At 36.0% G+C, this 72,089-nt stretch overlaps 2 protein-coding genes and 1 pseudogene across 2 annotated transcripts; 2 read left to right on the top strand and 1 right to left on the bottom strand.

Moving 5' to 3' along the window:
• Positions 1–9,473: 9,473 nt before the first annotated feature.
• Positions 9,474–14,414, top strand: LOC143575506 (BIIDXI-like protein At5g11420). Its single transcript, XM_077059864.1, has 3 exons — positions 9,474–9,611; positions 10,927–11,424; positions 13,634–14,414. Exons 1-3 carry the CDS (start codon positions 9,521–9,523, stop codon positions 14,170–14,172), a joined length of 1,128 nt encoding a protein of 375 aa, XP_076915979.1. The 5' UTR covers positions 9,474–9,520; the 3' UTR covers positions 14,173–14,414.
• Positions 14,415–56,692: 42,278 nt separating this feature from the next.
• LOC143574894 (CENP-B homolog protein 2-like) lies at positions 56,693–58,450 on the top strand (annotated as a pseudogene).
• An 11,523-nt stretch (positions 58,451–69,973) lies between these two features.
• On the bottom strand, positions 69,974–70,930 carry LOC143574885 (uncharacterized). The gene has a single exon (XM_077059396.1). The coding sequence runs from the start codon at positions 70,928–70,930 to the stop codon at positions 69,974–69,976; it is 957 nt and encodes a 318-aa protein (XP_076915511.1).
• Between the last annotated feature and the right edge of the window lie 1,159 nt (positions 70,931–72,089).

Here is a 72,089-nt window from a genome sequence, read left to right as displayed (position 1 = left end):
AGAATTTTGTATTACTACCCAGATCAAAGAGATAAGATAAGAAGAAAGTATTTAATTAATGAAATCACTTATAGGACAATTGCCATATATATTTTGTTTTGTTATATTTAATGAAGTCTATTTTTATATTTTTGTGTCGTGTGTTTTTATTGGTTATACCCCCCCCCCCCCCCCACAGAGTTAAATGTCTGGATCTGTCACTGCCTTCGGGCGACGAGTTTCCCCCCGAATAGAAGATGGTGCAAGTGGGCTACCCAGCACTGTCTGTGATCACAGACGCACGTGGTCGTCTTTTGTCATTGGGTCACCCAAGTAGTCTGACTTTATTCATTGGTTGTTAATAAAAAATGTTTTTTTTTACAACTTAAAAAAAGGTTACTAAGATTAGGTTTCATTTATTAAGTTAGTAATTGACATTTCAAATTATCATATTAAATATATGGTTAAATGCAAACCTTTAAATTAAATTATGAGGGGTCAATGGCTGCAAATCATGTTGGATAGATAGTTTACATCCACATGCAACTTGTTCACTCCAAGCAAACACAAATCAAAATTTCAATTATTTCATTTTAAAATAAAGATATAGTTATAGCATGAGATTGAGTTTGAAAAATGTTTATTAATTTATTGGTGTTTTTAAAAAGCCAATAAATTAAAATGTATTTGGTAATCACACAAATCTTTCTTATTTTAGCTTTTTGAAGGGTTAAAAAGCAGTTTTTCAAAAGCCTCAAATTCTAGCTTCTCAAAATAACTTTTTGAAAAAGCCAATAAGTCAATAAGCAATTTTCAAACTCAATCCCAAACATGCTCTTAATTATAAATAAGGACATACGGATTAGATAATGGATAAATTTTAGTATCGATTAAACCAAGTTACTTGCAAAACTCTACTGACTATTTTTTTATCTAATGACATTAAATTGTGTTAGAATATATTTATCAAAATTATATTATTGTTGAGAATAATCTTCTTTTAATTAAATAAATTGATATAGGAGGGCTTATAGTTCAGTGGATCCCGTCAAGACGTCAACGATCTTCTAACCAGCATGATCAGGTAAATCACAGTTTGTATTGGAAAAGTGAGTGATATTCAAACGATTATAATAACAAACTAGTGAAAACAAGATTTGAACTTGAGAGTTATATATATTAGAGAGAAATACTTGTTAACTTTATAGATTAGTTGGAATTCTTACTTGTACAATTAATTTCTAATTGTACACAGGATTTAGACTTGTGGACAGCAAATTATGTAGCCAATAAACGAGTGAAAATGAAGGTTATAAGTGCATATAACATGGACCCTTGATGCTTTGCGTTAGCTAAGGAGATGAAATTGATCAAACCATGTGACACCCAACCTACACGAGTGCAACCCTCCCTAGTTAATACCTAACCTACTTTTTTGTAACCCATTTCGCATCTTCACTCCTAAAAGGTCTTGATCTATCTAACTTGATTGGTTCGTAGCTAGTGTCAGTGATAGGAAACGTTCCTAAGAACTTGATTACTGAAATTTAAATGGATAGTGACCCGATTCGAGATGGGTGATCTCCAGTTTACAAGGTTAACAAACCTTAATTTAATAACATAAACATCGATGTCTAATGAAATAAAGATAACCCTATTAATACTAAAACTAATTGACGGTTCTAGAACAAAACTGCCCCACTAATTCTGCTTAAAACTGTTCCCGCTTGTTTGGTAATATGGGTTTAGGCGGGAAAGATTCTGAGGGACCAGGTACGTATCAATACTTCCTGCTCGGTAAAACGACTTGTCCTCAAGTCAAAAATCCAAGAATTGTTTACTGTTATACCAAGCAATAAGCCATTATGTTGTAGCTTCACCGATTTCTCAGGCCTGGCAACGATCTCGAACTGAATGCATTTGCCAATCGTTAGTAATGGATAGGAAAACTAAAGGTGTTGCTGGAACTTGAACTTGGGCAGGTTTCAGCATGATCACATGAGAACCTGGGTGAATCTGAGACTTATTAAGAAAGATGTGATAAAGATCAAAAACCTAAACGGTTGTTTTTCCAAACGTGGACAAGTCTGAATTTGAGGAACCACCCCATCTTCATCCCCATTTTTCAGTTCACAATGCTTTTGAACACCATCTCCGATATTTAACTGAACATCATCTTCCATATCCAATTGAACACCATCTTCAATAATATCATCTTTGATCTTCAATTGACCACCCAAGACATGTTTAGACTGATCTGCAATCTTCGATTGAAAATCCAAAAGATGCTTAGATCGATTTTCGTTCTTCAATTGAACATCAAGGGTTTCTTCACTGACCGTATCTAACAATGGTAAGTGAAGAGTGTCATGGTCGGACCCCTGCGGTTCCTCTGCCACTGTTGTCTTCAAATCATCGGCTGATTCTTCATTGTTACAACCATCTCCGCTCACCCGAACTTTGATTTCTTCAACATCGTCCCTCAAAGATGAAAGAATAGCGTCTAATTGTGCTGCAATAGTTGCTAATTGATCTGCAAGATTCTGGGTTGCATGCGTCATTCGATTTCCCGGCAATGGAACCAAATGATAAGAATCGAAATTAAGAACATGATTACTCAAATTTAAATGGATAGTGACCCAATTCGAGATGGGTGATCTCCAGTTTACAAGGTTAACAAACCCTAATTTAATAACATAAACATCGATATCTAATAAAATAAAGATAACCCTATTAATACTAAAACTAATTGACGGTTCTAGAACCCTTGATAGAAACTGAAAATCTAAATTATTGAAATCAAGATAATTAGCCACATTCGAGATAGGCTTGATCTCCGATTAGCCAATTCGAGATGGCAAGTCTCCAGATACAAACCTAAAGAACCTTAATTTTATAATAATAACATCCACCCCCTAACACCTATCTCTACTGTACTATAAACACAACAAAAATAAAACCGCCCCACTAATTTCTTCTTAATTTCTGGTAACTGACTAAATAGAAACTGACTAAGGCATAATCTCTAGTATGTATCAATACATCCGCCTCGGAAAGACGACTTGTCCTCAAGTCGAGTGGATTCCTCCGACGGTCGGTGACCCTAAAAGATAAGTAACTCCAAGACCCGTAGAATCTTTTTTAAGAACCATATTGAGCTTTGAAGCATGTAAGACCAGCTTGGAGCATGAAAGAGTGAGTAGACACGAGAATAAGGGGGGAGTTCCAGCGGTTCATAAGGTTGTATGAAACAACGAGAATACTCACATATGATGATATCCCTGTAAACGCGGTTGCATCTGATGATGTCTTCATTACCAATTTGCGTCCCGAATGGAGTTACCAATTGAGGAGTCAACTTCAATTCATGAAGCTTCATTGGAGGGACTTGTGATCTATCTAAACTAGTGGCTGTTTCTTTAACCTCTATCTAAGCAAGTTCCTCGTTTGCATCAGCAACTTCACGTAACTTGAGCGTTCCATCTTTGCAGTTATGCTCCGGACCATACTTATCAATGCACTTCAAGCATTCTCCACATAAACACCGATCTTGTTTCTCAGTATCGGAGATGCTTAGTGTGTTTTTATGAGAAAGTGTCGATGGCTGGTGAGCAGAGAGTGAACTAGGTTTAAAAGCAGATGCGGATATTAAATTTTTATTAGGTTGGTGACCAATCTTCGATTCAAATTTAAAGGCCAAACTCATTGCATTATAAACAGTACGAGGCTTATGGATCATAACCTTAGCCTTTAATTCTTCTTTGAGCCCATTCAGAAACACACCTAATAAGCAGTTATCTGGCCAATTAGAAACCCAAGCTGATCGACGTGAAAATTCCTGGCGATATTTGCGAACTGTTCCTGTCTGCTTGATGCTACACAAATACTCATCTGGATCTGGAAAATCTGCCTTGAGAATCCTGTTGCGCAGGTCGACAGAATTAAAAAGACGAAAATCAATTTTGTTATTTGGGCAGTAACCGTGGTGGTTTCTGCAAGACGAGTCCCCTTCATAAAAATTACCGACTCCTTTCTTCTGCCGATCGGATGACAACGATAGGCCTTTGAACGCGACAACGTCCTCATTCAGTGACTCGATAGCTTCCAAATGAGAAGCAATGGCTGCTAATTGTGTAGCAATTGAGTCTACATTCGCGCCTTGATTTCTCCGGGTAGACAACGTCTTTCCTGACAATGGAACCATTGATAGAAACTGGTAATCTAAATTACTGAAATCAAGATAATTAGCCACATTCGAGATAGGCTTGATCTCCGATTAGCCAATTCGAGATGGCAAGTCTCCAGATACAAGGCTAAAGAAACCTTAATTTTATAATAATAACATCCACCCCTTAACACATATCTCTACTGTACTATACACACAACAAAAATAAAACCGCCCCACTAATTTCTCCTTAATTTCTGGTAACTGACTAAATAGAAACTGACTAAGGCATAATCTCTGGTATGTATTAGTCAGACATGACATAAACACACACATACGATCAATATACGCACAAGTTAAACTGATACACGGATTTGTAAATAAACATTCGTTCATGTTGCATCACAATAAGATATTTGATAAGAGATTGCTAATTCAAATGGCTTTCAATAATTTGTTCCCGTTATATCCACTTGCATCAGTTGAGGTGAATAAAACTCTATGACTTACTGTGACTCTTGTGGTCACAAGTTTGAATCACACTTTTAATATAAAAATCTTGCTTCCATTAACAGAGATGTCATTGAGCTCTCATGCATAGGGAAGTGGGGGTTGACGAGTTGTCAGTTTCCTCCTGGAATAGGTGACGCAATCCTTGAGCGTCAAGGTAAAGATGGACATTGAAATCCCATCAAAGATATGGACACACTGGGTTATGAAGAGGCATGTCATTGAGCCCGAATTGCCATCGTCGTTTGAAAAAAAAATCTAGAATTAGACTTATGTTTTCTATTTCATTTAAGATCATAAATCTAGATGACCTAGCTAACTTATTTCAGACACAAAACGAAATTGAACTTCGAGACTTATTTCTTACATTAGTTATCTGTGTAACAAATATACTTCTTATCCCGGATGGATTCTGACAACCATTAAACTAAAATGTCTGTGGTTGTAGATTTATAAATGATAAACAAAAAATATCTTATTGCAAAGAATAATAATGAAAAAAAAAACTTAGATCGTTAAATATTTTACACAATGGTTCGTATTTATAAAGTTTTGTATGCCAAACATACAAGTGTGCATGTTGACGCTAGTAAAAGACCATTAAACTAATATCTCTGTATGTTCATTGATTTTTAATAATTTACTTACACATGTGTACATTATTTGTAAATTATAAGTAAACAAAGATTGTTCATATTGTTTTTTTAGTCCAGGAGAGATGAACAAACATTTCATTTCAACTATTTAGAATATTAGAATTTAGAAGAGATTTAAGGACTGTATTTCAATTATTTTCTTATATATCTATCTATAATATATATAAATGAAAACCCTAAAATCTTATGTGTCGCGATGTGGTCGCTCCCCTCTTTTATGGAAGCCATTAGATTGCTTGACTTTTAAATGGAGGCCTCTCATTGATTTAACCCAAATTCATGGGTATGAGTCTTACCAAAACCAGATAGTTCTTAAACGGGTTATAACATCTCATTACATTAAAAATTAATCTCATCAAATATTTGATATGAAAATCCTATAAAATAGGGATATACTAAAAATTAATATCCTATTTTATTTAAAAAAGATATTATTTATAATTAAGAAACAATTTTATAATAAAGAAAATAAACGGGTAATATGTATCACCAAACCCAGATGACTTTTAAACCGGATTATAACATATCATTTATTTGTGAAACCATTTTATCATCAAACCTCAAGTATATTAATTATTAACTTTCTTAAAATAAATTAAATTAAAATCCATATATATATATATATATATTAGAAACGAATAATGCAAAACAACCCCCGTAATACGGAGAATAAAAATCTAGTATTTAAATATAGTTTGTAAAAATAAATAACTGATTTTATTTATCTTCTTAGTAAGAAATTCTGTTTATGTGTAAAACCATCCCGTCATCATGGTCCATAGAATTTAATAAATTTAATGAGAATATAGCTTATTAAATAATTTATAAATATAGACAAGGGGAATGGGGTAGGAAGCTGCAAGATATGACTTAAAAATTTTGAGTTCCGAAAGTTAAAAGCGTATATATGTTTGCATGGGATGATCATTGACTTCGTTAATGGATTGGACCTTCTTTCAAGTGCTCAACAATTTAATTAATAAATACGAGCCACTCAATTTAATTAATAAATAATCCCGTAGCTTTCGATCCTCCTATATCCTGAGTCAAGCTTTGCTAATTACACCGAGTGATTTCCTTGTGTACGTAGGTGTCAAATCGGTACAAACATCGGGGTGAAACATCACAGCTGTTCAAATTAGTTATGATAAGGGTGCAATCGTGAATTGTTGCACTTACATTCGGTACCAGAAACATTATTTTTGCAGCGTACCTAAAAAAACAAACATTCCAAAATTGTTGCTGGCCTTCTGTTTCACTACCAGAATTCAAAGTTAGTACTCGGTACTGACTTTTAATTTCATTACTGAACGATGGTAACTTTCTAATGTCATTTTCAAGTTACCTTTTTCCATCATGTCGATCTGATCTGTTTCCAATGAAATACCTTTAAGGTAAATTGACTTCGGCCACAAATGTTGCTGGTCGGACCCCACAAGGGGCTAGCATCTTAACCCTGCCAGAGCACTGCCTAGTGCCTCCAACAAGCGTTGCCTCTTGAAAACCCCTCATGGTATTCAAGCCATAGAGGATTCTATGTACCGAGGTCACAATAATCTTGACAAGTGTGTAATAATTCTGATTACCCAAAATAGTATTAATATACTAAAATCACCAACATCACAAAATCAAAGTATAAGCATTTGGTGAACTTGACCTTAAAACACTTTTATGCGAATTTTGTTCTCATGGAAACAACCAACTATTCGTTGGGGGTGAAAACATTGAAGCGGCCTAATTTTTCATAAGGTTAGATGCCATTGGCAATGTAAATAAAAATTAGAAGAGTCATTTGTCACACTATCCGTATCGGTTATTATTGGTTAATGAGTAATGGTTCGAATGATCAAAATCCGTTGTGTTTTATAAAAGACATATGATTATTTTATTTTCTTATAACTTTAACCATAGTTCCTTTTCAACTAGAAAATACAAATAAATGTAGATGAGATCAATACCGTACCGGAACATGTATCAAAAATACCGATGTTAAATTTATGAAAAATTGAGTACCAAATTTACCGGTACGATACCAACACTCATTACCAAATACTCATCTTTATAAGGTATATGTGTCGGTAACAGAAATACCGATATCGAATTTATGAAAAAGTGAACGCCGAATAAGAAACCGTGTCGAATCTGTTGGTATGGTACAATACCAAACGCTCATCCCTGCTAATAACATCTCTATCTTAATTCACGTGGTTTAAGTGTTAAAAAAATATGAGTTAAGTGCCATTTTAGTATCTGTGGTTTGTTCAATTACGCAACTTTAGTACTATCTTTGAATTTATTGCAAATGGCTACCTCACTTTTCTAAAACTTGCAATTTTAGTACTTTTTTCTAACTCCATCTATTTTTTCCGTTAAGTCAAGGGTAAATTAGTAATTTTGATTATTTTATTTATTTTCTCTTTTAGCTAAGTGTCATTTTCATACCTGTGTTTTGTTTAATTACGCAACTTTAATATCTTTTTTTGAATTTATTGCAACTTGATACTTTGATTAGTTTTGGATATATAGACAAACCAAAAGAGACATTACATATTACATATTATAATTAGAAGATAACAAAATACATGATAGAAGATGAAAAAAAACCATGAAATTTATAACATATTTTTTAGTCTTTTTTTGTTTTTTATTGCCAATTTAGTAGCTCAAGATCCGAGTTCATATTAGCCATTTTTCTTGCATTTTCTTTATATGCATTGATTTTTTTTTTGAAAGTTCGGGTATGATAACAGTAGCTCTTTAACACATCGGAGGATCAAAGAAAATAACAATCACACAACTTCACACCTCTTAGTATAACATCAATTGAACTTGTAGATGAACGACGGTTGACGAATCACACGGACAAAACAATATATCGTAATTGATTTAACTTAAAGATGAACAATGGTTAGGGTTTGAAGGATCAATGAGCGCGGGAGAGGGGTTGATCTGTTCATTTAGAGTTAGAGATGATCTTTTAATTGTAATATGTAATGCCTCTCTTGGTTTGCCTGTCTATCCAAAACTAATCAAAGTATCTACTTGTAATAAATTCAAAAAAATGTACCAAAATTTTGTAACTAAGCAAACCACAGGTATGAAAATGGCACTTAGCTAAAAGAGAAAATAAATAATATAATCAAAATCACTAATTTGCCCCTGACTTAACGGACAAAATAAACGAGGTTAGAAAAAAAGTACTAAAATTGCAAGTTTTAGAAAAACGAGATAGCCATTTGCAATAAATTCAAAGATGGTCCTAAAGTTGCGTAATTGGATAAACCACAGGTACTATAATGACACTTAACTCAATTAATTACGATATCAGTACTGTAAAATAGAATAGAATTAGAGGTAGAACTAATGTTAAAAATAAATTTTAGAATAAATGTATACATAAAACACTTCACTCATTTGCAGAGCCAAAGGCTGAAAAATGTCGGTTTATAATTCATGTGATTGCCAATGTGTATAGCTACTTTTTTAACGAATAAATATTGAATTATAAAGGGATTAAATTCTTCCCTTTCTATTTTACATCTAACTATTTTATCATTCCACCAAAATAGAAATGATAAAATACTAAAGCGGCTCTCAGTACAGCATGCTGTGATATTGTGCACACGTGTGTGCACCCTTAAACGTTTCACTTGAATATGATATCTTAAAAGGTACGTATATGTTACTACTTACTAGAGTTTTCAAAAAAATTTCAAATATAAATTCATGAATTATTTTCCTTTTTCCAAATTAAAATATTTAATTTTATAAGTTTATTTTACACCTACTTTTGGAGAAGTCAATGACACGTTAGTGACTAGATAACTAGTAGTTTACATCATACTAGCAACGACTAAAAGATTTTAATTCAAATATCAAATGAAAACAGAATTTAAACCTGTACCTGATATAAATATGATAGCCAATAAATAGGAATCAAGTGTTTACTGATGTATAATTGAAACATATAACTTTATAAAATTTATTATTTATCTATCATAAATCAACCGACTCTATTGGCCATCCTAACCGATGTTTTGGTGTCATGTCTACCCATTTCTATGATAAATTGAGAAATTACTTCAAAAGGGTAGTTTTGTTAATATCTTAAATGATGAGGGCATTTGTAGACTTTGCATGCATATAACTGGGCCTTTGCACACCCAGTTTTGCAATCCAAACCAACTTTATCCTCTTCTTCTCTCTCTAAATGTACAGAAAATCAATTATGGAATTAGCCACCGTGATGTCGGTGTTGCTATTAGCCACCACCATCCACACTGCCGCCGCAGTCACCGACGGTAAGTTGCTCCCCTCCCGCCTCTAATAAATAATTATATAAGTTAAACGTGTAACAAGTTATGCTGTATGTGTCTTTTGGATTACAAAACCAAGTCTTTTAAAAGAATTAAACGATGTGACAGATATCACATATCAGGTTTATAGGCATTTCAATGTCAGTATAAAGTAAGAAAAGAAATAAGATTGTTTAGACGCTAATATAACCATGTTATATTTTATAGTTAGGTCACATATAATTATAATGAACGCTTCTTTTAAAACTAATAATATGTTAAGAAATTGTAAATTTGTATAATACATCTTTTCATAGTGTTTTGATACATAACGTGATTGTGTAACCCTCATACTTTGTTATTTTCGACTAATTTAATTATGTTATATGTACATTTATATTATATATTTTACTCGTCTGACAACTTCTGCAATCATGATCTCTAGTAGTTATTGGTTATATGATTTTAACATTTCTTTAGTTAAAAAACTTGATTAAAGGTAAGTGAAAATGATATGACCAGTATCTTTTTTAAAAAATTCTCAAGTTTAGTTGTCTCATATCTAAATATTATATAATAAAAAGAAAGGATATATATTTTTATATTATGAGCCAAAAACAGCTATAGAAGTGGTCAAATGGGATATTAAGTTGTACAATCTACGCATGAGATGGTTGTACCCTGCATATGCACGTGGGTGGGCACATGCTTACGCCACGCTGTACCGAATTAGAATGAAAGTTGATAGAAGTCGACGTGATATAATTTAATTGTTTCCCTTATTTAATATCTTTATCTACCATTTTTATTTATACTTTTAATCAAAATAAATGTATTTCTTTCTTATTATTATTTTTTTACATGTTTTCTTTATTTAAAGTCTCTCCGATTTAAAGTTTTAACACAGTTGCCTTATCTATACTATACATCGAGTCGATCTGTTTTAACCTACCAACATTTCCTATACGATGAAATCATATATTTTTACATTATTATTTAAGTTGAAGTTTTATTTTTATAGAATTATAATTTATAGGGTTAACTATTCAACGTGGATGAACTGTTCAATACAACTTATTGTACCATTCTAGCATAGCCCAGAAACCGGTTTTTAAAACATTGGCTGAAACCAAGTCACTAAATGAAATTTTAAGTTAAACGTGTCTATCAAGCTTGAATTCAATGATATACATATGCAAATTAACTATCAATACACGCTAAACTGCTAATTGAACATTGTTTATTACAGCTTATTGTTTTAGTGATACACGCATTGATTGTTCAATGGTTTTGTTGCATTCTTGTTTATAATAAAATGCAGGTTTGTTATGGAATGGGAACTTTGAGCTCGGGCCAAAACCCGCAGACATGAAAGGCACGGAAGTGTTAAAGCACGATGCCATCCCCGGATGGACGATCTTTGGTTTTGTTGAGTACATCAAATCAGGCCAAAAGCAAGGGGACATGTTGCTAGTTGTCCCTGAGGGAGCCTATGCAGTTAGGCTAGGAAACGAAGCAACAATCGAGCAGACAATAAACGTGACTAAAGGAATGTATTATTCCATCACGTTTAGTGCTGCTCGAACATGTGCTCAAGAAGAGACATTGAATGTGTCGGTAGCACCTGATTTTGGTGTGCTACCGATGCAGACATTGTATAGTAGTAGCGGATGGGACTCGTATGCCTGGGCTTTTCAAGCAGAGTATAATACGGCTACTATTAAGTTGCATAATCCGGGAGTCGAGGAGGATCCCGCTTGTGGTCCGCTTATTGATTCTATTGCCATCAAAGCTCTGTACCCTCCTAGGCCATCAAGAGGTGAGTCAAATTTCTACAAATAGCTAACTTACATTGTGGGTTTCTAAGGGTGCAAATATCTGACACGAATACGATTCTAACAAGAAATTCATGGGTTTGGGCATGGTACAAATAGGTTCGGGTCAATTTGGATTGAATTTTTGAATCCATTTAGTTAAACGGGTTAGGTTTGGGTTGAACCAACAGATCGCAGGTTAACCAGTTTAACCCATTTGCTTTTATTTATTTTACTTTTTTTAAATGCGTTTATACATTAAGGGTTAGGTTCAAATAAGAAGTTTGATTTTCCTAAGAAGGCTAGGAAGGAGGGTATTTTAGTCTTAACACTTTAATATCAAAACCCACTTACTTTAATATTAAAACCCACTTAAATTAATTTCAAAAACCCACTTATATAAAACCCACTTACATCTTCACTTATCTCCTACAACCACCACCAGTCCACCGCTCACCATCACCACAATCGTCACCCACCGCCACCACAATCGTCACCCACCGCCACCACCTCGCCGGAAAATTCCGAAAAAACACAATGGAAAACGCTATGAAAAACACAATTTAAAAAACACAATGTGAAAAACACAATGGAAAAAAACACTATTAAAAAAAGACAATGATAAAAACACAATAAAAAACACAATTGTATGGCATAATGTAAAAAACACAATGAAAAAAAACACAATGAGAAAAAAAAACACAATGATAAATACAATTAATTGTATAACACAATTTTGTAAAACACAATTTTGGTAAAACACAATACGTAAAAACCCACTAATTTTTTTTTTAATTTTTATATAACAATATGGTACTCATATAAAAGATAAAAAGACACTCGTTATTATGATAAATTTGTTTTTCAATAAAAACGTTGTAAAAAAAGTTATGGACGTTTTAAAATGATGGGGGAATTTGACATGTGCCTTGCATGTGGAGAGAGAAAGCCAACAAATGTGTTATTCCTTTTATGTCATTCCCCTTATTTTCACACATGATTTTCACATAAACTAATCTCAACCCTCCATCTTAAAAATCAATAGACAAGATTACTTCCTATCATTCCTACAAAAACTATACTTTCTATTATAACCTAACCCATTATATTAAATTAAATTGGTCGAGAATCTTATACCAAACTTAAAAACTAAAAAGAAAATTTACATAAGATTTTGACTTATATGTAACTGTTTTATACATGTTTTTTTTTTCGAAAAGTAAATATAAAGTTCTAATATGGAAGAAAAATTTTTGGGACGATCGGGTTGTGTTTGGGTTAACCTGCGAATATGCGGGTTATGTTTGGGTTCACGTGTTTTACATGATTTTTGGGTTCGAGTTGTATTTGGATTCGTGACAGATTTTTGGGTTCATGTCAAGTTGGAGCTCCATCAACCCACGAACACGACCTAGCAGGTTTTATTATTGCAAGAGTTAATGCAATAAATAAGTAGATATGCGTAGGAATGTAAACGAATCAAAGATCGAAACATAAATAAACGGCCTAACAAACGTAAATGCTTTGAGGATTCTCAATAATTGCATGGCCTCTCATTATCATTTGGTCGGGTCCATGTATGAGCTAATTCAGAAATAACTTTTTTTGTCATGTAATTTTAATTATTCATGTAGGACTTATTTATAGGAGTTTTACAATCCTTAAAAGTTTTCGTGGACACAACACGATATACCTAGCTAGCTTAAGAGTTAGGTCTGTTGTAAATACGGTTTTGAGAATTAAACTGGCCGGCAAACAACTACATAAACAGTTCTGCTTATTTTATTTAAACTATCTTTATTTGAACTGACCAGCTACCGATATCTGATATAAGACATGTTGAACTAGGGAAACAAACTTAGCAGTTAAACTGGAATTCAATTTTTTCCTTCAAAAATCTCACTTGTTTATTTACTATTTCGTATTCTATTTTTATTTAAGCATTTATATTTTGTTCAAAATACAAATTCTAAAAAAAAAAAATAATTTTTAAAATATTTATATAATGTGGGGTCATTTTACTATTAATTAATTTTGAATGGTGACCCTTTCAATTACAAATTCCAGCACTTTAATGCACCTTGTCACACAAAATCAAGGTTTCATTGATGCATATGTATCATGTAGTGGATGAGAATTGGCACATCATTATCCAATTAAGTCATGACACGTATCTATAATGTATAACTTACTATATAATAAACTTATATGTAGAGAACATACTTAAAAATGGAGGATTTGAAGAAGGCCCATATATCTTTCCCAACACATCATGGGGTGTATTGGTCCCACCCAACATTGAAGATGACCATTCACCACTCCCAGCTTGGATGGTTGAGTCACTTAAAGCGGTCAAGTACATCGACTCTGCCCACTTCTCGGTCCCACAAGGAAGACGAGCCGTGGAGCTCGTGGCGGGTAAAGAGAGCGCCATAGCTCAAGTCGCACGAACTGTTGTTGGGAAAACTTACCAACTTTTTTTCACAGTGGGTGATGCTAGTAACTCATGTGAAGGGTCAATGGTTGTTGAGGCATTTGCCAATAGGGAAACCTTAAAAGTGCCATATGAATCCAAGGGTAAAGGCGGATACAAGCGTGCGGTTCTTAGGTTTGTCGCAACAAGTACGAGGACCAGGATTATGTTTTATAGTACGTTTTATACGATGAGGAGCGACGACTTTTCATCGCTTTGTGGTCCTGTTATTGATGATGTGAAGCTTTTGAGTGTTCGAAAGCCGCGTAAACTTGCTTGAATGGGTCGGGTTCCGGATTAAGAGTGTTTGGAACGCCTGGAAGAGTGTTTTTTATTTAGTAAAGAATAAACAAGTTTTTTGCTTTTATATAACTAGTATAATGATCATATGAGTAGTAATTAATATTTATAATACTATGAATGGTGTATAAAGCTGGTAATTGGAAATGGTGTGGTTTTGATTTCGTATGTAACTTTACTTTGGTATATGGTAGAAAATGAAACATATTGTGTATTTATTCTCCTATTAATCTTTTTTTCTCCATAGTTTATGCAAATACATGTTCAGTCAATACTTGTTCTAAGCAAAATAAGTTTAGGTCAAAATGAGTCATTTTAAAAAGTGTCAATACTTTCTCAAGTTTAAATTTCTCAAGTTTAAATGGTATCTAGCTCAAATGGAGCCGGTTAAAATGAGCCGCTTTACAAAAAGTACTAAAATATAAAACCCGCTATAATTTTTTAATGTTAGCTAATGATGACGTTGGAGGGTGGGTACGGCGGCGACAGAGGTGATGGAGATGACTTCAATGTGGTGTCAGGGTTATGGTGGTGTTGGAGGGGAGATAGAGGCGACGGGTGGTTGATACGTACCACGCAGCCATATCTTCACTCATGTCCCAATTCCCATGTTTAATTTAATTAGTTGCATTGTTCGTTTATGTTTCCATCTTCCCACGTTGTATAATTGGTAGTTTACATCCATCCCATGTTTTTATTTTAGCATGCATGAATTGTATTTGAACACCCTTTTGATGAATGAAAGAGAACATAGAAAATTGTTGCAAATGTTATTGTTCTTCTTGTTATTTTTTGGAGCTTGATTCACTTTATGGATTTTCAATCTTGGAGCCTAACTCACTCTACGGGTCCCTATCAATAGTGACGGTGGCCCCAATGGTGATGAAACGAGCGTTAATTTACCCGTTGAGTAATTTAAGGAAATCCGAATTAACCCATTTTAATTTAAGGTAACCCATATGTAATTTCCATTTTCTTAAATCACCATTTTTTTTTCGGATAATGAGTTATATTGTCACCTACACAACATACTACGAATGTGTGAGAAAAACCAGTAGGTGCATCGTAAAGAGTTAGATCGCTAACCACGTTCATACAAGCATAAAGGTTTTAAAATTTTCCTTTTGAAGATTTGATGTGACTTGTGACTTATCTCCCCTACAGTTACCCATGTCCATTCAACGAACCTTAATTCTTATGTCGGCATCCATGGCCGGGTCGGATCTGGCCACCACCTGGTACCCGGGGTAGCAATAGTTAAGAATAAGATAAATTAAATCTACTAAATAATTATTAGTCACACATAACAAAAAAAAAATATATATATTATTACAAAATGATTATGTAAACACAAAAAAAAGTTGTATATACACCTCCCTTCTTAAACACCAATTTTTTTTACTTATGATTGAGAACCAAAAAAATAATAATAATAAAAAAGAAAAATAATAATAAAAAAAATTGGTATAATTGCAAGTCCCATACTGATGTTCGTCTATTTGTATATAGTTTGTTTGTTTAATTTAAGTGTTTTAATCGTTTATTATAGGAACTTTGGTACTTCATATGTGTTTATTGCATTTCAGTCACAGGTGCTTAAGGAAACTAATTTGGACTCGTACGAGCACGAAATGAATACATGGGATGTCCAGCACGCGAAATGAGAAGGAAAAATGGTTCAGCTGGTGAAGACACCCATCGCGCTACGCGATGGGGTGTGAAGATGGTGCATCGCGCCCCGCGATGACATTTAATAACTTTTAATTCGTTGACTTTGGTCCATCGCTCTTCACGATGGACCAGATTGGAGACCCATTGCGATACGCGATGGGTCCCACAGAGGGAAAGATTAGGGTTTTAATTATATTTCGTTTTGACGACTCTAATCATCATTAAGCCGTTACCAGAGCATTTTGAGAGCAAAAAGGGAGAAAACCATCAATTCCAATCATCTCTACCCTACCTACATGTTCCATATCATCAAAATCGAAGACCGAGAGATGACGAATCGTGGCTAGTCCTTTCGAGTCATACCCGGGATGTAAAGTGTGTAATTTTTCAATAGTTTACTCATTTACTAGAACAACTAATTGTAATTATCTTTTGTTAATTTATGAGTATTGATGTTTAGTATGTTCGTGCATTCAGTCGGTTTAGATTTTTATCGATCAGAACGATTAGTTTTTCGGTTGCTATAATAATTGCTCTTAGGGTTGTATTGATTAGTTATTTACAAGGAAGCATACAATTGCCCTTAGTTGAGTCACACTGGCAGGGACCATTTGATAACCAGTGCCGTGTGTTAGCGATTGTTGATGCCTACGGTTTAGCTCGTTAAACAATCTTTAGTTGACTTAGGATAATTAACCTGTTAAGTTGCATGAGACTACTGTTAATTGCTTATTTGGATTCCCTGGTGTGATTTGCTTTACTTATTGGTTAACTATTTACTTAAGTTACTTGTTTACTATTAAGGGTAATACGTGGAATACCACGACGTCCCGTACGACCTCCCTGCCCAGTAACTTTTCTTGCGCCAGCCATTCGAATTCTGTAAGAAAACACATAGATCATCACGCTAGGAACTATTTAGTATAAGGACAGTAAGACAAACCGTTAATGGCAGTAGCCAGCTGTGATTAACTAATAATGTTACTTTCAGTGTCCTAAACACTTCCTTTTGTGATTCCACTTGTACTAGTTTCTACTTATAAACATTTAGACAATCAAGTAAACAATTCATATCATTGTACGTAAACATATGCCTCTATTTCTAGCATTAAGCTAACTTTCTTGCTCTTTCCTGAAGTTAACCATACATCTTACCACTACCAAGCTTGCTTGATCGATACATGGCTTTATTGAACTGGCATCTTTTTACTTTTCTTCTTTAAGTCCCATTCTTAAGCATGTAGGATGCTTATTTCTCTCAAACTTATGCTCTGATACCAACTTTTAAGGCCCCGTTCCCGGTGCCCTACATTGGGTGTTGGATTTACTCATAAACACAGTTCTAAATATTATAGTTAATTAAAACTTTCACGGAATAATTAAAATATCAACCAATATATTACAAAACATAGATCCTTCTCTTAAACATTCAAATTGTAATAAAATAACGTCATAAAATAACATCAAAACATTCTTCTCAAGATGCCAGCTTCTTCAGTTCAATGCCACGTATCTTCCTCAAGCCAGCCGCTTTAACCTATTTTCCTGCATGCATACTAAAAGTCAGCTACGCTAAGTGAGTTCTAGTTAACCAGTCAATCATACATTAACATACTTACTTACACGTATCCAGAGATACATGTTACATGTGTAATCAGTTCATCTTTCTTTCATACATACATTCGTTCATTGTTTCATACTTTCAAGTTTTAACACGTTTATTTCATACGCACCATCTCTACATTTTAAAGAGCATTTCGCCCTACTTCCTCGAGTATTGTTAGGGCCTGGTTCCCTTCTACCTCGGATATTATTAGGTCCCGGTTCCCTTATTGCATCGAATAACCATACAACCATACGTCTACCTCAGATATTCTTAGGGTCCGGTTCCCCTTTGCATCGAATAACCATACAACCATACGTTAGATACGCATCATTTCATATACGTTTACTAGTGTACTTCTAATCCTTTCTACATTCATTCATCACTTCAACATCAATCATATATCATTCAAAGACATTCATATAGCATACACCTACCACTTAAGGTAAGTGTATTAACTTGAACACATATGAGTATGCACACAACCCCGAAAAACATGACAGAGAAAAGGGGCTAGAAACTCACCTGAATCCTGTTTCTTTCGGAATTGATTGTGATGCCTCTCTTCAGCTGGGCACGGCTAACTGTGTACAAATTATAAGCATCACTTAACTACTCCTAATTCTATCATAATTCTAGGGTAGTGAAGCCCCTAACGAACGGGGGTCTGGCGGCAGCGCCCCTGGTAGTGGGGTCTAGGGGTGGCAGCCCCTAGCAAGGTCCAAGGGGCAGAGCCCTGGCTGGGGTCGAGCTGCCATGTCAGCTTAGAAAAAATTTAATTTCGTTAATAAGCCTTAATCAAGATTTCATCAGAAAAATGAATCGAGTTGAGTTATACAAAATATTTGGATCGCATAAGAAACCATTCGCACGGATACATTTTAATCGCATCGCATTGATGCAAACCAGTCGCATCGTATGGATGCAAACCAGTCGCATCGCATGCACATGAATCTCATCACATGTTCCTTAACGAATCTCGTCACATGATGAATTCTAATCGCATAGCATTTCCCTAAATTGATCGCATCGCTTGCTTGTGCGATGCGATTCGTCTCCGTGTGATCGGAATCATTGTTTTCTTTATTTTACCATTTTCAGCCATTTTCCTCCATGACCCTTCCTTATGACCTGATTTAACCCTTTTAATGGGTTTTGGGCCGTAACAACTTTGTCTACTTGCTTTTACATGGCCCGTTTGGATTCCGCCTAATCACGTTTTTCGTTGATATTACATTGTAGTGATCTAGATTCAGGACTTACAAACCTGGTCTTTACACCATGAGTGTTATCTATCAGCTCATTTTGTTATTAGAAAATTCTTTCCTTGTTCATTAACTCTTCATCTATAAGCACTTCTGACTGTACCTTGGTGATCTCTTCGAATAAATCTAAGTTAATGATTAGCTTATAAGACTTTACTGTTGCGATAACTTCTTTGTTCTTCCGGGTTAAGGTGTCAGCAACTACATTAGCCTTTCTCGGGTAATACTTGATGTCACAGTCATAATCCTTTATCAGTTCTAACCACCTTCTCTGTCTCATATTCAACTCTTTCTGCTCGAAGAAGTATTTCAAACTCTTATGATTTGTATAAATGGTACACTTAGTACCATACAAGTAGTGCCTCAAAATCTTGAGAGCATGCACTACAGCTGCTAACTCTAGGTCATGCGTCGGGCATGTGCTTTCATGAACTTTCAACTATCTAGGCATAGGCTATGACCTTCCCGTTGCATTAACACACAACCTAACCCTTGATGTGATGCATCAATCCAGACTACCAAATCCTCATCACCAATGGGCAGAACAAGGATTGGAGCCTGTGTGAGTCTTTTCTTCAATTCTTCAAACGCTTCTTCTTGATACTTACCCCAACTGAATACTACAGTCTTCCGAGTCATGCCGGTCAATGGGGCGGCTATCTTGGAAAAGCCCGGAATTAATATCCTATAATAGCCAACCAACCCTAGGAAACTGCGTATCTCAGTCGGGTTTCGTGGAGCCTTCCAATTCTTTATCGCTTCAATCTTAGCTGGGTCCACAGTAATACCCTCGGGATTGATTATGTGACCTAGAAACTGTACCTCTCACAGCCAAAATGCACACTTAGAGAACTTGGCATACAGTTTCTCGTCCTTCAAGACTTCCCATACTTCTCTCAGATGCTTAGTGTGGTCAGACTTGCTCTTTGAATAAATTAGTATATCATCAATGAAAACGATAACCGACTTGTTTAACATTGGCCGACATACCCTATTCATCATATCCATAAATGTTGCGGGAGCATTGGTTTGACCAAACGACATCACGAGGAACTCGTAGTGTACATATCGCGTCCGAAATGATGTTTTAGGGATGTCTGCCTCTTTTACCTTCAACTGATGATAACCCGATTTGAGGTCTATTCGCGAGAACCAACTAGCACCTTGTAACTGATCAAACAAATCGTCAATCCACGGCAACGGGTATCTATTCTTCACCATAAGCTCCTGGTATCTATTCTCATGCTTTCGTCTTTCTTCTTAACAAATAACACCGGTGCGCCCCACGGGGAGACACTCGGCCTTATAAAACCTTTGTCAAGGAGTTCTGGCAGTTGGGACATCAATTCTTTCATCTCGGACGGCGCCAGACGATAAGGTGCTTTCGCGACAGGCTGTGCTCCTGGTATTAACTCTATCTGAAATTCTACCTTGCGTTCCGGTGGCAATCCCGGAAGGTCCTTGGGGAACGCTTCTGGGTAGTCACACACGGGATTGGCCGTAGCTTTGACAACATACGCCAGATAGGCACTGCACCCTCCCTTAACAAACCTTCGGCTTTGATCATCGAAATGACATGAAGCCCTGAACTTTCCTTATGACCATAAGCCGTCACTGTAACACCATCCAAAGACTTCAGTTTGATCAATCTACTCTTGCACACTATCTGAGCTTCAAACTCAGAGAGCCAATCCATCCCCAGAACTACATCGAATCCTCCTAAGGTCATCACATACAGGGTAGCAGGGAACTCATGTCCTTCTAACTCTATCTTACAACCCTCAATCATTCTCATTATTCTAATAGAGGTCTCACTAGCGATTTTTACGGTAAAAGTTTTCGGGCACACGAAAACATTTCATTTTTTCTAACTTATAAAAGGCCATATCTACAAAACTTCTATTTTCACCAGAATCAAATAACACAGAAGCAGAAACGCCGTTTACTAGAAACGTACCAGTCACAACATCGGGGATCTGCTTGGCTTGTTCTTGGGTAAGCATGTAGGCTCTGGTATTCGGCCTAGACTGCTCAGCATTCTTGGGAAGAATGACCCGTCTCCCCCCGACTTCACCTTCAGTACACTCCCTTGCCATATGACCTGTCTTACTACACTTGTAACAAGCGGGTTTTGCGTTACATTCATTGGCGTAATGCCCCACCTTTCGACACTTATAGCAGGCATTCGATCCCATCCCGCATTTTCCTCCATGAGGCTTCCCACACTTATGACACACATTAGTACCAACACTTCACTTACACTCACCACCATGTATCTTACCACAGGTCTTACACGTTTTCCTTTCCCACACCCTCTGCCTCTTGTTCTTGAGATTCCACATCGGAGTACCAGGTCTCTTAGCAGAAGCAACCCACTTCTTTTCTGTATTCTCTTCCACCACTACCTCGTCCACCATCAGGTCATCGTAAACCATCTCCACAAGGTCGACAGCGGATTCGAAAGTAGCAGGTCTACTTGCCTTGACTAGTGTGCGAACGTTCTATGGAAGTCCTCTAATGTAGCACTTGGTCGTCTTAGCTTAAGTGTTCACCATATCAGGCACAAGTCTTGACATGCGGTTGAACTCAGTGGTGTACTCGCAATGTGTCATCCTTCCCGCTTTCAAGTTTGGGAACTTCATCTCCGCCCTTTCAACTTTAGCTTCAGCACAGAACTTTTTCATGACCATATCTTTTAAATCATCCCACTTCATTGCTTTGATTTCTGCCGGAGTCTTCCTCTGCTGAACAGTCTCCCACTATAACATAGCTTCGTCCTTAAATGACTGGGTGGCAAAGCCTACAACTTGGTGGGGACGGCATTCGCTAACTCAGATAACTTTGTCCATAACGGTTATCCCTTGGAGAGAAACGATATCACCCGTGTACCAGACAGCTTCAGTGAGTCACAACCTTCAAACAACCTGTAGCTGCACATAGACCAAACTTCACTCGATTCCTCTCTCTCAGCCTCTTCACTTTGTTACTACTTTCCCATGTCCTATCAGCGGTTCTTACATGGGTCTCAGTTGACTTTTCTTGTTGAAGATTCTGCGCTGCAGCAGCTACTGTCTGAGTGATGGCTGCTTGGATGGCAGGGTCGAGTTGATACCCTTCATCTCGCACAGTCAGTTTTCTCTCGTAATCAGACTCGATGATCGGTTTCTCGGAGGGTACTCTGGTAACACGCGGCCTACCATGGCGTTCCATACGCCTTCCTTATCTGGCAGTCTTCTTAGCACCAGCCATTCGTATTCTATAGGAAAACATAAACGTCGTCACTACAGGAACTATTTAGTACAAGGATAGTAAGGCTAACATGTAATAACAGTGGCCAGTTGTGATTAACTGATCACATTTCTCTCCGTGTCCTATACACTTCCCTTTGTGAGTCCACTTGTGCTAGTTTCTACTTATAACAGCTAGACCATCATACATTTCACATCATCACATATCAACAATTGATTCCACTTCTAGCAAGTAAGCTAAGTTTCTTACTCATTCTTTAATATACACAAGACAATCAACTTACTAAGCTTGCTAGGGTGACACAAGGCATTCTCGGACTGGCATCTTCTTTCTTTCTTCCTTAAGTCCCATTCTCTGTTCGAGTCTAAGCATGTAGGATGCTTATTTCTCTTGAATTTATGCTCTGATACCAACTTGTAAGGCCCCGTTCCCGGTGCCCTACATTTGGCGTTAGATTTACTCATAAACACGGTTCTAAAATTAGATTTAATTAAAACTTTCGCGGAATATTTAAAACTTCAAGCATTACATTACAAAACAATAGTTTTTGTCTTAAACTTACAAATAGTAATATCATAAACATTAATATAAAAATAGTCATGACACTTCTTCATAGATGCCAGCCTCTTCGGTTCATGCCATGTGTCTCCCCTTAAGCCAACTGCTTCAACGTATTTGCCTGCATGCATACTAAAAGTCAGCTACGCTGAGTGAGTTCTAGTTAATTAGGCAACATACATTACATACACATACTTACACATATGCATCCGAGGATACATACTACATGCTTCACCAGCTTATAAATTTCGTTCATACATACCTACATTCATTCATACTTTATTATCTCTACGTTTTAAAAGGCATTTCGCCCTACATACCTCGAATGTTAAAAGGGTCCGGTCCCTACATACCTCGTATATTATTAGGGTCCGGTTCCCAATGTACCTCAGATATTATTATAAGGGTCTGGTTCCCTATGTATCTCGGATATCATTAGGGCCCAATACTCTTCATGCCTCGTTTCTTACAACCATACAACCATACCTGTTCCGTCAATCATCTCCACATTCGTTACCATACGTGCATACTTTACATATCTTCTAGTTATGTATATAAATATATACATATTCATTCATATAAACATACTATAGTAGTAACGTTCAATACATAATCATACACGTATCATACGCTTACCACTTAAGGTAAGTGTATTAACTATCACATAGTAGTTCTCACACAGCCCCGAAAATACAACAGAGAAAGAGGCTAGAAACTCACATGAAGACGGTTTCTTTCCGAGTTAATTGTGATACCCTTCCTTAGCTATGCACGGCTAACTGTGTAACAATAAAGTATCAATTAACTGCTTCTAACCAATACATGTTTCTAAGTTAGTGAAGTCCCTAACGAATGAGGGTCCGGGGTAGCGCCCCTGGTAGCGGGGTTTTAGGGGGCGGCAGCCCCTAGTAGGGTTCAAGGGTCAGAGCCCCTGGCTGGGGTCGAGCTAAGTTTTACATTAATAAGCATTTATTAAATTTTCATTAGAAAAACGGGTCGGGTTAAGTTTTACAACAATTTGGTTCGTATGGAGAACCAATCGCATCGCATGGATGCAAAAAGAATCGCATCGCATGGAGGAACTAATCGCATCGCATGGGTTCAAAACACATCGCATCTCATGGAGGAACTAATCGCATCGCATGGATGCAAAACGAATCACATCGCATGGAGGAACTAATCGCATCGCATGGATGCAAAACGAATCGCATGGCATGGGAAAACAAATCGCATTACATGGAAAACGAATCGCATCGCATGGCTATGCGATGCGATTCTGTATCATGTGATCAGAATCTTCTTTTCTTCATTTTTACCATTTTAAAGCCATTTCCTTAGTGACTCTTCCTTATGACCCGATTTTCCCTTTTTACTGGGTTATGGGTCACGCCAACTTTGTCTACCCGTGTTTTACATAGTCCGAAAATAACCTTTTCTTCCTATATCGCACCGGCTTGGTTATGGCCTACCAAGTTTATATTATTCTTACTTCCAACAGCCCAATCTACTAATATATTAAGTTCCATGTTGAATCTTACCTTAAAAACTTAAACTTTTAGCCGAAACTCACCTTTTTGGTCTCGTGTTCGGATCTGGACCAACCAGTGGATCTGGACGTGTTCTTGCTGTTTGAAGATACTTGAACACAAAATCTTCCTTACTTTAACCCGGATTTGGATTCGTGTTTTGAGAGAGTATATGTGTGTTTGTGTTTTTGAATGTGTGTGTAGGGAGGAAAAATAGAGAATGGGAAATGAGAGGTGTTTGGGAAAAGTTGGGGTTTAAATACCCCACCTATGGGCCTTTTGGGCCCGTATCCACTTCCTCAAGCCCATTCATGATCCGAGGCCTACCACTCAATCTTTTATACTTAACGAAATTTAAATAACGAAACTAGGGGTGAGCAAGATAAGGGTCGGACCCTTGAAACCCGGTTATCTGACTCGTAAAACCCTTAATTAGACCCGAATATATAATAAAGGTTGGGTAAAGGGTACTTAAATTTCGCCTTAAAGGGTAAAAGAGTTTCAAGGGTCCGACCCTTTTTCAAACCCTTGACCCATTTACTAGTTTCTAGATAGATAACATCAGATTCGCGACTAATATGAAATTTAGAAGAGGTTTGTATTTCATATATAATTAATCAGGAATTTCCCAACTACTAAGAAAAATAAAAATAAAGGAAAATAGTACTGATTGGAAATATATACATGGGAATCACTGAATTGTTCTCTACATGTAATTTGTGAATGCGAATATTATTTGTATCAGTTCAAATGATTGATAAACTTTCGAAGTTAGACTTTACTATGCTATTAAATGAAAGCATAAATGTTCTAGGATTTATATATTATAGTCATGTATAAGATATGCAACTAGTAAATATAGAAAATGAGATGTAATTACTGCCTTAAAGAGCAGTGGCGAGCCACACTATAACTACCGGGTTCAGCCGAACCCGGTCCGTTTTCGGTTTTATATATAGCCTATAGTATCGAATTAACGAGCGAGCCCATTATTTTTCGGCGAGCAAACCCAGTAAAAATATTCAAACCCACTGGTTATGAAAAAATTAGTTAATATTTTTTAAGTATTTAATTTTTTCATAAAATATAAGAAGCTTTTAGGAAAACTGTAAACATTACTAAACAAAACATTATAAATGGTCAATAAAATAATAACCCATATATAGATTATATAAAATTAAAGCCCAATAAGCTTAACCCAATCAACACACATATACACATCACCCAATGAGTGTTGATAACGTACTTTTTTTCTTATAGTGAAATTGCATTTTATTTACCCCCCATCCACTCGTTTTGGCATGAAAACTTTGACGCTGAAAAAATTTCTGGTATCAAAATTCCAGAACCCCATAGAAAAAAAATTCTTGGCTCCGCCACTGTTAAAAGGTAAAGAGTTGGACCCTTGAAACCCTTATTTATACCCAACCCTTTTATTGTTTAGAGGGTAGGGTCTCGGGTCCACATTTCCTCCTAAAAGGGTAAAGGGTTCGGGTAGGGTATTAGGTAAAAGGACCGGGTCTTACCCTTTGAATAGGCCTAAACGATACACACAATAATTAATAAAATTCTGTTTTATTTATTGTTCTCAAAATACGGATGTTACAATTTAAGGCCAATGTCTTACTTTGATCTTGATCTCGATATCGATCTTTTATCAAATTGAGACCGATGTGCTAATTTAACCTCAAAGTCTCAATTATGTACTTTGTTAATTCTTGGTCTCATTGTGTCGTTACTGGTATTTTATTTGAAATTTCCATCTTGTTTAAACATGTCATTTGATAATAAAGTTTCATTATCTATTTTAATCATGAACCCAATGCTTTACCGACTTTCGTGTTTGTATTTGTTGGCTCAATGCCACGTTTATTCATTTTGTTATTCTCGAATCCAATATTTCGTTTAGTTCAAATGATGTTCATTGACCTTGATGTTTTCACTATTATTTTAAGATACACGCATGTCGTTGTAATTCCAATAACAACGTTTATTTTGTTTAAATTCAACAGTTTCATTTTCGCGTTATTCTTAACCTCAAGGATGTGTTTATAGTTTGTCAATTTTGATTTTTATAGTTCAATGTTCCCGATTTTCAATTTTACGTATAAAATTTATTGTATTATCGTTTATATCTTAAAACCCACACAATGGGACGGATTATGTGGACCATCCGACGATAAAGGTAATTATAGGTCGACACGTAATTATCCAAGTCCTCGCATGTAAGACATAATAAGTTCGATTGTGTGCAATAACTCGAAACTTGGAATGATTTTGAAAGACGGGACAAATGCAGTATGATAAGGGCATGGCGGATATGCCGCTGGTACATCATAAATATAAGTGTCCTTATCATATTTTCCGTTTGTGGCTTTTTTCGGGTCATTCAAAGATCGACATTATTCTTTTTGTTTAATCATGTATTTGTAAAATTATTAAAACTTTTAAACAATTCATTGTATTAGTTTTTTTCTTTTAAAATTTTATTTTTATTTTAATTTCGGGACGAAATTTCTAAAAGTTGTGAATCATGTAACATTCGATACTTTTCAAACCCGATCCATTTTCAATTTTTTGGTTTTGTTTATTAATATATATATATATGTGTGTGTGTGTATAAATATATATATATATATGTATATATATATATATATATATATATATATATAAAGTTTCATTGCATGAATGTATGTGTCAGTTGTCGTTTTAATTGTATTTGGATCCGTATTCGTTAAACAGACCTGGTTGTTTGTTTCGATATAACTTTTGGTATTCCCGATGATTTACTATTTTCATTTGTTCATTTTACATTGTTTTTAATAATTAACAAAGCCCCAAGGATTTAAAGTTATGTTTATTCAATTTCCAAAGTTTACATGTTAATAAGAAAATATAACTTTTATTATAATTTATAATTCGAAAATTCAAGGTCCAAAATGGAAATAACTTATTAATTCTAATTTAAAAGAAGAATTAAAGTTCAGAGGTGAAAAGTGTAAAATACTTAATTATAATATATTAAAACAAAATGTCCCAAACCTCCCTCACTAACCCCTCCCGTAACCAGATTCCAGCGACCATATTAACCCATTGAAATGTGCGTTTTAAGTCAATTCAAGGCTCATAAACCCGTAGACCATAACAGCAGACTATACTCAAACAATAATAATATGTATTAACGTGATATAATGGGCGGATTAAGATCAAACAGCTGGATATACACATTGAAATCGTAATCATGATCAATTACCCTCGTCCGTTTCAATTAGACTTATAAATAGAACCAGATTCTTCGACTAAATCTGTCCCTACAACCAAACTAATCTAATATACGCTCCGTAGTCCATAATTGTTTATCAAAGTTCCAAATTCCGGCCACCCAGGTATCGGTCAATTTGAAACATCTAGAGGTAATCATTATATGGTTTTTGATTGTTTTTAGTCGAAAACCCCTAAATCAATTTTAACAAACATGATAGGAATTAATAGTTTGTAATTCTAGGGTTTTTGTGAAGAAGATGAAGTTGATCATTATATACATATATAATAATTTTCTATTATAAAACACAATAAGCTGGTAGTCCAGTCGGTTAAGTCATGTTGTTATAGCCTATAGGGCCCGGGTTCGAACCCGGGTCAGGTCTTTGATTTTGTATTTTTTAAGCCACTTTTATATATAATTTAAGTCAAAATAATTATTTAAAAATCATAATAAATCAATTAAAATTATTTTAAACCAAACAAGATTTTTATAAAACAAATATAAGTTATATTTCACCATTTCCCATACAAAACTAAACTTCCAAACTCGTTAACCGACTAATTTTTAATTCGTTCGTTAATATTGACTCACTAACTTTAATTATTTAACACTTATTACGCTAAACCATTAATTAGTTTTAACTCGCAAACGTTAACCCTACCGTGTAAATATCATATTTATCACAACTACGTTAAGTTATAATCAAATAATATTAAAATAACAGAAGCCGTTGAAATTCCGTTAAGCTTAAAAAATAATATTAAGATAACCCATGTCTTAAAATAATATAAAATGATAATTATTTCCCAATAAAATTATATGATAATTAACTCTATTAATTCCGTTAGTTAGTATTTATTTTTTCCTATTTATTTCTAATTATAGTTCGTGAAGTTCGTTTGCTTCCGTTTCGTTAAATGCGCTTTTGCTTTTCATTACAAATTTGTCTTCGATTTCGAGGTGATTTTTCACACCCCGTTTATAAACGCTTTTACATTTTTTTGGGGGTAGTATATTTATTCTACAAACCCAAAGCATTTACTATTTCGTTTACAAACTACAATTCACTATATGGAGTTGCGTGTTACTTGATTATTTGCTCAAATTTACTTGCATGTGGTAGCCTCAATAAGTATGATCATGCGCTCCCCTTTGTACTCACGACCATTTTGTTATGAGTGGAAAAGGGTCTCATTATATGAGTACGTTGGTTGTTACCAGCCGGAAAAGACCTTACTTGCGCGATTATCCGAGTACGTTGGTTGATACCAACTGGAAAGCACCTTAGTTGCTCATTTATCACTTGTTCATGAATTGTACGGTTTTTATATATTTACTTCAAACTGTTGGAACTCGCCAACTGTTTAGATAGTTGACATTGGTTTATACATATGCTACAAGTACAAACATTAGAGGACGATACTTGAAGAAGACACTAGACTTAGGTTATTTTAACAAATGGACAAAATGTTTAGTTGTATTTATATTTCGTTGTATTTCTTGTTTATAAACTTGTGTATATGATGATTAAACCAATTAATGATAATATTGTCACTTAATAGTGTCACATGTGTTTTGAACAATTTGTACGTCACACTCGGGCGTTTCTTCTTTAGCTAGGGTGTTACAGTAGTCTCTCCAACAATACTAAAGTATCCTAAAAGACAGATTACCTGTCAATCTCACTATCTCAATACACCATAAAATGCAAGGGGTAACCTAAGAACAATTGATAAGACATGGAATTATAATGAAACTAGGGAATTCTAGGAAACCTCCTGTCATAGCGTTCCAGCCTAAATGCCTAATCCCAAGGACAACCTGACTATCTATTACCTCTCAGTCTCTAGATAGGTAGAATATAAAGCTCTAACAAATCACCAACTAATGTTCCTATGGAATACTACGTCTAGCAAAGCCATAAAATAATCACAAACACACAGTAAACGACCTAAACGTGCATCTATAATTGAAAGGCATTCAATAAGACACATATGGAACAAAGATCAATAATAAATCAAAAGTACATACGCAAGCACAACAAATCAATTGTAAAAAGATTCTTTACTTTAATATTAATCCAACATCAGATACCAAAAACCAATAAAAATACGCAAATCACCAAGTAGTCATTAAAAACCTAGGTAGCTAAGGGGTTTAGCCAACAACCACACTCAAGAGTAAAACATAATATTAGGTTTAAATACTAAATTTATAATGAAAATAATAAATTCAAACCAAAAAATAGTGTTTCAATGAGTAGAGATAAAACCCTGCTTGCTTGTCTCCCTATTCTCTCATGGAAAAAAACTCCCTGATGGTGTGAAACCCCTTGTGTATTTTTCGAATTCGTGCCTAGCGTATCCCCCTCTTAGCCGTGACCTCCTTTTTCTTATAGTTGACTCGTCAAAACATGTCCTTAACTTCATGTGCTGAGCGCCTGGGCCTACAATAATCCAACAGTTAATTTGTTTGTGGACTTTAAACTTCTCACATGGATTTAAATAAAATAAATAAAATAAGCACATTAAACTTGAAAGCCATGGAAATGTAGTGATTTTTTGTAAATTTGGGGAGGGTTTGTAAATTATAGGGTGGGGTTGTGAGTGGTTGTGAGTGTAAATTATAGGATGGAGAGAGAAAAGGTAGTGATTTTTTGTAAATTTGGGAAAAAGGTAGTGATTTTTTGTAAATTTGGGAAAAAGGTAGTGATTTTTTTGTAAATTATAGAATGTAGAGAGAAAACTGTAATGAAAAAGGTAGAAAAAATATTATTTAATTAAACATGAGAGAGAAATACAGTGTTTTTTAGTGTAATTATATGATATATATGAATATAAAGATAGAGAACGGGATGAGAATGCTCTAAGAAAAAGTTGGTGCCTTTTCTTTGATATATATCAAATTAATCCATACTCATACATGAACACTAATTAACATACTGAATTTTAATCAACCGAACATAATTTATTTAATTTAGTTTATATATATATATATATATATATATATATATATATATATATACATTTAAGCTTCAATCATTATCTATATATAGTAAAGTAGAAAGTTGGTGTCACAAACTTGCATTTGATAGTTTTATTTTAGTATATAAAGATAGTTTTCGAAAGCAGCCATAAATGAAGGTATGGCAGGGTCGTTGTTATTGATTTTATTGGCAATCTCTTGTCAACCCGAGTTCGAGTCTTGTTAACTGGAAAGGGTGGTTGATATGTAGATTTTTTTTGTCAATTTCATTTTAGTTTAATGGGCCGCTATTATTATTGGTATTACTTGCTTTTGAACCCGAGTATTACACGGGATTTGTCAAATAATAAAAATAAATTAGGTCCGTTATTTAAAAGACAAACAAAATTAAGGATAACAAGAAAATAAAATATATAGTACAAATAATAAGAAGTTTAGAATCTCAAATTTAAAAATTCAAAAAAATCTCTTTATATACAACATTTGTCAGTATTGTTTTGACTAATTACTCATTGATAATTATAATAAATGAGATGATAGATTAGAAAATTAGAAGAGAATTATAACCTATTTTTCAAAATTATTTTGGTTCGTAACCCATGGATAGATAGGATAAATTAGATGAGAAATTAAAGAGTTAGAAAGGAAATTATAACCCATTTGTCAAAATTATTTTGACCCATGACCCATGGATATATAGGATAAATAAGATGAGAGATTAAGGAATTGGAGAGGAAATTATAGCCCATTTGTCAAAATGGTTTTTGCCCCATAACTCATGGATAGGTAGGATGAATGAGAATATAGATTAGACCAAGAATGAATGTGAGATTGACACATCATCCTTATTATTTTCTTTTATTAGTATATAGTTAGATTAGATTAGATTATCATTATCATTATCATTATCATTACAATTATCATTACAATTGAAAGTTTTTGTGTTGGGCCACTTAACGACACCTTATTGGAGTAAGGCTTTGTTTTTGTTTTTGATTTTTGTTTTAGTTATGGTTTGTACTGAACGGTATAAAAACTGACCGAATACCATTTATTTTTGTTTTAGCCCCGTATGGCAACAAACATGACGAAAATCGACCAAATTCGCGCAAGCTCAACGTGCTTTGTTTTAGTTCTAGTACCGTAACGAATAGAACCAAGCGAAAGATAATTTTTTTAGTTCCGGTACCGTAACAAACATGACGAAAATCAACCGAATTTGCATAGATTCAATGCCTAGGATCGACAACGGTCGGGTTTTACCAACGCTCGAGTTTTACCGACCGACACTACCCCATTGGTTCACCTCAGTTTTTATAATTTTTTTATGTTATTTTTTTGTTTTAGTTCTGGTACAATAAAGCATTCAACCAAAACCGACCAGACTTGTGTTGGCTTACTGCTGCAATGTTTGGGACTGACAACACTTAGGTTTTAAAACCGTCCTGGTTTACCTATCTGCCCCGGCGCAATGTGCGGGTAAAACCCTAGTTGGTCTTAAATGTAATGTAAATATTTTTAGTTCGTTGTCTCTTAAACCGATAAACGTTAAATATGAACTAGAAACGAGTAATATTTAATAAAACTAGTTCAAAAGTTACTCAAAGTGAAGGGAGTATTTATTTATATAATAATGTGTATATTTTAGACCATATCAATTGCTATGCTTTAATTTTGTGAAAAGTGGGTCTACATTTTCAATAAAATTTGGTATAATACGATTAAGTTTGGTAGGATACATGTACGGTACCGGTAGTCGATATAACGTTTTCTAAAAAAATAGATCATGCTTTTAACAAAAAGTATTTGGTATGGGTACCAAAAGTTTAGTTTTTTCACACTTTTGGTCCCTGAACTTTACGTAAATGCAATAATGACATAAAATAAAGATTTTGAGGTTTGATGATGAGTATACAACAATAAAATAAATCAGATATCAACAAATACTAATAAATATGAATATTTATTATTGATTAAAATCCGAATTACAAACCCAGGTCGGGTAAAAAAAGTACAGATACGAATCATAAAAATGACAAATATCACAAGAGGGTGATAAAATCACTATTCAGCAGCCATGAGAAGGAACAACAAGTTGATCTCATCATGATTATTAATTACTTAATGGATGCGACTTAACCATTACCCGACCCATATAGAATACCCATGTTCCTGGGATGCAATAACACATATCGGTTGCCTGAAGAACTACTAAGGTTGTTTGTATAGACTTGGCAGACAATCATTGCTTTATACTTTATTTTGTTGTTTTCAACTTCTTTCTGAGTTGAACTCGTTACCATGGTAATGGAATGATCATTTTACTGGTAAAATAATTGTATTCAAATTGTTTAAGGCATGTATTATTTGAATCTATTTTATCTCCAATTTCTTTTGATCTTATAACCATTTTTGTTTGAAAAGAAAAACTAGTAAATAAATTATATAATAAAAAATATATAAAAGATTATTAGAAATAAATATTTGTTAAAAAGATAAAAGAAAGATAATAGGAAAAGATAGTTGGTTTTAAGATAGGGATATATGAAAATCGTCCTTTAATTAGTTAATTAAAGGTATAAAAAAGTAATTTAATTAGTTATTTTTGATGAAATTGAAAAGTATATAATATATGTGGTTTTGGTAGGGGAACTCTGTACATGATTTTAAGGGGTTGGGTGAATACATAATAAAGACACATCGGAAGGGGATAAATGTGAATGCCCCATTATAATATATATGCAAATTGGTTATAACAAAGTAATACCAGGTGGCTCACATTCTTGTTGGACAATATCATTCAGAATTTTTGACGATTACATGTAAAGAAAGTGTAACATCCCGAAAATTCCAAAATAATATTAATTATATTACTTAATAATAGAGGGAAAGTTACTCGGGTTATCAGGAAATAAATAAAAGAATAGAGGTTGGTGTGGGTCGGGCTAGTGTCGGGTAATGGATGTGGGTTATGGATTTGGATTAATAGAGATGGGTTAAATGAGAATGGGCCTTAGGTCCATGGGATTTCAGGGATATAAATATCCCCTAAACCCAAAATATCTTTCATATTTCACCAAACTCCCTAACACACACATACCCACTAACTTCGCCGGAACCGGCTGAGCCAAGGGAAGAATCGGGCAGGTCCGAGAGAGAGCGATTAGTTGTGTTAACAAGTTAAACAAGATCCAAACAAGCTCAAAGGTATGATTCTTGACCTGTAAGGTTTAAAGATCCAAGCTTTTTAGTGTATAAGCGACCGAAGATGGTCGGGAAGCGTAGTGGGTGATATTGAACCATAGCAAGGGTGTTAAAAACGCTCAAAATGCTGGAAAGAAACCGAACAGCGGCTGTCTGGGTAACTTCGCCTGCATCTGGGCAACTTCGCCTTCAACGCGATGAACTTCGCCTGCAAGCTAACTTCGCCTGATGAACTTCGCCTGCAAGCTAAGTTCGCCTAATGGAAACTTCGCTGTAAAGTTAAGTTCGCCTAACTGGTAACTTCGCCTGAGGCCAAGTTCGCCTAATGACAACTTCGCCTGAAGCCAAGTTCGCCTGATGGCAACTTCGCTGTAAAGCTAAGTTCGCCTAGCTGGTAACTTCGCCTACAGCTAAGTTCGCCTAAGGTTAACTTCGCCTAGAGCTAAGTTTGATTAGAAAATAAATTAAAAAGCGATAAGTTAAGTAAGCCACTACTAGGCCACCAGATTAGATCAGGCGAGTATTGATACGTGTAACTTGTACAGTCAGCCGAGCTCAGATAGAGAAGGGATTTACAGCTATCAGAAAAAGAAGCAGAATTCAGGTGAGTTTCTAGCCCCATTTATGTGTTACGTTTTCGGGGCTGTGTGCATACTCAATATGTTTGTTAATACACTTATCCTAAGAGATAAGTGTATGCCTTATATGGATAATGTGAAATATATGAATGATTGCTTGATGGTACGTGAACGATCTTCGGATATTGCACGTACTGTCAGGTTGCAGCGCTAAGAATAAGGTAAGTATGTTATGTATGTTTATGTGTATGAACATGATAGAGATAATAGAAGAAAGAAATGATAACGTAGGGTTGTATGGTTACGAAGAGGGTACCGAGCCCTAGTAATACTCGAGGAATGTAGGGCGTAATGCTCTTTATAACGTAAGATATGAAAGTAAGATAATACAAAAGAAAGTAAGAAAGTATGAACGAAAGGATATAATTTTATGTGTATGCCGTGTATGGTATATGTGATCGATACGATTGATTGCTTGACGGTACGTGAACGATCTTCGGATATTGCACGTATCGTCAAGGGAAGTGACTAGCTCCTTACATGGATATTAAATAATAAAGTATTGTGTTCCTTTTATGGAAGGTATAGTGTTCCTTTTATGGAAGGTATAGTGTTCCTTTTATGGAAAGTATAGTGTTCCTTTTATGGAAGGTATAGTGTTCCTTTTATGGATAGTAAAGTGTTCCTTCTATGGATAGTATAGTGTTCCTCCTATGGAAATTATATATGGTAGGGTAATGGTAATGGTTCTTTTAATAGATATTACTTGACGATCCTCCTATGGATATTTATACAAGGTTAAGGTAGTAATATGTGTCTTCGGATACGGGAAGTAATATATGAGAATAGATTGTATGTTGCCTGATTAACTAGAACTCACTCAGCGTAGCTGACTTTTAGTATGCACGCAGGTAAGCCGATTACAGAGCTAGCAAGAGGATGACGCATGGCATGGATTGAACGGCTGGCATCTGAAGAAAGAAGTAAAAATGTTTTGAATATAAAGTTTTGTGTTATGGTATCAAAGAAAAGATTTAATGTTTTGTAACAAATGATTGATGTTTTATATTCCGCGAAAAGTTTTAATAAACTCTGATTTGAAGGACTGTGTTTATGAGTAAATCCGACGTTAAAGTAGGGCTACCGGGTTCGGGGCCTTACAAGTTGGTATCAGAGCATAAGTTCGAGAGATTTAAGCATCCTACATGCTTAGACTCGAACAGAGAATGGGATTTAAGTAAGAAAAGAAAGAAGATGCCAGTTCAAGAATGCCATGTGTCGCTCAAGCAAAAATCAGTAAAGGTAAGGTGTATGATTAAATGATATATGTTAATGAGAAAGAAAAGATACGTGAACGATAAGGATAGAAGTAATTGATTGTTTGATTTGACTAACTGCTTAAGTAGAACCAGCACAAATAGACTCATAAAGGGAAGCGAATAGGACACGGAAAGCAACGTGATCAGCTAGTCACAGCTGGCCACTGTTATTACCTGTTAGCCTTGCTATCCTTGTACTAAATAGTTCCTTGAGTGATGATGTTTGTGTTGTCCTTATGGTACAAATTGTCGGAATGCGTGTTAGTCATGACAAATTGACGTGTTGTGATAGAGTGTCGACTTAGGCTTTAGCATTAATATGATTTAGGACAAAGCCTCTTGAAGATCGAAACGAGACTTGGTACATTGAGGGCCTCATGGACAAGCTACCTTAAATAGCTAATACACATGACCACCATTCGATGACTGCAAAGTCGGAAGTAAGAAGGGTAACACAGAAAACGAAGGCGATTCAATAAAGCGTGTAAATATAAGAAGTTTTCCTTTTATAGGGAATAAGTTAGGTTTCGGGGACGAAACCTCTTTAAGGAGGGAAGACTTGTAACATCCCGAAAATTCTAAAATAATATTAATTATATTACTTAATAATAGAGGGAAAGTTACTCGGGTTATCAGGAAATAAATAAAAGAATAGAGGTTGGTGTGGGTCGGGCTAGTGTCGGGTAATGGACGTGGGTTATGGATTTGGATTAATAGAGATGGGTTAAATGAGAATGGGCCTTAGGTCCATGGGATTTCAGGGATATAAATATCCCCTAAACCCAAAATATCTTTCATATTTCACCAAACTCCCTAACACACACATACCCACTAACTTCGCCGGAACCGGCTGAGCCAAGGGAAGAATCGGGCAGGTCCGAGAGAGAGCGATTAGTTGTGATAACAAGTTAAACAAGATCCAAACAAGCTCAAAGGTATGATTCTTGACCTTTAAGGTTTAAAGATCCAAGCTTTTTAGTGTATAAGCGACCGAAGATGGTCGGGAAGCGTAGTGGGTGATATTGAACCATAGCAAGGGTGTTAAAAACGCTCAAAATGCTGGAAAGAAACCGAACAGCGGCTGTCTGGGTAACTTCGCCTGCATCTGGGCAACTTCGCCTTCAACGCGATGAACTTCGCCTGCAAGCTAAGTTCACCTGATGAACTTCGCCTGCAAGCTAAGTTCGCCTAATGGCAACTTCGCCTAATGAAAGTAAGATAATACAAAAGAAAGTAAGAAAGTATGAACGAAAGGATATAATTTTATGTGTATGCCGTGTATGGTATATGTGATCGATACGATTGATTGCTTGACGGTACGTGAACGATCTTCGGATATTGCACGTATCGTCAAGGGAAGTGACTAGCTCCTTACATGGATATTAAATAATAAAGTATAGTGTTCCTTTTATGGAAGGTATAGTGTTCCTTTTATGGAAGGTATAGTGTTCCTTTTATGGATAGTAAAGTGTTCCTTCTATGGATAGTATAGTGTTCCTCCTATGGAAATTATATATGGTAGGGTAATGGTAATGGTTCTTTTAATAGATATTACTTGACGATCCTCCTATGGATATTTATACAAGGTTAAGGTAGTAATATGTGTCTTCGGATACGGGAAGTAATATATGGGAATAGATTGTATGTTGCCTGATTAACTAGAACTCACTCAGCGTAGCTGACTTTTAGTATGCACGCAGGTAAGCCGATTACAGAGCTAGCAAGAGGATGACGCATGGCATGGATTGAACGGCTGGCATCTGAAGAAAGAAGTAAAAATGTTTTGAATATAAAGTTTTGTGTTATGGTATCAAAGAAAAGATTTAATGTTTTGTAACAAATGATTGATGTTTTATATTCCGCGAAAAGTTTTAATAAACTCTGATTTGAAGGACTGTGTTTATGAGTAAATCCGACGTTAAAGTAGGGCTACCGGGTTCGGGGCCTTACAGAAAGACTTATACTTCTCTCCATTTCAAACACAAACACTATAACTAAAGATATTATTTTATTAGTTTAGTAGCCACTCAAATATTGGGACATCCTGGTCCGGATGAGCAACAAACACAAACAGTGCCATGACATAATTGATTTGTTATTCTTTGCCTTATCGGCACGATACGGACGCAATATGCGTTGCAAACTAGTTTATCACACGCAAATGTTTTGTGATCAACAGAATAACCACACAAATTACCACCTGGTTGTTAGCCAAATAAATTAAAAAAAAAGTGCCTGTAAGTAACGTGAAATAAATTAAATGAAGAAAATACGTAGGTTTAAACAAAGAATTACCATACGCCTTGCATTGTTTCTCTGGTCCGGCAGCAATATAAGTCATAAGATATGAGCATACGATGTAAAGAAAGATAAAAGACATGATGTTTTTCTCCATCTTCAAACTCTAGAGTGTGTAATATAATTAAAGAGTGTGGTGTGGATTTTAAACAAGAATACATTATATTTATAGCATTATAAAACGTGAGAAAAATATTTAAATAATGATATTAATTGATTTCTTCGAAACCTATAATTGAATAATAGTAGATTTGTTTTTCAAAATAGTGTTATAGAGAAAAGCATTTACCAAATTAGTGTTAATTTTAAAGTATTTTTCAAATTATGTTCATTTAATAACTTTATGTTTCTCATTCCTAATTTAATTGGGTGGGCTATATTTTTTAAATAAATGAAAACTGTTTTAATATTTTGAAAAATATGTTTTTTTTTCATTAAAGAAATATATTTTTTGATACCTTTTTTTTCAATATTAAATACACATATGTTTTTATGTTTTTTAATCTTGTGCCTCTCACAATCTGATATGGAACTCTCTTTTGCACATTATTAGTATTAATAATAATGAGTATGGATATGATAGAAAACATGTGTTGTGTAGAAATAGTTATAAACAATCAAAGCCACTCATTTTCAAAATAGATGGATGAGATGCATTTGTTTTCAAATTGTTAAATATAAATTTGTTTTAATTGAACCAAGGGTATAATGGTACTCTTGTTTATTCTATTTAAGAGAATCTTGAAAAATCCATAAATTTCTGCACTCAAGTTCACCTTCAGTGGAGGTTACAAAACATTATGTAATGATCAAATTCCCAATTTTTAATTTTACAATAAATTAATTATGACTGAATTTGAAAAGAAAAATAAAAGATAAAATATGAATATATCTTGTAACATGCGATATAACAATACGATTTATAAATTAACAACAAAATTTGTAAATATAACAACACAATTTATACTATTGCAACACAGTTTATCAAATATAATAACACAATATCATAACAACATACTTTATACTATAACAACATAATTTATTTATTACAACACAGTTTATCAAATATAACAACACGATATTATAACATAAGTCATACTATAACACAATTTTAAAAAGATAACAACTAAATTTATCAAATATAACACCATATTATTACAACGATATTTATCAAATATAGCAGCACCACATTATAACAACATAATTTATACTATAACAACACAATTTAAAAAATATAACACCACAAACTATATCAACACATGAAAAGCACTTAGTAAGCTACAAATATCAACCTTGAATGTTATAACGACATATTAAGAAGTTCAAAAATATGCTTATTTAGAAAATAAAATTGCTAATTAATATAAAATAGCAGTATAGTGTTGAAACCTATAAGTATCTCATGTGTTGTTTATTTTTCTTTAACATAAATTTCTAAATAGACCTTAAAAATATTTGTAGTGTTGAAAATATAGCATGAGATTCCAAAGACTTATTTGTATAAATTGTTATTTAAAATGTAAATCATATTTTGAATATGAGTTTTAATAAAGTTTATGGAATGAATATTGGTAACGGATATGCTTTGCATGATTATAATAATTGAGATAAATAGATTATGACATATGACCATAGTGTCCTTTTTATTTAAATATTAATTTTTTATTTTCCATCTTCTAATTGGTTCCTATCATTCTCACAAAAAACCAATTTCTATTTGATCCTACCTCATAGTATGAATTATGTTATAATATCGTGTTGTTATATTTGATAAACTATGTTGCAATAGTATAAATTGTGTCGTTATATTTATAAATCGTGTTGTTATATCGCATATTATATTTGATAAACTGTGTTGCAATAATATAAATTGTGTTGTTATATTTGATAAACTGTGTTGCAATAGTATAAATTGTGTTGTTATATTTATAAATTTTATTATTATTTTATAAATCGTGTTGTTATATCACATGTTACAAAGTATATTTATATTTTATCTTTTATTTTTATTTTTAAATTCAGTCGTAATTAATTTATTGTAAAATGCGAAATTGTGAATTTGATCATTAAATAATGTTTTATAACCTCCACTGAAGGTGAACTTGAGTGCAAAATTTGTGGATGTTATCAAGGTTCTCTTAAATAAAATAAACAAGAGTACAATTATACCCTTGGTTCAATTAAAACCAATTTATGTTTAATAATTTGAAAGCAAATGCATCTCATCCATTTCTTTTGAAAATGAGTGGCTTTGATTGTTTATAGCTATTTCTACACAACACATGTTTTCTACCATATCCATACTCTTTATTATTAATACTAATAATGTGCAAAAGAGAGTCTACATTAGATTGTGAGAGGCACAAGATTAAAAAACATAAAAACATATGTGTATTTAATATTGAATAAAAAGTATTTAAAAAATATATTTCTTTAATGAAAAGAAAAACATATTTTTCAAAATATTAAAACAGTTTTCTTTTGTTTAAAAAATATAGCCCACCTATTAAATTAGAAGTGAGAAAAATAAAATTATTAAATGAACATAATTTTGAAAAATACTTTAACATTAACAATAATTTGGTAAATGCTTTTCTCTACAACACTATTTTGAAAAAAAAAAAACTCTACTATTATTCAATAATAGGTTTCGAAGAAATCAATTAATATCATTATCTAAATATTTTTCTCACGTTTTATAATGCTATAAATATCATGTATTATTGTTTAAAATCCACACCACACTCTTTAATTATATTACACACTCTAGAGTTTGAAGATGGAGAAAACATCATGTCTTTTATCTTTCTTTACATCGTATGCTCATATCTTATGACTTATATTGCTGCCGGACCAGAGAAACAATGCAAGGCGTATGGTAATTCTTTGTTTAAACCTACGTATTTTCTTCATTTAATTTATTTCACTTTACTTACAGGCACTTTTTTTTAATTTATTTGGCTGACAACCAGGTGGTAATTTGTGTGGTTATTCTGTTGATCACAAAACATTTGCGTGTGATAAACTAGTTTGCAACGCAGATTGCGTCCGTATCGTGCCGATAAGGCAAAGAATAACAAATCAATTATGTCAGGGCACTGTTTGTGTTTGTTGCTCATCTGGACCAGGATGTCCCAATATTTGAGTGGCTACTAAACTAATAAAATAATCTCTGTAGTTATAGTGTTTGTGTTTGAAATGGAGAGAAGTATAAGTCTTTCTTTACATGTAATCGTCAAAAATTCTGAATGATCACATTTATCCCCTTCTGATGGGTCTTTATTATGTATTCACCCAATCCCTTAAAATCATGTACATAGTTCCCCTACCTAAACCACATATATTACATACTTGTCAAATTCATTAATATACTTTTTTTACCCTTAATGAACTAATTAAAGGACGATTTTCATATATTCCTATCTTAAAACCAACTATATTTTCCTATTATCTATCTTTTCTCTTTTTAACAAATATTTATTTCTAATAATCTTTTATACATTTTTTATAATTTATTTACTAGTCTTCGTTTTCAAACAAAAGTGGTTATAAGATCAAAAGAAATTGGAGATAAAATAGATTCAAATAATACATGACTTAAACAATTTGAATACATTTATTTTACCAGCAAAACGATCATTCCATTACCATGGCAACGAGTTTAACTCAGAAAGAAGCTAAACACAATAAAACAAAGTATAAAGCAACGATTGTCTACCTAGTCTATTAAAAACAACCTTAGTAGTTCTTCAGGCGATAAATTCATGTGTTGTTGCATCACTAGAACATGGGTGTTCTATATGAGTCTGGTAATGGCTAAGTCGCTTCCATTAAGTAATTAATAATCATGATGAGATCAACTTTTTGTTCCTTCTCATAGCTGCTGAATACTGATTTTATCACCCTCTTGTGACATTTGTCATTTTTCCGATTCGTATCTGTATTTGTTTACCCGACCCCGGTTTGTAATTTGGATTTTTGATCAATAATAAATGTTCGTATTTATTAGTATTTGTTGATGTCTGATTTATTTTATTGTTGTATACTCATTATCAAACCTAAAAGTCTTTATTTTATGTCATTATTGCATTTACTTAAAGTTCAGGGACCAAAAGTGTGAAAGAACTAAACTTTTGGAACCCATACCAAATACTTTTTGTTAAAAGTATGATCTATTTTTTTAGAAAACCTTATATCGACTACCGGTATCGTACATGTATCTTACCAAACTTAGTCGTATTATACCAAATTTATTGAAAATGTTGAACCACCGTTCACAAAATTAAAGCATAGCAATAAACTTAAATTTCCATTAATATTGTTTACAATACAACTGCAGGGGAAACCAAAACGGCCTTACATTAAACTAAATTGTACTCCCCAACATGGGTCTTCCCACACTTATGACAAATATCAGTACTAGTACCCCACTTACACTCACCACCGTGTATCTTACCACATGTCTTACAGGGCTTCCTTTCCCACACCTTCTGCTTCATATATTTGTGATTCCATATTTTAGTACCAGGTCGCTTTGCATGAATAACCCACTTTTTCTCCTTCTTTTCTTCCACTACCACATCGTCCACAGCCAGGTCATTGTAAACCATTTCTACGAGTTCGACAGCAGAGTAAAAAATAGCAGGTTTACTAGCCCAGACTAGGGTGCAGACGTTCTGTGGAAGTCTCCTCATATAACACCTGATCCTCTTTGTCTCAGTGTTCACCATATCGGCACCAACATGGACAGGCGGCTGAATTCAGTAGTGTACTTGCGGTGTGTCATTTTTCTCGCCTTCAGAGTCAGAAATTTTATCTTAGCCCGTTCAACCTCAACATCAGCACAAAATTGTTTCAGAACCATCTTCTTCAGGTCTTCCCACCTCATGGCAATTATCTCTTCGACGGTCTTTCTCTGCTCCACGGTCTCCCAACAGAACATCGCCTCATCACCAAATGACTGGGTGGCGAACCCCACCGCTTGGTTGGGATGCTACTCGTTGATTCGGTTAACCTTATCCATAGCAGTTATCCATTGGAGAGAAGCGATTGCGTCACCCATACCTGCCATCCTCGGTGGGTCACATGCCTTAAACGTTCTATAATTACACCCACCATGATTTACCAACCCTTACTGATATTACTTCTCTTGAGTCACCTTGCTCAGTCTCAGCAACTATCTTAGTTTCCTCCTACGTCTGCTCATTAGTTTTGGTCTTACCCTCACTTGACTTCCTTGTAATCTTACTTCTCGTGAACCTTTCGACTTGCATATCATTTACCACATTAGCCACAACTTGAGTAATTGCAGCTTGAATATCAGGATAAAGTTAATACCCCTTGTTGTTGCTTGGGTCTTGCAGAGCTGTACTTCCTTCTTCTCTGGTATTAGTAACCGGTTCCTCAGAAGGTATCAAGGTAATACATAGCCTACCACAACGTCCCATATGACCTCCTTGCCCAGTAACTTTTCTTACGCTAACCATTCAAATTCTATGAGAAAACACAAACATCATCACGCTAAGAACTATTTAGTACAAGGACAGTAAGCCGAACTGTTAATGGCAGTGACCAGCTGTGATTAACTAATAATGTTACTTTCCATGTTCTAAACACTTCCTTTTGTAATTCCACTTGTGCTAGTTTCTACTTATAAACAATTGGACAATCAAGTAAACATTTCATATCATTGTACGTAAACATATGCCTCTATTTCTAGCAACTAAGTTAACTTTCTTACTCTTTCCTTCATTACACATGAAGGTAATCATGCTTCTTACCACTACCAAGCTTGCTTGAGGATACATGGCTTTATTGAGCTGGCATCTTCTTCCTTTTCTTCTTTAAGTCCCATTCTTTGTTCGAGTCAAAGCATGTAGGATGCTTAATTCTGTCAAACTTATGCTTTGATACCAACTTGTAAGGCCCTGTTCCCGGTGCCCTACATTGGGTGTTGGATTTACTTATAAACACAGTTCTAAATATTAGTGTTAATTAAAACTTTCATGGAATAATTAAAACATCAACCAACATATTACAAAACATAAATCCTTGTCTTAAACATTCAAATTGTAATAAAATAACGTCATAAAATAACATCATAACATTCTTCTCAAGATTCCAGCTTCTTCAGTTCAATGCCATGTGTCTTTTCTCAAGCCAGCTGCTTTAACCTATTTGCCTACATGCATACTAAAATCAGCTACGCTAAGTGAGTTCTAGTTAATCAGGCAATCATACATTAAATTAACATACTTACTTACACGTATCCGGAGATACACGTTACGTGTGTAATCAGTTCATCTTTCTTTCATACATACTTGCATACATACATTCGTTCATTGTTTCATACTTTCAAACTTTCAAGTTTTAACACGTTTATTTCATACGTACTATCTCTACATTTAAAGAGCATTTTGCGCTACTTTATCAAGTATTGTTAGGGCCGGGTTCCTTTCTACCTCGGATATTATTAGGGCCCGATTCCCTTCTTCCTCAGATATTATTAGGGACCGGTTCGCTTCTTGCATCGAATAACCATACAACCATACGTCTACCTTGGATATTCTTAGGTTCCGGTTCCCCTTTGCATCGAATAACCATACGTTAGATACGCATAATTTCATATACGTTTACTAGTGTACTTCTAATCCTTTCTACATTCATTCATCACTTCAACATCAATCATATATCATTCAAAGACATTCATATAGCATACACTTACCACTTAGGGTAAGTGTATTAACTTGAACATAGATGAGTATGCACATAGCCCCGAAAAACATGACAGCGAAAATAGGCTAGAAACTCACCTGAATCCTATTTCTTTCGGAATTGATTGTGATGCCTCTCTTCAGCTGGGCACGGCTAACTGTGTACAAATTACAAGCATCACTTAACTGCTCCTAATTTTATCATAATTATAGGGTAGTGAAGCCCCTAACGAACGGGGTCTGGGGGAAGCGCCCTTGGTAGTGGGGTCTAGGGGTGGCAGCCCCTAACAAGGTCCAAGGAGCAGAGCCCCTGGCTGGGGTTGAGCTGCCAGGTTAGCTTAGAAAAATTTTAATTTCGTTAACAAGCCTTAATCAAGATTTCATCAGAAAAATGAATCGAGTTGAGTTATACAAACAATTTGGATCGCATAAGAAACCAGTCGCATGGATACATTTTAATCGCATCGCATTGATGCAAACCAGTCGCATCACATGGATGCAAACCAGTCGCATCGCATGCCAATGAATCTTATCGTATGTTCCTTAATGAATTGCTTCGCATGATGAATTCTAATCACATAGCCTTTCCCTAAATTGATTGCATCGCATGCTTGTGCGATGCGATTCGTCTCCGTCCAATCAGAATCATTTTTTTCTTTATTTTACCAGTTTCAGCCCTTTTCCTTAGTGACCTTTCCTTATGACCCGATTTAACCCTTTTAATGGGTTTTGGGTCGTAACAACTTTGTCTACTTGCTTTTACATGGACCGAACGTCACTTGTTCGTCCCATATCGAACCCGTTAAGTCACGTCTCATCAAGTTTATGTTTTTTTGCATCTTACAGCCCGATCTACTAGTATACCAAGTTTCATGGCAACGGGACTTCAAACAATTAACGTTTTTAACTGGAACATACCTTACGGTTTTCGGGTGGATCTGAACCAGCCCGTGAATCTGGACGAGTTTTTTGTTGTTTGATGATGCTTGAACACGAATCTCCTTGGATCTCTTGGATCTTAAAAAAATATGAGAGGAAGAGAGTTTGTGTGTGTGTGTTCTTGAGTGTATTTGTGGAAGTAAGGTGATGGAATGAATGAGAGTGTTGTGATTCAACTTTATTTGTGATTCCAACTTTAAGGCCCATATTTATTCCTTAGCCCATTCTTAAATCCATACCCAACATAAACAAAACACTAACACACTATTAAATTAACGAAACTTCCTTCATTTATTATTATATTAACAAAACTAGGATGTTACAATTAGACCTAGCCTGCATTCTCCTCCATGAGCTTTTCCACATTTGTGACACACATCGAACCAGTACCCCACTTGCACTCACCACTGTGTATTTTGCCGCACTTCTTACATGACTTCCCTACCAGTATGACTCAACTAAAGGTCATTGTATTCTTCAACATATTCAAACTAGTCAAAACAACCCTATAAGTAATTATCATAGAACTGGAAAACTAATCATTCTGATAGATATAAACCTAAACCGGCTGAGCGCACAACAATACCAAACATCAATTCTCATAGATTAATCAAAGATAATTACAAATCATTCTTTTTTAAACACATAAGAAAACTGAAAAACACATTACTCTACATCTTGGGTATGATTCGAGAGGATGAGCCGCTCATGGTAATGATTCAGCCTTCACTCACTGTTTGGTAGGCCATGAGTATGGATTAGACGGTGAATGAATATGAAGATGGTGGCCCCTTTTTTCTTTTTTTCTACATTCGTGACCTACTGCTCCATATATCTCTTTTTTGGTTGTTCCATGTGTAACCCCCACACCTTCATATTCAACTCCCGTTTCTTTTATTTTTGGTGAATATCACAACCAGGCCCTCAACTTCAATGTTCTACGGGGACTTTACTTTTGTTACTTTTGAGCTGCTCCATATTTCCTTTTAGTTTTTGGTTGTTCCGTGCTAGGGGCTGCCGCCCCTAGATCCCGCTGTCAGGGGCGCTGCCCCTGGACCCCTGTTCGTTAAGGGCTTCACTAGCCTATAATTATGATAAAATTAGGAGTAGTTAAGTGTTGCTTGTAATTTGTACACAGTTAGCCATGCCCAGCTGAAGAGAGGCATCACAATCAAATCTGAAAGAAACAGGATTCAGGTGAGTTTCCATCCCCTTTTCCCTGTCATGTTTTTCGGAGCTGTGTACATACTCATATGTGTTCAACTTAATACATTTACCCTAAGTGGTAAGTGTATGCTATATGAATGTCTTTGAACGATATATGATTGATGTTGAAGTGATGAGTGAATGTAGAAAGGATTAGAAGTACAGTAGTAAAAGTATATGAATATATGCGTATCTAATGTATGGTTTTATGGTTATTCTATGCAAAGGGGAAATGGACCCTAAGAATATCCGAGGTAGACGTATGGTTGTTTGGTTATTTGATGCAAGAAGGAAACCGGGCCCTAATAATATCCGAGGAAGATTGGAACCGGGCCCTAATAATATCTGAGGTAGAAGGGAACCGGGCCCTAACAATTGTCGATGAAGCAGGGCGAAATGCTCTTTAAAATGTAGAGAAGGTACGTATGAAATAAACTTGTTAAAACTTGAAAGTATGAAACAATGAACGAATGTATGTATGCAAGTATGTATATTAACTCTTTGCTTATGTTACTTGTTTACTATTAAACCAAATTAATTGCTAGTGTGATCAACACTTTTTATGAAAATTAATGGGCGTTACAAGTCCACCCTCTTTACAATGGGATTCGTCCTTGAATCCCGCCAAGACAGGAAAGCTACGAATTTCAGACGATGATTTAGGAGATTCCCATTTATTTATGGCTTCCACTTTTGCAGGATCTACCAAAATGCCATTGGGTTAATAACATGACCTAAGAATTGAACCTCACGTAACCAGAAAGAGCACTTAGAAAATTTCGCGTATAGCTTATTTCTTCGCAGAGCATCCAAAATTTCCTTGAGGTGACGAGCGTGGTCGATTTCGCTCTAGGAATACATAAGAATGTCGTCGATGAAAACAATAACAGAACGGTCAAGCATCGGCCTACGCAATCGGTTTATAAGATCCATGAATGCAGCCGGTGCGTTGGTTAAACCGAAAGAAAACACACAAAATTCATATTGTCCATAGCGAGTGCGGAAAGCGGTCTTAGGAATATCTTGCTCCCGAATTTTCAACTTATGATACCCCGACCTAAAGTCGATCTTTGAGAACCAACTAGCTCCTTGGATCTGATCAAATAAGTCGTCGATCCTAGTTAGAGGGTACCTATTTTTCCATGGTAAGTTTCATCAATTCACGATAGTCGATGCACAAGTTCTGACCACCGATAGTCTGAGCATCCACGCTAGCCAGTCAATCCAACCCAAGCACCCCATCGAAACAGCCCAGCGGCATAAAATATAGTTGCACCGGAAATCTATACCCAGACAACCCAAAGAAGCAACCCTGAATAGCTCTAGACACAGAACAGACTTTCCTACAACAATCTTAACCTTAAATATATCGTTTACGCGATCGGGTGATTTATTTAACACAGAACAAAGAGTGGTAGACATAAAACCCCTACTGACACCGAGTCACACAAAACCGAAGCTTGTAATTCAAAAAGTCCAAGGTACCTAGAATGATATTACGCTACTACTTAACTAAGCCATTACACATACGTTCTCGAAGGAATGGGGAATTTAAGCAGTCAAGTAAAAAGGAACCCAATGTGATCGCATACAATGCCTTAGTTAATCAATTATGCGCAAGGCTTTCGAGATGATGAGAAATAAGCGGGAGGAATTAAGGAATGAGCTGAACTTTAACACTAACGATATGAGCATTAGCCATATCATATCTCTACAAAGATAGAACCCTAATACAATCAAGCACAAGTAGCATTTAGAACATGGAAGGTAACGGTAAGCTGCTAATAAAGTTGATCAAGTGTTATTAGTTGTTTACTTCACCCGCCCGTCCTAAGCACCCCCTGCCCCTAACCATATTAGGATCCAATCTAACACTTAAGCAATTATGCACATAATGAAACCCTAATGCTTATAACGATGATTAAACAAATAAAAGTTTACCTCTTGGCGTGCAGCTACTCGTGGTTGGCATTTCTAGTCCCTTCTTTTACAGTTCGAGTCTAAGCATTCAAGAATTCTCGGATCCCTCGAACCATGGCTCTAATACCAACTTGTAAGACCCCGAAACCTAGGAATCCTACAGTTGGTAATCATACCCAAAATTCTCTAAAATTTAAAACCAAAGCAAGTTCATTTTATTAAAACCAGTTTAGAGTGATAAGAAGTGGCCCCAAAACCGTGGACATGTGCCCAAAAATCCAATATAAATAAAATATTCGTTTTATTTAAAATTTCTCGACTAGGAATGCCTTCAACCGTCCGAGTAGTCTCCAGCACGTCCAAGCGGTAACATCCAATCCTTAACCTGAAAGTCAAACTAACATAGACACAAAGTCAGCTTGAGCTGAGTGAGTTCACGTTTTAGTAAATAACATTCATAAATCATTTTAAAGGTTATAGGTATAAAACAGTATAAGAAATAATAGGCAAAGAAATAAATAATCACCAAATAATATATTCACGGTCGAACACGCGTATGGGCCTCCTCAGCACGGGATTTAAGAACCCAAATAATATATTTGACCCAAACGCGGTAAGACATAGGCACGTGACACGAGCCTCCCCACCATGGGATTTAAGAACCCGAGTAATATATTTGACTTAGTCACGGCTTACAAACCTAAATACGTGATACAGGCCTCCCCACCATGGGATTTAAAAACCCAAGTAATATATTTGACCCGATTACAATTTAGCAAATGACGGGCCTCTCCACCACGAATCACGAGACACGAAGTCAAGTATCCAATTAATATATTTGACTCGTCTAAATGATGATTATGCAACACGGGCCTCCCCACCACGGGATTTAAGAACCCGAGTAATATATTTGACCCAACCACAATCACCATCCACACACACATCAATAGGCCTACTCACATAAATGTTAGTCACAAGGAACTAAATAATATCAATAGTCATAGGCTATAAGGTAATATGTATAAGTCATTCGAAAAAGTGAACAAACACAAGTAGGTCTACACGTATTCAACAATTGCTAGGCCTAGAATATTCTCGAGCCTAGATCATAAGTAATATATATTTAACCTTAAGGAATTTATGACCAAAGATACGTCTAAAAATATCCTAAGGCATAGAATATAATCCACACCTGATTTCATAATTGTACAAATAGTAATAAGGTTGTGCAATGCCATCCAAATAGTTTTTAAACAAGTAAAATCGAGTAGTATTTGTAAAAGGGTGTGTATGCCAGCCCAAAACATAAAAGAGTTAAACAGGGGCATCATGAACTCACCTGACACGAGTCAGGCAAATACCAACGAGCTAGAGAACCTTTAAGCGAATCCACAAATCAAAAGCCTGTCGGATTGTACATAAAGATTACTAAGTAAACCATACCGACTCGCTTATCCTACGAGGCGTTCTAACATGATTTGATTAACCTAAAGCCTTATCCATCCAAATTCTAATTACATTAGCCCCGAGGCCTCATAATTACCAAAACCACCCTTAGTAAAAGCTGGGGACAAAGGATTTCCAAACTACACCTGAAAGTCGTTAATTGTGTCGAATACGCGCGCTAACTAGTTGTTTAAGTAATTATCAACCGACTCAGCCCCGTGTGGATAAAATTTAGTATAATTACAGCCAAAAAGTCCACACAAAACTTCATGGGTTGAACGGGTCGGCAATTCACTTGTACAACGCACAATATACCAATTAAACGAGAATTTGCGTTATACCGACCCGTTTGGGCAACCGACAACCAATTCAGCCCCGTTTAGATAAAAATTAAGATTTTCACAGCTTGTATATCATACCAAGGCTACACAATCTGAATTGGTTGTTATTCCCCTTAAATAACGCGCGAAACGCAACAATCAACAATCTAGACAACCGAAATCCTAGTTTTCAATATATCGACAATTGACCAATCAAACGAACTTCATTGCTCACGATATTAAAGTATGATATACATGACATACCTAGAAAGGTGATAGAGCAAAAACCTCACTTAATTCAGCCCCGAAAATACTCAATTGGATAGCCACCGGTTAAGCTTAAACCGAAAGAATCGATCAATAACGGGTCTAATATGCAGATTTTAGCATGCAAAGATGTATTTTATTACATAGGAAAAGCATAGAAATAAATTATGAAATTTTTAACAGAGTTGCATAAATGACTTAGGGTTCTAAAAATATTTTTGTTATATTTTTTTCAAATGGACACAAAAATCATAAAAATTCACCCATCACAGAAGGGTACGTGCAGCTATTTCAGTGTGCAACCAAACCAAATTAAACGATTCCAATTGGGTTGCAATCCTAACTCAATATGTGAAGTTCCAGAAGTGGAACCAACCAATTTGAACATGTCAAAAAAGAGTTATGATGTCGGGAAGACATATACTAGAATTTGACTCCCCGCATCAGCGTTGACACACGTTTTTATAAAATCATAAAAACCATTCAAATCTCGTCCAAAAATTACAAATGTTACCTTTCTGAAAACTAGACTCAAAGTAGAACATCATGGAAATGAGAATCGGGCAAAAACAATCAATTATCATCGAGTTACGGACCAAACAATAAACAAGCACGAATATGTCAGAAACTCTTATAATCAAAACTCAAACCCTAACATGATTATGACATCTCTAGGGTTCAATAAACGATGTAATTGTGAAAAAGACCTTCATTGATATAATAATAACCTTGAATTAGAGTTTGGCACTTTGGAATTGGCTAGAAAAAGACAAAAAAAAAAATGGTAGTGTGGCTCTCTCCTCCTGCCGATCGGACCATTGATTGCAAAACTGGTACTATTGACTTGGCATTTGGTAACCATAGGCTCATATTAAACGTTTTCAGACATAACTTCGAGTTCAGATCTGATTTGTGTGCTGACTGTTGCTGTTGCTACTGATTTTTATTGCTGAAGTTGCTGAATTGCTTTCAAAACAGGCCGAAATGGTTGTTTTTGCGCTGAAAGTGCTGAAAACCCGATGAAAGTTGAAACGCACTGTTTTTAAGTGCTGAAACGAACCGAAAAGTGCTAAAACGAGCTGAAACTTGCTGAAATTTGTTGCTGATTTTGCTGTTAAAACTGCAGAAAACGAACCTGAAAGTTGCTGTTTTTTGCGTTAAAGTTTGCTGAAACGAACTGAAATCTTATTAAACATGCTGGTTTTGCTGCTGAAACGAGATGTTTATGCACTGAAATTTGCTGAAACAGGCCAAAAACGCGCCAAAACATGCTGATTTTTAATGCTGAACTGCTGTCAAGACGTTCTGAGTTTACTGTTTAAGTGCTGAAATGGGCTAAAAAAGCGCCAAAATGTGCTGATTTTGGTGCTGAAATTGTTGAAACGTGCTTAAACGAGTTGAACTGCTGTTAAACGAGCTGAAACATGTTGTTTTCACGCTGAATATGCTGTTAAACAAGCTGAAATTGCTGTTAACGAGCTGATATGAGAAGAAACGAACCAGAAAGTTGCTGAAATTTGCTGTTTTGCTGATAAACGAGCTGAAATGAACCAAAATTTGCTGTTTTGCTGATAAACGAGCTGAAACGAGTCAGAAAGTTGCTGTTTTGCTGATAAACGAGCCTAAACGAGCCAAAAAGTTGCTGTAATTTGTTGAATTTAGTTGTACAAAAATTTGAAAAATTTCCAAAATGGAATTTTCGAGTTTGTTTAACGTTGAAGCTACACCGAGAAGAAACATAATGAAAGTTTTGAAGAAAGAATTTGATGATTTTGAGATGATGACCGGAGAATCGTTTGATCGTTTAATCAAAAGATATTGCAAGCTTGTTAGCGAAATGAAACATATAGGGATTGAGAGAGAGAGTTCAAATACATTGACAGATTGTCCGATATACTTGTTGAAACTTCACTTGAAGATTTAGGTATAATCATTTTGTCAGTACAATCAGACCCTAACACATACAATAGTCTCAGTCTCTCCTGATTCATCGAGAAGCTAATGATGCACGAGGAAATTGAAAATTCTGAGAAGGTTGTGAATGTTGATAATGAGATTGGAGTTCAAAATGATCAGTCTGAAAAGTTTGAAGTGATTGATTAACTTGCTGAAAAGATTGTCAAATCTTAAGAACTATCACAGCCAAAATTTGAGAACACTCCAAAGTTCGATAATGATAGTGATTCAGAATTTGACTAAGAATTGGTTTTGAAATCATGCTGTCAGTCTACTTGTGATCCTCTGAAGTTGGAATTGAGGGAAATTAAGGTTGAGGATGAAGCTGAGGAAGCTGTTGCTGGAGCTAAGGGAACTGAACTTATTCTCAAGCCAGTCTGAACAGAAAGTTCAGACATCCCGACTATGAAAGTTGAAGAGGTTAACTTATTTGAGGTACACTATGAATCTTTTGCTCATTATTATGTTAAAATCAAATCAGGGTCTAATCATGAGTCGTTAAACATTCATAATGTAAAGTCATGTTAAAAATGTGAGTTATTTCATAAAAAATGTATAGAAAAAGATGTGGATAATAAATTGTTAAAAACTCGCAATGACTCCTTACTAAATGAGCATAAACGTATTTAGGAAGCTAATGCTAAGCTTCAAACATGTGAAAAGGCACCGGGGGAAAAGATTGATCAAAATGAGAAAACAATTTCGACGTTTAAACAAACTTTAAATGATAAACAGATTGCCAGAAACAAACATATTGACGAAAATACTGCACTTAAACAAGAGCTACTAACTTTAATGAAAAAGTTGATTTGAAGCTTAACAGCTACAAAGCAGCATCTTTCGTCCTAGACAATATTCTCCCCAAATCGACAGGAAAAGATGAAGTATCTGGGGAAGTTGTTTATGGTTATAATGATCATGGATTGGGGTATAAGCAAGTTCAAACCCAATTTCCCCTGAGCAAATAAAATTGGAAACAATTGTGCGTGATCGTGTTCAAAACCCTCCAATTAGAAAGTTTGTTGACCGGATGAGGTGTTTTAACTGTAACGAAGTAGGGCATACGTTCTTTTTGTGTCCTAATTGTTATAAGAACGATCATGGTAACCCCAAAAAATTTGTTAATAATGTTGAATTCGTACATGGTACGACATCTGATAGCGAGAAAGAAATTCAGTTTCGAAATCACTCCAATAAGGATTTCTTTGTTCGAAAAGTCTAATGTAAACAAACTGAGGAACCTCCTTACTATAAGAAGAGTCCTATGTTTGCATACGGTCTAAAATCAGATGTTACATTGAAAATCAACCAGGATAGTCTTAAAACAGAAAAACAGAAATTTTAAAATTCAAAATCTAAAAATACGAGCTCAAGTGTCAAATCAAATTCAAATTTAAACTTTAAACCTAAAGTTGTTGAGGTTATTGATTTGAAAGAGTGTGATGCAAAAATGTTTGAAATATTGAATTTTTATGTGAAAATATCCAAATCAAAGTTATATCATTGGATCGTCAAGGCTCATATGTCAAATCCAAACAAGATTTTGTTGAAAAGGTGTTTTGTTCTGAAAGTTCGGATAACATTGTCATATCTGTAAAATCCAAAACTTCAAAAAATTCAAATGTTTTAAATGTTGATTCTGAGTGTTCAGACATCAAGCATTCTGTTGTAACAAAATTTGTTTAAAACTCCTAAAAATGTTGAGAATTTTGAAAATGTCATAAGGTCCAAGACCAATCGGGCTTGGATTTCTTTGTTTCCTTAAACATTGTGTGCAAGGGCTCCCATAAGTCATAATGTCTATCATTGGAGCATGGTTGTGCTAAACATTGTCAAATCAATGGAGGGCGGGTCAAACATAGGAAATCTGGAAAGATGGAGCTCATTACGGTTTGCTTTTTATGTCCATTCTGGATTGCTTAACTGTCTGTTCTTGTTAATGAGGTTACCATTGTGATTAACTAAAAGTGATCTAAAAATATTTGTAGACCAGATCAAACAGTCAGGTTTATTTTTGATAATGTTTTTGATTTTAAAAGGAGTAAAAAGTTTGAGAAAAATTTAAAAACATTTAAGAAAGTTAAAAAAAATGAGTATTTGAAGCAAAAAAGAAAGATGATAGTACATTGATCATCTGGTCCAAGTCCAGTAAAAAGTAAGCAAAAAATGGCTGTGTGCTTAAATGTTTCAGTGTATTGGTAGGCCTTTAAACAAACAAGTAAGAAAAAGTATGTGATATAAACCTAAATACAGCCGAATCTAGTGGATTAACATCTTGAAGCTTGATTATTATCTGTTTTATGCAAAAGAAAAAGTTTAAAGATTGCTGTGTGTGCATGCTTTAATTTTTCAAAGAAATTCAGCTTATTTTTCATTTTATTTTGCAAAGAAATTCAAATTGATATTTTCTTTATTTTTGTTCAATTCTTGGATTCTCTCCTGCGTGCTAAGATTATCCGACCTAAGGGTTAAGATTTGAATATTCTGCTTTATTTTCTTGGTGTTTCGTATAAAGCTTTGGACTTTCTCAGCGCGATAATATGGTATTATCCGACTTAATTTTAAAGCTTTATACATCTTCAACTTATTTTATCGTTTTCTTTTGTTAAAATGGAACCTTATCTGCGTGTAGTAATACCGATCTTAAGGGAAAATTTTAACGCTCTGAGTTGTTTTGCTTTGTTATTTTTGCATGAGACACAGCTAATCAAGTTTAAAGGTCCAAAACAAAATATACATGTGAAAACACATTGTATAAGATATACAAATTATGTCTGAAGGGTGAGGTCCACATAAGATTCGTGCTTAATTGAACCAAATTAAATAATATCACAGAAATTTCTGAATCATTTGTTAGAAGGTTTAAGTGGACAATAATAACAATGACAAACTTAACGTCAGTCATAATAAAGCTGAAAATAAAACCGTGATGGAAGCGCAATTTGGTCAATATGATTCTCTGCTCAAACTCACAAAAATATGTAACTGTTTACATGTTTGTAAATAGCTTGAAGTTCATTTATTTACTGTCTTTATTGTTTTTCATTAAAACCAAAAATATTTTATTTTTTCGATTTATTTTCGACTGTTGATGTTGGAATACAAAATTTTATAAAATCAATTGGAAACGTACTTCAATGTCATTTTTTTTCAAGATCATTAACTTGGTCTGAATTAAACAACTTTTTGTTGATGTTTGTGGTGGTAAATTGTCAAATGGTTGAAAAATCTTTATAAGTATTTGAGTATGCTTACATTTTTAATTAAGATTTTCAACTTACAATTATCATGAGTAAAAGGTCCTATCAAGACATGAAGCTTTAGGGGGAGAATTATTGTAGACTTTAAAGATTCAGTTTTGGAAAGTGTCAAAGACTATACAAAAAGAGACGATAATGTTTAAACAATTGTTTGAAGCTTTATGTCAAATGTTCTTCACACTTAAGGAAGGAATTGAGAATTTGAAGGAGAAGTGTTGACAAGACAAGAAATACCCCGAGCTAAAATGTTAAAGCACCTAATTTGAATGGAAAGACTCAGCAATATCCGAGGGGGAGTCTATTAGTGCATACGCCTATCGCTTTCGTCTTTGTCAAATGAAGGTGCACGGAGCTTTAAATGAGCTAAAATTGGAGCATTTTAGATGGATTAAAAATGAAGATATTGTTATGTGGAGTGATAGAGAATTTGAATACGAGCATGTGGGCGAAAACGGCACGTAAAACGGAGCTATAACGAAGAAGTTATGTGCAAAACAGTATTCTGTTTTTCTTGAGCACAACTTATGCGCCCGAAAACATATGCGCTGAAACATATGCGCCCGGATACATATGCGCTGCAACTTATGCGCCCGGATACGTAATTATGCGCCAGAAATGCTCCAACCTCTCTATAAATAGTAATCTTTACATATGTATTATAACTTTTTTGTCCAGAACGTATATGTACTGATATTTGTCATATCTGGTTGTAAACCTTGATATATATATATAGTAGAAACTCTATAAAATAATACACTTGGGACCACTAAAATTTATTAATTAAAAGAGTTATTAATTAATCGATAAATTAATATTTAATAATTTATATATTAATTAATATTTTATTAATTTATAGTAGAATACTTAGTTTACAAACACCTTTCAAGCTTTCACTTAATTATTGTATACAATGCATATATATCAAATGAACGGCCCAATTTGAAAGAAACCTTCAATCTCCCACCTTATTATGCTTCTTGTGTTCAATGTATCACTTTATGGACATTAAAAATATTTTCTATATAAATACAAGATCAAAATAGGTTAACACAAACAAATCATACACACAACATGGCTTCCCATCTTAAAGGTGTGAAAAAAACAACAATGACAGATGAGATTCGAAGAGCATTATGCAAGCACAAAAAGGATAATCCAAGTCTCAATCAAAAGCAATTGCAAGAATGGGTTCATAGTAACTATGGTTTGCAGGTGAGTCAAGCGACAATATCGAATACTGTTAAGCGGTCTTTAGAGTATCTCTCACTTGCTCCCGAAAGAGGCGATGTTAAGCGACACAAACCGGCAAAATTTCCTGACCTAGAAAAATCTCTCTATGAATGGATTTTTCAATATCAAGAACATGTGAATATGACAGGTGAACTAATCATCGATAAGGTGAAAAAGTTCATGAAAGATATGTATCCAGTGGATACTCCAGACTTTACTTTTTCTATTGGTTGGCTTGGAAAGTTCAAAGCAAGATATGGAATTAAAAATTTCCGGCGTTTTGGAGAGAGTGGATCTGTTGAAATGGAGGGCATGGAGGACAAATTAAAATCCATAAGAGACAAAGTTGATCAGTTTGAAATGAAAGACATCTTTAATATGGATGAAACAGGTTTGTTTTTTTATTATTTTATTTTATATTTTGTACTTTAGTGATGTAATTATTTACATGTTTTGATCTTAAACAGGTTTGTTTTTTAGACTTCAACCGGATCATTCCCTTGCAACAATGCAGCTTGAAGGGAAAAAACAAGACAAGGAAAGACTAACTGTTGCTATTTGCTGTAATGAGGAAGGTTCGGAAAAACTTCCTTTATGGATTATTGGGAAATATGCTAAACCAAGGTGCTTCAAGAATGTAAACTTGAACAGTCTGAACTGTGAGTACCGTGCTAAGAAACGAGCTTGGATGACTGGTGTGTTATTTGAAGAATATGTTCGCCAACTTAATAAAAAAATGGTTGGAAGAAAAATTCTCTTGATTGTGGATAATTGCCCTGCTCATCCAAAAATTATTGAAGGATTACGAAATGTTGAATTATTTTTTTTGCCACCAAACACAACTTCAAAAATTCAACCTTGTGACGCGGGGATCATATGAGCTTTTAAGATGCATTATCGTCGTCGATTTTATAGAAGTCTTTTGGAGGGTTATGAATTAGGGGTTCCAAATCCAGCAAAAATAAATGTATTAGATGCAATGAATCTTGCAATTTCAGCATGGACTATGGATGTTCGTGCAAATACAATTGCGAACTGCTTTCGTCATTGTAAACTTCGATCAACAGATAACATGACTTTTGAGAACTCAGATGAAGGTGGTGAAAGCACTCAAGAACTCCAGAATTTGATTAAAGAGTTGGGTTATCGCAATGCAATGGATGTCGAATATGTTCTGACTCACCCAGAAGAAAATGTAGTTTCACAGTTGTTAATTGATGAAGAAATTATTGAAAGCGTTATTGGAATTAATAAAGATGATATCGATGAAGAAGATGATGAAAGTTCTACAATGGAGCCCCCTTCGCGAAATGAAGCTATTAAAGCGGCAATTACATTGAACAATTTCTTGTTGAGATATGAGAAAACAACGCCAGAAGTTCTTACCATGCTAAGGAAAATTAGAGACGAGATTCAAGGGGAAATTGATTTCAACAAAAAACAAAAGACAATTGAGTCATTTTTCAAGAAACCTTCATAAATCATTCATGTAATATGCTATATATAAGGAATTATTAATTTATATTTTCTATAGGGTCTAAAGAAATTATCAAAAATGTATTATCTTATAATTTTAGCGAATTATTAATTTAGCACCCTATCCCCGAGCCGGGACCGGAAAAAAATATTATCTTAGAGAGTTTATTAAATAATCGAGTATTAATTTATCGAGTTTCTACCGTATATGAGAAATAAAGAGAAGTTAATGAGAAGTCTTGATGTTTTCGATCACGTTTAGGGATTCTGCACCTTCACGTTGATTCTAGATATCGATCTACGTCTTGTTTATGACACAAACACGTTCCTACATCATCCACAACCACCGTCACTACCAGTCGCCACCGACATATCACCATCAAGTACCTGTTCTGTCATCGTCATCATCCACCCTTTCATTTGTTGTTCGATCTTATATCCGATTCTCGAGGTAATTTTAATCGGTTATTGGTTTGATTTTGGGTCGGGTTTGATGGTGTTAGATTGTTGGTTCGAGTGTTAAACCAAAGCTTAGATTAGAAAAGTTAGTTATTTAGTTCGGTTAGTCGGTTGTCGGGTTTGTAGTCTGGGTAATGTGTAGAAATATTGTTTTGTCGTTGTCGGGTTTTTAGCGGGAGTGATTTTAGTCGATTTGGAAATTTCGAATGTTAGGTTGGCGGGCCAAGTTTTGTAATCTTTAAAAAAATATTTTAATATTATTTTAATATAAAAATTATTAAAAGAAAGTTTTAAATATTTTAGTATATTATATAATAGTATTTTGTTGGGACTTATAGTTTAGACCGACGCATCGAATTATTATTATTGTGGGTGAAAAATAATTAATATTTTTGGTCTCAACCAAGGGTGGATGGCTTAAAAACCAAGACATGCTAGACTAGTATAAATAGATGTATTTGTTAATTGTTCTAGTATGAGTGTATTGTGTATTGTGTGAGATCTAGGGGTTTATCTCTTTGAGTGAGCCGCCGCCTCCAGGATGAGCTCTCCTGGAGGTGGCTGATCTTTATTGTATGTCTGAGTGCTATGTATGATAATCTTTTGATAAATGAAATCATACTGCCACCTCTTTATCTTTGTGAATCGATTGCATATGTTTGTTCATCCAGTCTATTGTTCATTGTAAACGATTCAGGCTCTCTCCCAAACACCACTCATCCGTCCAAAACCCCCTTTCAAGAGCGAATACGATTCGATCCTAGCTCAGATCCGAGCTCCTCCGTTAATAATGACAATTATTCACGCTTCCGCACCAGGGCTTGGTTCTTACAATTGGTATCAGATTAGGGTTGCATAATCGTTCAGACTAACCGCTGAATCTGATTCATCTCACTCTTGAATCCACCATGGACGTTAAAACGATGAGGTTTGTTGAAAAATTTTTAGGGTTTTGAAATTATTTGATGATTTGGGTAAAATTTATGTGGATTGATGTTTGGGTTGATGACTCGTTCGGAGATTCAACATCAATTTCATGTTTATTTGGTTATATCGGTCCAGATCTGATGTAACAGTGTTTTTAGCTCGTTTTGGGGCAAGACTGTTATTGAAGATGATTTTCAGATCTGTAACGGCTGTTGATAGATTGAAGATAGATGGTTGATATTGAGATGACTGGAATATTTCTACAACGATTAATTTCAGATGAAGAGGCTTGGTTCTTGATCTGAAAATTAGGGTTTTATGTGCTTGTAACTGTTTCTGATATGAGTGAGCTGCTTAAACAGTAAAGGGAATATTGAAGAACATTGCTCCTGGTACAATCTGATATGAAGACGTCAAGAATGAATAGGTACCAGGAGCAATCTAATCATTGTTTGTAGCAGCAGATGGAAGATGCAAAGAGAATCTTCAAGCAGGTTCTGTATTGGAAAATCATTGATTGATGATGCAAAAAAGAAGTCTGGATGTCTCGAGCATGATAAGAATGGTCTCGAGTATGTAAAATGACCAAGTGTTGCTTTGAGCACAGCTTATCTAGAGCATATCTTATATCGAGCACATCAAGTTTGGTTTTGAGCACATGAACCCCGAGCACATCCTGGTTTATCTCAAAATCTATCTTTTGGTCTCGAGCACACTTTGTTCCACTCAAGCAAACCTTCTTCGAGCACACTTTGCTTTTGTGCATGCTCAGGAAAAGAAAAGAAAAACTAAGTAATTTTCGAGCAAGGTCTCAAGCAAGCTTGAGTAAAGACAGAAGCATGCTCAAGTAACAACAGAAAAATACAAGTGTTTTCTCGAGCAAGGGCCTCGAGCAAGCCCTCGAGCATGCTCTCCAGCATGCTTGACACAGAAAAACACCAAGTATTTTCTCGAGCAAGGGCCTCGAACAAGCTTTCCAGCATGCTCGATGAAAGAAAAAGACAAGTGTTTTCTCGAGCAAGGCCCTCGAGCAAGCTCCCCAGCATGCTTGAGTAAACACTGACTATGCTCGTGAAGGGACTTTGACTTGTGTGCTCGTGGACTGAATCCATGCTCGTGAATGAATTACATTTGAGATTTTTGGTGCCGTTGACCGTTTGACCAAGCTGATCTATACGGAAGATATATACAAGGGGTATTTTGGTAAATTTTATCCAATCATCAACAAGCAAAAGGAAATCAAAGCCTTATCAATTTTTCACAAACTTCATCAAAGAGCTTTACAAGAACAAGTGTTGACCAAGCTTACGGATTTTATCCCTTATGAGTGTCAACCAACATAATGTTTTGTTTATCTTTGTTTATTACAGAATCAACAATCTTGATATGGATGGTCAAGGTTGTTTCACCCATACTTGATTTGAAGACACAATTTTCAAAGACAATTGCAACGAAATTTGGGGAGTAAAAATTCATAATTTCATTGCAAATTGCTTGCTTCAAATCAAGTGAAAAGACTCAAGTTAAGGAAAAGTTGATCAATAATCTAAGATTCTTTAGAGATGTTTCATTGTTTGTGAGTATGGTACGATCGAGCATGATTTACTACTTCGAGCAAGGTTCTGAACCTTAAATGGTTGATTCTTCTAAGTGTTAAAGGCTTCGAGCAAGCTACACTTCAACGAGCAAGAGTATTCTTCTATCAAGCATGGATTGCCAATCGAGCAAACAACTTAATCATACAAGTTCTAACCAAGTGTTACGAGCAAAGGATGATCGAGCACATGGGGACGAGCATGGATGCAATAAGAGGATGTCACGTGAATCAAAGCAAAGACTTCGAGCACAGTTCAGTTACCGAGCAAGATTTACATCCGAGCATGATAAAGATTGCTGAATAAGAAAAGCTGAAGACATCAAGAAGAATTAGCTTGCTCGATGGACTTATTCGAGCAAAGCTTGAACAAGTCAAGAGGAATGAATCTTACTCAAAGGGAATATGTATTCTTCGAAAGAGAATATATTCCAAGTTAAGTATGCTCGAAGACACTCATCAAGCATACCTTGCAAAGGAAAGGTTTGAAGATAACATACAAGGAAAGAAACGGATTTGAAGAATGGAAGATTGTTTGCTGATCACATAGATTTGAATTCGATGACATCGATCTAAGGGGGAGATTGTTGGGACTTATAGTTTAGACCGACGCATCGAATTATTATTATTGTGTGTGAAAAATAATTAATATTTTTGGTCTCAACCAAGGGTGGATGGCTTAAAGACCAAGACATGCTAGACTAGTATAAATAGATGTATTTGTTAATTGTTCTAGTATGAGTGTATTGTGTATTGTGTGAGATCTAGGGTTTATCTCTTTGAGTGAGCCGCCGCCTCCAGGATGAGCTCTCCTGGAGGTGGCTGATCTTTATTGTATTTCTGAGTGCCATGTATGATAATCTTTTGATAAATGAAATCATACTGCCACCTCTTTATCTTTGTGAATCGATTGCATATGTTTGTTCATCCAGTCTATTGTTCATTGTAAACGATTCAGGCTCTCTCCCAAACACCATTCATCCGTCCAAAACCCCCTTTTAAGAGCGAATACGATTCGATCCTAGCTCAGATCCGAGCTCCTCCGTTAATAATGACAATTATTCACGCTTCCGCACCGGGGCTCGGTTCTCACATATTTTAATATATATATATATATATATATAATAGTAATAATATATAATATAAATACTAATATTTTATATGTTAATTATATTTAATATAATATATATAGTATTAATAATTTAATAATATTTTATTACTACTATTGGATTGCGAAGCTCGAACCGTCCGATTAGTCCGGTACTTTGACCTGTTTGTGGCACGCTTTTTGAGGCGTCAGTCGACTCTATCTGTTAAAGTCAGTTTGTGTTCGTTTAATTGTGTCAAGTCTTGTTTATATCGTTTGTTTATTGAGTTTCGGGGATTTGGTTTGTTAGTTTGAGCATTAAATGATTTTGGGTTAACCCGCCCGCACTCAATCTCTATATGGGCTGGTACACTTGGTATCAAGGTTGCAAAACTCGCTAGGTGCTCCTAGGGCGATCGACTAGGGAGTTGCGAGTACTCGGTCAAGGCGGGGTTTACTCGGGGAGTACTCGGACATGGTGTTTTATAAAGAAATTAAGTCGTAGAGATTATAAATGTGCTAAATATCAAAAGTTTACTAAATATTCTACTAAATATAAACGAAAAATATAAAAAACAATTAATAATACTTACATATTAGTTCAAGAACATATCTCAATTGTTGAAAGGCGTACCTCAATCGAACTTAAATAAGAGGTTTGCAAGTTTAGAACTTTGAATCGAATGATAACAATGGTGGTTGCGAGTTTAAACCTGAATTAGGTTGCGTCTTAGTGTGAAAAGGAAAAACAGCAGTGGTTGGCTCTTAGAAAAATTGTATATTTTTTTTAAATAAAGGTCAAAGTTTTGTTAAGACCAAGTTGGACCGCCTAGGCCGAGTAGAGCCACCTAGGTCCGAATTTGACCGCCTAGGACCGAGTTGGACCGCCTAGGGCTGATTCCGAGTTTTTTGACCTTGGAGAAGAAAAGCGGTGCACTGAAGTGCCGAGGAGCGCCTAGGCGCCGAGTACTCGGCCGCCTAGGCCGAGTTTTGCAACACTGCTTGGTATTATAACTTAAATATAGCGTATCCCCGAATTTTTTGTTTTTATCTTAATATTTTTTTCTTGTATAGTTATGGCCGACATTCGTGGATCGTCGGGCGCCAGAGGGCGCAAGCAGCCGAGGCAAAGGCAGTCGAGCGCTGGATGACGTGGTCCCGTTGCCGCTCCGCAGGGTGTGACAGATCCCCTGCAGCCCGTGGTATGACCTCCACGGGCGATTAAGTACGATTTTGTTGAGTTACCGATTACTCCCGACAAGGTTCGGGAGCATATCATTGGAGATGGCCTCCAGACTCCCCACATGGTGCTCCAATTCGCACCATTGTCAGAGGAGCAGACCATGTATTGTCGTTTCATGGCGATGTAGCTCCTCTGACACCGCACTGTTGATCGGAAACCGCTCAGTGAAGTGGGCCATGACGGGGTGGTCAGGGAGATATTAGGAGCACGATGTGCTCAGATCATCGCGTGCGACTCGACGTGATACGTTGAGCTTACACGCGAGTTCTTTTCCGCATTTCGACATGTGCCTGCCGACTTCTTCGAGCCGTATGTGGTTTCCTTTGCTCTTGGCCGGCGGACGTTCGAGATGTCTGTCCAGGATTTCGCCATGGCCACTTGTTTTTATACTCCGGAGTAGGTGCGTTACCCGAAGTTCATCTCGAGCATCCGGGGTTACACTTTGAGGGCCCAGCAGGATCGCGAGTTTTGGCTGACTGAGGCCAAGAGGGCAGGGATACGATAGCGGACGGGGCCCACTCGAGCATTGTTGTTGAGTCATATATCAGGGACCCCATCCACCATTACCTTCACCGTGTAGTTGCCTGCACCATCGTTGGCCGCCACTCCGGCAATGAGAAGTGCACAACTCTGAATTATTATGTCTGCTATCGCTTATCACCAGCCGGGAGGCCAACATTGCGACGCTACTTCTTGCTTCATTCTCCCGGAGCCGCAGTTGGCAGGGTTTGTCGGCCCGTCTTTCCATGGGGTCATGCATTACCAGATTGGCAGAGTGCTGGGGGTGTTCGACCGCTATCCCCGTGATTATTTTACCCCATGGCCTGTGACATGAGGTCGAAGACTCACTCAAAAATAAACCAAATACAACTAAATAGATAGCTGTAAGTGGGTGTCGAACACAATGAGTTTGTGGAATATGTGTTAAATCAGTAGGTTAACAGTCACACTAAATATAAAAGTAAATGACAAAAGTTAATCTTCAAATTGATTTTTGATTTGGTTGTAATATCTAAAATAAACTAACACGAAAGTTGTAAACGATTGATTAAACAAGCATTCCTCTCGGGGTTCAGGTTATTACTCAACACTCTTGTTAACATTCAATGGATAAACCATAATATCTTGGTTTTGTGCACATGCAATTGTTTGTGATTAATCAAGAACTAAGTACTCAGATTCCTAGAATGCGAAGTTGTTACTTCAACAATCAATCAATACTATTATCCCTAATTCTTTCCACTAAATCTCAATTGTCAACGACACCAACAACGCGTGGTTCAAAACTAGGTTTAGACGATATAGACAAGTTACAAACAATCACACAAACATGATAACTATATTAACATAAGCAATTAGATAATCAATCCAAGTTTAAGAACAAATAACATAAGTGTTTTGTAATTAACCTTACATCCCAAGAGGAATACCATAGAAACTAGCCGCTCATGGCTTGAGAGATCATTCTTGCATCAAGTGTCTTGTTTATAGCAATCCAAAACATAAACAAATGATTACAAACCCCAAAATATTGTTTTTGTCTTCAAAAATCGCCCTCTAGTCGTCCCCAAGTGAAAGGCAGTCCAAGAGTCACTCCAAATTGGTCTATTAAAAGACATGCATGTGAGTCTCCGCCCCGGACCGTGGGCCACGGTGTCAACCGTGGTCCACGGTTGACCAAAGTCAACCAGGCTTCCTAGCCACACTGTGGGCCACGGTTAGGACCGTGGGCCACGGTCCCTTTCACGGTGCCCTTTCTTCTCCACGGCACGGTGGACTCTGGAATGTTTGCTTCAGGTGGACCGTGGTTCACGGTCTAGACGTGGGCCACGGTGGAGCTCATTCCCGCGACTTGTTTTCTTCGTATCTCTCGCGTTCCAGCTCCGTTTTCTTCACCGTTTTCGCCCGTGTTCTCGTAACGTCGCTCTCTAGCTCCTCAAACCTGCAAACACACGAACAACCATAGTCAACTAATTCTACGGAATTAACTTAATCCGTAAGCATATTTATATTTTTTGAATCACTTAGTTACTTTCCTACGGGTCGCCCGTCACATTCCCACACTTCACCATTGCTTGTCCCCAAGCAACACTCGAAATCACAATTGCTTTTGAAACACACCGCCAAACAAACCACAAGACCGGCTCAGTTAAGGTCCCGAGTCATACCCTATTCCCACATAATTAGAGGTTTGCACTAGCTTACTTGATATTATATTTTAAAACATAGAATTCTAGTTAACCTTAACATGCTTTCGGTCTTTACTCATACATAACACACCGTCACTCATTAACTCACTTATCGGTGACCATTCCAAATATCACAATCATACTCGATTCTCCTCGCATACGCTTGTACCACCGTCAAATCTCCACCTAATCGTGCTTTAACTCAAATGCAAATCAAGAGGTCTTAAACGGGTTGTAATGAGGCTAGGGTTAAAGGTATGGAATGGGGATATTGCAAGTGGCTCAAGTGATCCGACCCGGCTTGTTACATTAAAACTAAAATAAATAAAAGAACACACTACTATATACATAACAACTTTCATCACGAACTCGAACCACAAGGCTTTGAACATTGCCTCGAGTTTTCCTTGTTTTTTCTCTTTTTTTTCATTTTTTTTATACATAATAACTTGCATAAACAATTAACTACTACTCTCTATTAATTACTAACAAAACAACTACAATTACAAAGAACAACCAACTAAGCCGAATCGTTTCACAAATACATCGGGGTTTGATCAAATAAAAAGAATTGGTCCAATAAAGTTTTCTAAAGGAACCAACCCCCCTCATTACCCACGCTCATATATGTAATTTATGAGGCCCAACCCCCAAAACCTGCACTCACACTCATCCGAGACGAGGCTTTAACCTAAGTGCCTCAATCACTTTTGCATTTATGCCAAGCTATGGTCTCGAAGTGCATTGATGGCACAAGTTCTAATGGAGAATAACCATTCCGTCACCGCTCTTCGTTTTCCCAAATACCCAAGTGACTATGGGCATGTTATGTGATTTGATAAACCGAAAGCATGCTAAACTTGCCTAGAATACTACTCGACCACATTTTTAACATAGCTAAGCAAACTTGATTTCTAGGGGAATTATGACCATGAAAGGTGACCAACACTTTGCCCCGCCAATTTTACCACTTTTCCGGTGTTTCTCTTTCAATTGTCTTCTTTTTCACCAAAAATTTTCATTTCATCATCATTTTTTTTTTGTTTTTTTTATTTTTTTTTATTATTATTTTTATTTATTTTTTTCAAAAGATTCCCCATCCCCACACTTGGGATACATTGTCCCCAAGGTATGGTTTTGAGAAACTTAAAACAGCACAAAAACACCACCACATTCCGACCCGCAACACTGTTTTAAAAGATTCCAAACTCCTCCCTTCCACCCAAATACGAACCCGAACACAAAATAAACAACTATACACAATATACAAAAAGCACATGCACTTGGTATGACGTGGTCCTTATTAATAGTAAGGCGGCTGTGGCGGCCGGAAGATGGAGGTCATAAAGTCTGAAAATTCGCCAAAGTTGAAAGCTCCACTTCCGCCGCTGCTGCCTTCTCCCGATGATGGTGGTGGTGGTGCCATCGACTGAATCGGGTCCACCCACATGGAGTGATGCAGTGATGGCTCGGGGTATCGTATGGACGCGTCATATGGAGGTAAAGATGTGTAATCCACGCTTGGTGGATCTGGAATAACCTCTTCACCTGCATGCCATTGTTCGTGCATTCTCCTATTTCGGTCATCTATGTACCTCATGTTTGTTCCGTGCTCCCGCGCATAAGCATGGGCACGGTTCCACATCTCATCACGGTCATGTCTCTGTTTCTCAGCTCGTTCGTGGTAAGCCCCCCATGAAAGTTTGGTGGTTAAAAGGTGCTCGGGACTCCTCCGACCAATTATCAAACGTGGAGGGCCGATGCCTCTCCACCACCTCGTTTATCGAACCCATGTGGGCCCAATTGTCTCCATACGAAGCATATCCCGAAGAATAGTCCCAACCCCTTTGTTGGGATCCACTACCACCAGCATTCTCGTCACCACCAACTACCTCCATGTCATCATCATCACTTCCTTCCTTAATTATTTCTTCCTGGTCTTCACCCGGCTCTTGTTCAACATCCTCCCTTAATACTCTCCATTTCACATCACCGTTTTTCAGTTGATGGTACCTTTCGCTCTTTGTATACTTCCAACCTGGGCCCAATGAATCCAATTTATGTTGCAAAAAAACCTTCCTCAACCCAATTGTGCCTGCTGGAATGGCGCCATGCAACTTCAGTATCACCGTGATCAACCGGCAGTGAGGGATCAACTTTATCTTGTTGCTTTCTCTTCTCGTCCATATATTGAGCATGGCTAAGTAGCGAAAGGAAATTCTCGGCTTGCCACTCATTAAAGCGGCCAAAACGGGAATGTCACTGTTTCTTACCACCGAAATGTCACTCCGACGGGGTACCACATTGGAGAGACATATGGTCATCAACAGTTGAGCTTCAATCCTCAATTCCCTTCTTTTAAAATTCGAACCTGTACCTCTTCCCCTCCTCAACACGGACGATAATATATTATACCATTGCGGGCTTTTGTCCAGATGGTCAAACAAATATCTAACCGATGGGTAGACATACGAATTGGCTGTCTTGCTATCAAACTGGGCAATTTGATTGAGTGTCTCGAAAGACATCTCCACCGTCGTTCCACCCACGGTACCGATCAATTTCAACTCCGAACCCTTCCTAAACGGTGGGCACCTCAACGTAGAAACCCACTTCTCAATTTCCTTATCGTAGCGCGTAGTACTTTCTCCACCGTAACATTGAAGGGCAGCTTCCCACCCTATTGCTTCAAATTTTTCGAACAAGCCAAACGCCTCAAACCCCGAATCGGTCACATTCTTCTCACACATGAATCCTTCTAACCTTTCTTTCAAAGTGCGCATCTTGTCCTTAAACTATTCAGGTTGCCATTCTAAAGCATAACTCGATAACACCCCACCTCTCCAGTCGGGTTTTGGGATCTCTACTTGCACATGCTCTTGTTCTTCTCACAACCGTTGTCTTTTGGCTTGGGCAGCCCGACCACTCTTAGATGCCGCCTTTCCTTTCCCCTTGTCCGAATTCCTTCCCATCCATACACACAAACCACCAAAAACAAACCAAGTCAATTCAATATGTCCATCCCCACACTTGCTTGTTACCATAATTGTGGATAAACAACTCGTTATATAATTAACCAATTTCACAAAACTTCAATAACCACTTAATTTTTCAACTTTTCCATGAAAAATCACCAATTTCAAGCATTTATTTCTTTTCCACAACTACAATTTGTAACCATTATCACTAACAAGCAAGTGGGTTTACACAAATCAACACTGCCCTAACAATTTTTGCAATGTATTCAAAGAAATGACAAAGACATACCTTGGTTGGTGTTTTAGGATGATAAACAAGTAAGTTTTGACAAGCAAACAAGAAATCCCCAAAAATATTTGAAATTTTGGGATCCAAATCCTCACAAACGAGATTATACTTGAGAATGAGAGAGAAAAGGGGTTTGTATTGTTAATTCTCACAGAAATGCACTCACAATCGGGGTAAGAAACTTGGATTTCGGGGTTAATTTGAGAGAAAGAGATGGTGAAATTAGGGTTTTAGAGAGGAGTGTGAAGAAGAAGGGGAATATGGTTTTAAAATTTGTTTAAAGCCCTTAACCCGTCAAATTGTAGCAGTTCTGCGCGCACCATGGGCCACGGTGTGAACCGTGGTCCACGGTTGACCAAGGTCAACGAATTGTACAGCTCGAACCATGGGCCTCGGTGTGGACCGTGGTCCACGGTGATGTTGAACCAAGAACTCTAGAGTCGACCGTACCGTGGCCAACGCTTGGACCGTGACCTACGGTGGCCGAATCGTGTCCCACGGTTTGGACCGTGGGCCACGGTGAACCTTCTTTTTTTTTGCACAAAACGAAACTACAGAATGTATAGTACCTAAAACAAGACGACAACTAGAATTACCCTACCCCCCCCCCCCCCATGAAAATCCCGAGTTGTCCTCAACATGGTAGAAAAACTCCTAAGAACTTCCCCACACTTGACTCGAACACACTCCCACGAGAGAGAGGTAATTTAAAAAAATAATTTTAACAAAAGCTATTTACACCCTATAACATACCTGGGCCTTTATGTGGTGGAACCGTCTGGTGAGCTTAAGAGGAAACTCATCTTATCATTGTTAATCACCTTCAAATCTTTCCCTTCTAGGTACGGTTTGAGACGATGTCCATTCACCACTTGTTTAGTTCGACTTTGCACGTCCTCAATCTCCACATCACCAAACTTCCCGACTCTTCTGATCACATACGGGCCCATCCATTTGCTTTTGAGGTTCCCGGGAAACAATTTGAGTCTTGAATTATAGAGCCACACTTTTTGCCCAACCTCAAATGTTCGTTTCCTTATCTTGGCATCGTGCACTCTCTTCGATTTGTCTTTGTAATTCGAAGCGCATTCATATGCCTCATCCCGGATTTCCTCCAACTCGTTCAATTTAAACTTTCTTAACTCACCGGCTTCCTTGTAATCCAAATTAACACTCTTAATTGCCCATAATGCCCGGTGAGCCAACTCCATTGGCAAATGACACCCCTTTCCATACACCAATCGATACGGAGTGGTACCAATCGGTGTCTTGTAAGCCGTGCGATAAGCCCACAATGCATCATCCAACTTAGTTGACCAATCTTTTCTATCAGCCCGAACCGTCTTCATTAAAATCTCTTTGATTTGATGATTCGAAACTTCAAGTTGGCCACTTATTTGAGGATGATAAGGTGTTGCAATTCGGTGATTCACACCATAATGCTTCAACAATTTGCCAAATGCAAAATTCTTGAAGTGTGATCCACTATCGATTATGATAACTCGGGGGATCCCAAATCTTGAGAAGATGTTGGATTGAACAAATTTGCACACTTCGGAATGATCATTACTTCTTGTTGCAACCGCTTCGACCCACTTTGACACGTAATCAACCGCGACAAGAATGTACAAGTACCCGCATGAGTTTGGGAACAGGCCCATGAAGTCTATACCCCAAACATCAAAAATGTCCACAACCAAAATGGGTTGCAAGGGCATTTCATTCCGTTTCAATATACCCCCCATTCGTTGGCAATTTAAACAATGCCGAGCGTGTTCACTAGCATCCTTGAATATCATCGGCCAATAGAATCCTCACATAAGTACTTTGTACCCCGTTTTAGAGCCACTAAAATGGCCCCCACATGCCGACAAATGAGCGTGTGTCAAAATCTCTTGTACTTCATTCTCGGGTACACATCTTCTCACTACTTGATCTGCTCCAATCTTGAAAAGGTCTGGTTCATCCCAAATGTATTGCTTAACTTGGGCCGCGAATTGTTGCCTTCTCTTCTTCGACCAATACTCCGGAATCGCACCCGTTGGCAAAAAATTGACATAATGAGCATACCACGGTGCGATCGATACAACAAGCAACTGTTCATCCGGGAACCTCTCGTTTATCTCTTTCGGGTCATCAACACCTTCAAGGGTAATTCACGACAAATGATCGGCTACTACATTTTCACATCCCTTCTTGTCACGAATTTCAAGATCGAACTCTTGCAACAATAACACCCATCGAATCAAACGCGGCTTTGCAACCTTCTTTTCCATAAAATAACGCACCGCACTATGATCCGAGTACACCACAACTTTACTTCCCAAAATATATGAGCAAAACTTTTCTAAGGCATACACCACCGAAAGCAGCTCCTTTTCAGTGGTGGTGTAGTTCAATTGAGCCTCGGATAAAGTCTTGCTCGCATAATAAATCACCACCGGCTTTTTGTCCAACCCTTTGACCCAAAACCGCTCCAACCGTGTTGTCGCTAGCATCGCACATGATTTCAAAAGGTGTTGACCAATCCGGTGATTGCAAAATGGGTGCTTGCACTAACTTTTCCTTCAAACTATCAAACGCTTGCAAACACTCATTAGTAAACTCAAAAGGGACATCCTTCAACAAAAGATTGCATAAGGGTTTTGAAATCACACTAAAACCCTTAATGAATCTTCTATGGAAGCCAGCATGTCCCAAAAACGACCTCACCCCTTTAGCATTTTTCGGGGGTGGCAAGGATGAAATTACTTTTATCTTTGCTTGATCGACTTCCATCCCCCTATTTGACACCACATGACCCAACACAATACCTTCTTGCACCAGAAATGACTTTTCTCCCAACTTAAAACCAAGTTTGTCTCGACACATCATTTT

Source organism: Bidens hawaiensis, unplaced genomic scaffold (genome assembly GCF_021521415.1).
Source record: "Bidens hawaiensis isolate Kalapana, Puna unplaced genomic scaffold, B.hawaiensis_p1.1 tig00001412_1, whole genome shotgun sequence".
Classification (NCBI taxonomy): domain Eukaryota; kingdom Viridiplantae; phylum Streptophyta; class Magnoliopsida; order Asterales; family Asteraceae; genus Bidens; species Bidens hawaiensis.
This window is presented reverse-complemented; position numbering and strand designations above follow the sequence as displayed.

What these genes read in the sequence shown, in the direction of transcription:
- LOC143575506 (XM_077059864.1), top strand. Translation starts at nt 9,521, where the DNA reads ATGTACAGAAAATCAATTATGGAATTAGCCACCGTGATGTCGGTGTTG. An exon ending in TGCCGCCGCAGTCACCGACG is followed by an intron (nt 9,612 to 10,926) that starts GTAAGTTGCTCC and finishes AATAAAATGCAG; the next exon opens with GTTTGTTATGGAATGGGAAC. An exon ending in CCCTCCTAGGCCATCAAGAG is followed by an intron (nt 11,425 to 13,633) that starts GTGAGTCAAATT and finishes ACTTATATGTAG; the next exon opens with AGAACATACTTAAAAATGGA.
- LOC143574885 (XM_077059396.1), bottom strand. Translation starts at nt 70,930, where the DNA reads ATGCCCTTGCAACCCATTTTGGTTGTGGACATTTTTGATGTTTGGGGT.